Below are 62,678 nucleotides of genomic sequence, written 5' to 3'. Positions count from 1 at the left end.
AACATTCATGTCTGAACTTGTCAACCAGGATGTCAGTTACCTATATACATCTCGCTCAGCCAAACAGGATGACAGTTACCCAGGGAGGTCTCAGGAACTTTGACTCCTATTCAAAATGAAAGTTCTATTTAAAATGGCTTCATTTTGGTTCCTTCTCACAAAAAATACATATTTGGGGGGGGGGGGCCTGGAAAGATGGCTAAGTGGTTACGAGCACTATCTGCTTTTCCAGGGAGCCTGAGTTTTGTTTCCAGAGACACATGGCTGTTCACAACCATCTGTAACTTCAGTTCCAGAGGATCCAATACCCTTTTCTATCCTCCATCAGCACTGTACACACAAATATACATGCAGGAAAGCACCCACACACATATAAAAACTAAAAAAAAAAATGTATATCTTTTAGAGCCTAGTAAAGCAACATAAAGATGTAGAAAAATTAAAAAAGTTGTCAAGCAGTTTCAATAAACATGCAGTGTAACTGTGAGACACGAAGTCTAACTACAGGCATAAGCACATTATAAAAAATTGATGATACACTGGTGACACTAGTGTAGTTATTGAATAAGAATGGCCCCATAGGCTCAGACAGGGTTTCTCTGTGTAGCCTTGGTTGACTTGACACTTCCTCTGTAGAACAGGTTGGCCTCAAACTCACAGAGATCTGCCTGTTTCTGCCTCCCCAGTGCTAGGATTAAAGGCCTGCGTCATTACCACTTGGCCAGGCTCTTATATTTTAATGCTTGGTTATCAGTAGCACTACTTGAGAAGGATTGGGAGGTGTGGCCTTGTTGGAGGAAGTGTGTCACTGGGCGGTAGGGTGGGCTTTGAAGGTTCAAAAGCCACTGTTGCTCTCTTCCTGCTGCCTATGGATCAAGATGTAGAACTCAGCTACTTCTCCAGCACCATGTCTGCCCGGATGCTGCCATGCTTTGGGCATGATAACAATGGACTAAACGTTCAAACTGTAAGCCAGCCCCAATTAAATGCTTTCCTTTATAAAAGTTGCTGCAGTCATGGTGTCTCTTCACAGGACTAGAACATCTTGGTGTTATAAATGGCTGGCAGGGGTGAGGTGGGGTGGGGTGGTTCTTTTGTTCTTTCCTGATAGAAATCACAGAGAGGCAAGATCCAACCCCTAATGCTGGGGATCCTCAGATTCAGAGGTTGAGTTTCCAAGCCCAGAGGCAGACAGTTCTAGTCTCTGAGTATCAGAAGCTCATGACTGCAAGCTTCCAGAGCCAGAGACTTGGCTATTCTCAGTAGAGGGCCACAGCCAGCTGCGTTACAGCTTCTGAGTGTCAGAACCTATGGCTTATTTATCTCTTGAGCAATTGGAGATGGCTCATTGGTTAAGAGCACTGACTGCTCTTCAGAAGGTCCTGGGTTTAAATCCCAGCAACCACATGGTGGCTCACAACCATCCATAATGAGCTCTAATGCCCTCTCATGTGTCTGAAGACAGCCACAGTGTACTTACATATAATATTAATTTTTTTAAAGCAAATATCTCAAAGGCTCAGCTTCCACACGTGACTCATCAAAATCACTCATCTTTCACAGTAGCTTCTGCTTCTTGGATGTCTCTTGCTCTTTCAACACTTCTACCGTTTGTAGCTGGTAGCTGCCTATATAGCCCTGGCTGGCTTTGAACTCCCAGAGATCTGCCCTCCTCTGCCTCTGAATGCTGTAATTAAAGGTGTGCACCACCCTGATCAGCTGTCTCTGGCATTTTGAAGTTTTTGTCTTCACTGGAACTCTTCAAACTCTTCTGCCTCCTGGCTTCAGATCTCAGAAGAGACTTATTATGGAAGAGAGAAAGGCCTTCCAGCTATCCTGAAGAGACAGGAAAACAAGCTGTGTTTGTAGCCAGAAAAGGGGCAAGGCCCATTTGTGGATGCCTCAAATTTTCCATGCATCACTTGATGGTCCCTAGTCCCAGTCCCTGGCCCTGCATACATTTACAAATAAAGATGTGTGGACCAAGGGGTCTATTGTGGGGCACATTGTGACACACTGCAGCTTTCATGGCAAGGTGTCTTATTTTTATATTTTTGTTTTCTTTTGGTGGGACAAGGGTGGAGGGGTGATAGAAGTGATGGAGAGATGAGTGGGATTGTAATGCATGATGTGAAATTTATAAAGAATCAATAAAAAGTTTAAAAATAAAGATAGAGTCCAAAGTCCATCCTAAGGTTTTATTTCCAGCCCTAGAACAGCTGTGGGGGGATTGAGCTGCACTCCGCAGAGCCTGCTTGTCCTTGGAATCGGGACTTGTAAGTTGATAGAGGAGGAACTCCGGACTTCAGATTGCTGAAGTTGAACTGCATTTTTGTCTCCTAGAGATTTACTTTTATATTATGTATACGTGCATGCATCTGTCATGGTCACGTGCATATTTGTGCATTTGTTCATGCAGGCCAGAAGCCTTAGATCCTCTAGAGCTAGTGTGACAGGTGGCTGTGAGCTGACTAACATGGGTGCTGGGAACTGAGCCAGGATCCTCTGCAAGAGCAGGAGCCTCTTGACTACTGAGCCATCTTTTCAGCCCTAGATTGTACTTTTATTTTTTTTTATTACTTTTTTAGATAGGCTCTCTCTCTCTCTCTCTCTCTCTCTCTCTCTCTCTCTCTCTCTCTCTCTCTCTCTCTCTCTCTCCCTCTCCCTCTCCCTCTCCCTCTCCCTCTCCCTCTCCCTCTCCCTCCCCCCCCCTCTCTCCCCCTTCCTCCCTCCCTCCCTCCCTCACCCCCCCCCCCTCACCATGGTTCTACTGGAACTATGTAGACCAGGCTGGCTTCAAATACACAGAGATCCATCTGCCTCTGCCTTCTGAATTCTGGGATTCTAGGATTAAAGATGTGCACCTCTATGCCTGGCTAATGTGCACTTTTACTGGAGCACAAATGTGTTGGAGGAAATAGGAGACAGACAGGATTACACAGCTGAGCAGGTGTGGAACTCTAGCTAGCAGGGTTAGCAGGGTTCCTCTGTTCGCTAAGTCTGAGTACCCCATAATTCACTACCATGTGCAAGTCCCAAGTACCTCTGCTGTACCCGACACAGGGTGAGCCTGACCCTGCAAAGACCAGTCCAGCAGCAAAAAACTTTTCCACAGCAAGTGTAGTTTTCTATGAATGCTTTCTAAAGATAACTCAGGAGTTAGGTATGCCCAAAGGCATTTACAGAAGGAGCTGTCTGTGTACGTGTATCGTGGATGCTATCACGGACCATTTCAGAAGATTTAATGCCTCCATCTGGAAGGCAAAGTAGTATCTACCAGCTGCTGTTCTTTTGTGCCAACTTTTGAGCATTTCACTTTCAGCTTCCTCCATACTCTGTTAGGATATTTCTGGAAGACAAGTAACGCACACACCCTGATGTGTCTATGAGGATTTACTGAGTGGGGAAGACCTGACCTGAATGAGGTACTACCATCTGATTGGCTGAAAGCTACAGAAGAAAAAAAAGCAAGAGAGTGAGCTTGTGTGGGTACCCCCCATTCTTACTCCGGGGCTTCCTGGCTGTCATGATCTGAACATCTGTCCCACATGCTCCCTACCATGATGTTTGTAAGGCTCTAAAACCATGAGCAACATAAATTCTTCTCTCCTTAAATTATTTAACTTGTCACAGCAATGCTGGGCACTGGTGGTGCACACCTTTAATCCCAGTACTTTGGAAGCACGGGCAGGCAGATCTCTGTGAGTTTGAGGTCAGCCTCTCCACAGAGTGAGTTCCAGAACAGCAAGGAAACAGGCTATTATAGAAATAGGCTACACAGGAAAAACCCTGTCTTGAAAAAACAAATAAAAAATTATGGTGAATTGTCAAAGCCATGAAAAGTCTAACTTGTGTATGATTTGGTGGCTTGAATGAGAATGTCACCCATGGTCCAGATGTTTGAGTACTTGGTCCCCTGTGTGTGTGTGGGGTGTGTTTGGAGGCTTAGGAGGTGCAACCTTGTTGGAGGAAGCGTGTCACTAGGGAACAGCTTTGGTAGTGTAAAGGCTCCTGCCATTTGAGTTTGCTCTCCCTGCTTCCCCCTTGCACAGTTCAAAATGTGAGCACTCCTCTTGTCTTCTGTTTCCTTGCTGTGAGACTCACCTCTGGAACTATAAACCTAGATAAACCTTGCCTTGTCTAAGCTGCCTTCTTAGCAGTATTTATCACAATAATAGAAAAGCCACTAACATATGAATAAGTAAAACGACAAGCCAATTTAATTTATGAACATAATACAAATACATAATATCAGTGGATAAAACAATGTATTTTTATTAAGTTTCATCAACACCAAATAAATTTTACTCCCCACATTTTAAGATAGTATATTATAGTCTCTCAAGATAGTTTATTTCATTAGAAGGTTAAATAAGTAATCTTAACCCACCAACCTGCCATCTCCTCTGACACAGATCCTTCCTAGAATCCCAGGCTTGGTGTCTAGAGGTTGCCTCTCAGCCATCTTTTTTTCTGACTTCTAGTTTCCCTGGATTACAATAAAGACATATATTTGTAGTAAAAACTTTCCTCTTGGAAATGCATTTGAGGTTTTTTTCCTTTATGAAAGGTACATGATCAATCTTGGTAAATGGATAAGGGAAGAAAGTGGCTCTTTGTTTAGTGTATATGTTAGAACACGGCAAATTCTTCATCGGCATCTTCTATCAGTGACCTGGCACAGCTCTGGGCGGGAGGATGGGATTACAGACACATTCCTCAGAGACAGTGTTTTCAGTTCACTCTAAGGTGAGCCCAAGACTATTTCCAGGAATAGTCCAAATCAAACTCTACAGGTTCCCTTTTCCTGGTCTACCTGTTCTGCTGGATATAGCCATGTATCACTTCATGACAAGGACAAATTCTGAGAAATGCATTACTTGAGCATTTCGCCATTGGGTGGACATTGCAGGGTATGCTATAGAATTTAGATTGAATTTAGATTGATTTATTTAGATTGAATAATCTCTGGCCAACCCAGACTATATTATAATCTTATGGGAGATTATTGTTGTTTACATGGTTGGGTGACCAAAATGTCCCATTATCTGTGGTTTTCTGGACTGTGGCTGCTTCCCTTTGGCCAAAACAATGAGAGCAGCTACGATATTTGTTCACTCTGGGCAAAGGCTTCACAAACTATCAAGTGACTGTAGATAAAAGTGTAGATGAAGAGGAGAGTGTAGATGGTGTGTGCTGATCACAGATTTGGGACTCATCTTGTTCACACTCTATTTGCCTTCTCAGTGGCTGGGCCTGGATTGGAATGAAGACCAAGTCAGAATTTGAATGTGGACGACAGATGCAAAGACACATTGATCTGGGCCCTTATTTTCAGAATTGATAGATTAAAATGCAATAAGTGTGTGAGTGTGTGTGTGTGTGTGTGTGTGTGTGTGTGTGTGATATGCTTTTAGATTCAGGCTTGTAACCCAGATGTGAACTAGGCCTGACAGAGTGGTGCCAGGTCCATTTCTCCAGTGAGAACAGTAGAACGGGGCTGTTAACTGTGGAGCCCTGGTTGCAGCCGCCCTTCCTCTTCTCTGGAAGCAGTGCCCTCAGAGCCCTTCTTAGCAGTGGACGCAGTAGAGATGGACACTGCCACTGATCCTGAGCTCCCGAAGCTGCTCCAGGGTTTTCTGGTCCAGGCTGGTGGCCCCCAGCCCCTGCCCATTGAGGGCCAACTTCAGCCCTCCCTCTTGGCACAGAAGCAGAACCTGGTAAGGATAGCTTGACTGGGTGGTGGGCTTCCAGACAGACCTTTCCTGGTGTACCACCATAGGGCTCCTCCTTCACTGAGGGGACATGGTTATCAGAAACGGGCGGGTCTAGGAGTTAAAGTTCACCATCTGCAACAATGCTTTCCACTGGGAAATGTTCTCAACCATAGCTACACGGGAGCCATAAAGAGAGCTTGAGACTGGGTCTCAGGTAGCTCAGGCTGGCCTCAAGCTTCCTATATAGCTGAGACTGGCCTTGAACTCCTGATCCTTCTGCCTCTATTTTCCAAGAGCTATATTATAGGTGTACATAGTACTGGTATATATCACTCCTGGCCTTTAGAAGCTTAGGGGAGCATTTAAAGACAATGCCTCACATGCAGTCACTATGCTTGTGTTTCTGGGCACAGGTTCTCTGCTATCAGCTTGGAGGACTGAAGGCCAATATCTGAAGACTCTTTCTGCAGTGCAGGCTCTGGCTTCCTACCCCAGGGTATTACTGGCCTGCTCACTCTTCCCAGGATCCAGCTCATAGTCTCCCAGACCGTTATGGAAACGGGCTCAAGGAGAGCTGTGATTACTTGGCTCAGACCTACCTCGAAGAACCTCTGGGGGTGAAAAAGGAAGGGGGCTGAGATCAGCTTCTTTTGTCCCCAGGACGAGACCCAGGCCAGTGTTCTGTCTGTGAAGGAAGCCCTGAGTGTCACAGGAACATGGGTGGTCCCATTCCTCAGGCTCAGGGTGAAACTACAAGAAGCAGGCAGAGAGGTGGATCAGCCTCTGCCACCTTCAGGCCATTGTAACTCTGAAGGGGAAGGGTTGAGGCAGGAGAGCCACTGGAAGATTGGATAACTTCTAAGAGTTAAGTTTGTTTGGCAGGCTCTGGGCAGAACACTTGGACATATAACAGTATAGAGTATATAGTCAGTATTTAGATAGTATATAGACAGTACATAGACAGCACATGAATATCATACTTCAATCCCTGACTGGAAGACTATGTCGGTAGAATAATTACCTACCCCAAGCCTCAGTTTATTCCCCTGAAAGCGGGAATGGCTGTGACCATAGCAACAGTTAACATTGTTATGTGTCAGATTGTGGCTTTTGCAAAGAGCTAGCGGTAAGGGTCAGGCTGCAGGGGCTTACGCTGTCACTTTCTAGTCCTGTGGCCTTGGGCAAGTCACTGAATCTCTGTGTGCTTCCTCAGCTATAAATTAGGGAGGATGAGTGCTGCTCTCAACCCACGGGGCTGTCAGAATGAAATGAAAGAACAGGAAAGTAAATGTAAAAGAGTAAATGAATATGAAAATGATACTCTGCTCAGACAATATTATTACAGCACACAGATTCTATGTCTTTTTAATTACCTGTCCAAGTGTGTGTGACCATGCATGTGTGTGTATATGCATGTGTACAAGTGTACATGTGTCAGTGCAAGTGTGTGTATGTGTGTATTTGTGTTTATGTGAGTGTACATAAATGTACAGGTGTGTATGAGTGTATGTTTCTGTATACGTATGTAAGTATGTGTGTGTGTGTGCGCGTGCGCGCGCGCGCACCAGGGAGTGTCTGGTGTCCTCCACTATTTCTTTCTGCTGTTACTTTGAAATTTCCTGAGTTTGGAGCTTGAGCTTCTCAGTGAGGCCAGAGGCCGCAAGGCACAGCTCCTCCTGTCTGGCTCCCGGGTGCTGGGCCCCACGAGTGAATGCCTGGCTTGTTACATGGCTGCTGGGATCTGAACTCTGGCCCTCATATTTGTACTAGGAGTGCTCTTAAATGCTAGCCCCAGAGTTTTGATGGGCATTTAAAGAGAAATTCTCGTCAAGTGCAGGGCTCTGTTTGATAGGGTCAGGGAGACATTAGGGAAACACTGGAGGTCTAAACAGATTTAAGCTGCAGTGGTTTGAGTGACCACTGGAGGAGAAGCCAGATTCTGGCACCCAAGCATTTCTTTTCTAGGCAGCTTGGTTGTTTACTGAACCTAGCACTGTGATAGAGTAAGAGGCCATGTCACCTCTTTGCGGTCTCAGCTGCAAAGGCTGTTTTCTAGGACTTGTGATGTGAAGCTAGTTTACCTGACAGGGAAGCAGCACCCACAACAGAGGCTGCTGTGCCCCACCCAACCCTATTAATAAGCTCTGCGATCTGGGCTAACATACTTCTGTTTGCTAATGGTGGTGTCTGTCTGTTTCTCTCTCTCTCTCTCTCTCTCTCTCTCTCTCTCTCTCTCTCTCTCTCTCTCTCTCTCTCTGTAATTAAATACTTACTCTTTTGGTTCTTTCAAGACCAGTCCTCGAATTACAATGACTTGCCCAGGCCAGAGACCCCGAGGAAGAACACGTGAGCAGGGCACCTCCTGACAGAAATGGGCGAGGACTGAGATGGTGACCACTGGGGTGTCAGGTCCCTCACCAGCAGGATACCACCCCCCACCCCCCGCCCCAGGACGTGGGGACCCAGGGATACCAGGGCAGGTGAGCATCTCTGCAGGCTTGCGTGCAGGAGACTCAGCCCTGCCCATGGACTAAGCACCCGCTGTAGGCCTGCGGAGAGCTTATCAGGCTGTGCACAGTTCTTCGACCTTGTTCCACAGTGTGCTGTGAATTGTATGTAGCAGGTGGTTTGTCGTTCTGCCTCCTGTGAGCAACTGGAGGTCTGGGGCTGGATGGTCTCCCTAGCCTGAGGCTGGGCACTGGGCAGTCATGGAATATATTAAATGCCCATTTGCAGAGCCAGTGAAGAGGTGAGATGAGACTGGAGTTCAGCCAGGAGCTGCTTCGCCCTCCCACTGCTGTAGTTTTCCACAAAGGAAGGGAAATGCAAGTATACCTTCAGGAGAGACCTGGGGCGAGGGTCACTTACCAGCCTGGGGCTGTACAGCAGGAAGGGCTGAAGGAGAGAGAGGCAGGGGGAGGCTGTTAGTATTTGCTTGGGCAAAGGTCTTCCTGCTTTGCTTATATCTGGGGGACACAAGGAGTTTGTGCCTCTCCCAGCAGTAGGAGAGTGATTGGGCTCCCAGAGGGGATCCTCTGAGTCCTGAGATGTCCCCATGTCTGAGTGGTGGGGAGGATCTGGAAGGACAGTGGAGCTGTCATCCTACACTTCCAGCAAGGTGGTGGGTTTCATCTTCCCTGAGGGCCTAAAACTCAGTAGAAATGATCTCCCTATGGGAATCATGGCCCTTCTAGGGAGTCAGTTACTTCCACCCATCTTCCCAAGTATGCCTTGGAGTTAGGAGGGGAGAGGCAAAACCAGGCTCCCCACAAGGCTTCAGGGAGCCAAGGCTTATTCCTGGCAAGGGCAGCAGTGAGGAGAGCGTCAGCTGAGCCTTACACAATCATATGCAGGGAGGAGGGAGGGCCAGCTGGCTTCTAAGGGTGGTTGTCCAGCCTTTCTCCATGGAGATTCAGATAGCTGGGCTAAGGAGTCACCAAGCCTGATGACTGAGTTCCATTTCTGCACTCACACAGTGGAAGGAAACTCCTGCAGAATGTCCTCTGACCTCCACACGAGTATGCTCCCCCAATGTGCACACACAGACACACTATGTATTCACACACACCCAAGGGACTGTGGCCCTCCCTCCTCCCTGCATATGATTGTGTAAGGCTCAGCTGACCCTCTCCTCACTGCTGCCTTTGCCACGAATAAGCCTCGGCCCCTCAAGCCGCGTGGGGAGCCCGGCTTTGCCTCTCCCCTCCTAACTCCAAGGCATCCGTGGGGAGATGGGTGGAGGGAAATAAAACAAACAAATAAATGTAATAAATCAAAGAAAGAAACTCACATATCCAACTGGATACTCTCTGCTACCCTCCACAAATGGCTGTTAAGAAAGAAAGAAAAAGAAAAAGAGCTGGAGAGATGTTTCAGTGGTTGCTCCTCTGAAGGACCCAGGTTTGGTTCTCAGCACCCACACAGTGAATTGGATGCCTTCTTCTGGTTTCCATGGACACCAGACACACACATGGTTCATATATATATACATGCAGGTAAAACCACTCATACACATGACATAAAAGGGAAAGAAAGAAAGAAAGAAGGAGAAAGAAAGGAAGGAAGAGGGAGCGAGCTGCCAGCCTTCGGAAGCGCTGTACGCCACCGACTGCTTCCCACACAGCCTTTTAGAGCTGGTGTGTTGAACAGCCCAACTCTTGGCCCCGCCTCAGGTTTACTGAGCTAATCCAGGACTGGATTTGCAGTACTGAGGATCAGACCTGGGACCTGTGTTTGTCAGGGTCGTGCACTAGCACTGAGCCACACATTTAGCTGCATTTTGAATAAGTTAATTAGGTAGATAGGAGTCATCTATCAAACTGCAGCTTGCATAGGCACTGATGTGCGAGTCCTTTGCCATCAGAGCCAAGCCGAAGCCTCCATCACCAGGAAAGAGTCCCGCCCACCGCTCCCCAGCTTCCTGACTGTGGACACCTTCCCTTCCCCCTCATCCCACTCATTTCTGACACAGTTTTGCGCTCCTTTCTCTCGGTTATCTCAGGCATATAGAACCTTCCTCTGTCTCTCAATCTGGGACGAGTGAGTGAGCTCCAGACCTGTTCAGATCAGGGGACATCGGAGGCCACCCAGCCTTGGTTCCAAGGAAACTTACATTGATGTTCAGGAATCCAACAGCCTTTACCAAGATGTCACCGGATATATCCAGGGTATCCACCCGTGAGAGTGGGAGCCGGTAGCGGTAGTGAAGAAAGTGCTGTCCATTTACACTCACCTGGGGAAGCAAGTGCAGCTGAGGATCAGAACGCTCGCCGTATACCGTGTGCGTCATCCATCCCAGGCACCGGCAAGCACACCTCCCAAGGTCTTATTTTTTTCCAACCTTGTAAGGCAGGTGCATTGTATAGATAAACATGTAATCTGCCCAATGTTGTGGAGCTGATAGGTGGCAGAGCTGATCCTGGGACCAGAGCCCTGTCCATGTCCACTTTGCCTATGACAAAGCCCTTCCCTTCTTAGCCAGTCTGAGTTGTTGCCATTGTCATTGCCACCACCACCGACACCATCACCACCACCACCATCATAATCACCAGTGTCCTCATCCTTCCCCTCTTCCTATCTATAGCAAGGAAACCAAGGCTATGGAAGTTGGGGATGATTTTTGTCCATTGGGGCTTCCTTCCACCAGCTGCCTTGTCCTGTGGAGCCATCTGAAGGACTCAATATCTTTCTGTTAGGTCAAAGCTTGGATATCAAGCTCTCTCTGCCTGTGTCCTGCCGCCCTGGCTGTAAGGAGATTGTGGCAATAGTGGATTCCACCTCAGATCTTGTGGGGAAGATGTAATGGGCACATTCACAAAAAGGGTCTAGCACACTGCCTGCCACCAAGCCTGGGTGCAAGCCTTGCTCTGACCATGCACTGGATCCCCCTCCCCACTAGATGAAGGGACTTTTCCCCTTTCCTATTGCTCTGCCAGCTCAGAGCAGTCTTATCCCCCGTCCACGGGGCTGTTTATCACAGCGCCATGGAAAGTTGGACAAGAGAAGGAGTTGTATAGGTTGCCAGCTCCAGACCGCCTGATGTTCAACCTGTCTACTCACCTTTACCTCCTCATTCTCAAAGAGAAAGAGGATGAGGAAGCTCGCCCCTCTCTGCAGAGCGAGACCTGGCCACCGGACCTCCTTTTGCCAGAGTCCACCTTGGAGGGTGTTGCAGATGGCGTGTGGCTTGACAGTATAGAATCGAGGGCTGAAGTGGAAGGCGATGTCCGGTCGGGGATGCAGGCAGCACCCGCACTGGAAGTCCACCTGGAACCTGGCAGGGGTGGTGTGAGGGTTTGAGGGCTTACAGAACTCAAGGTGGAGAGGAACTCCAGATTGATGCCCCTAAATTTGGGCTCTACCGAGAGTCCTAGCCAGTCCCTCTTACCTCCGTGCATGTAGAGGGACCACGCCCTGCAGCATGACCATCTTGCCTGCATACAGGCCACCAAAAATTGTTGTGCCATAAGGAATCACCTGAACAAGGAAGAGAAATCAGGTGTGCCAATCAGATGTGGGATCAGGGACTCCTATGGGTACAAGTGGGTGTGGGTAGAGAGGAAAGACCTGGAAAATAGTTTTCCTATAAGCTTGACTGTGACCTTCATGAAATTCAAACATCATGGGAACATATTTTGGGGAAGATCTGTGAAGGATTTTCTCTCTTTCTTTCTTTCTTTTTTTTTTTTTTAAAGATTTATTATTATATGTAAGTACACTGTAGCTGTCTTCAGACACACTGGGAAGAGGGCATCAGATCTCATTACAGATGGTTTTGAGCCACCATGCAGTTGCTGGGATTTGAACTCAGGACTTTTGGAAGAACAGCCAGTGCTCTTAACCGCTGAGCCATCTCTCCAGCCCCCTCTGAAGGCTTTTCTAGAGAAGGTTAGTTGGAGCGGAACAACCGTCCTAAATGTGGGCAGGCTGGATCACAGACTGAATAAAATGATTAAGTGCAGGCATTCATGTCCCCTCCTCACCCCACCAAAGAGACAAGGCACTCTTTGTAGCTGAGGCTATCTTGGAACTCACTCTGTAGACCAGGCTGGCCTTGAACTCAGAGACCTGCCTGCCTCTGTCTGTCTCTGTCTGCTTCTGGGCTTCGATTAAAAGCGTGTGCCATCCCCTCTCTCAGGCCTTTGATTCTTGACTGTGGAGTTGTGAGAGTGGTCACCTTCTACCATCTTCCCTGCCATGGTGGATGGTTGTCCTACAGCTGTGAGCCAAAATAAACATTTTTTGCCTTAAGTTGCTTTTGCGAAGTAATATTATTTTTCATAGCAATAAGAAAAAAGTAACTAATACACCCTCAAGAGAAAATGTCCTTGTAGGGAAGGTCCAGTTTTCTCCCCAATATTCCTAGATTATTTTTCTTATTGCTGTAACAAGATACTCGACAAAAGCAATGGAGGAAGGGTTCGTCCTGCCTCACATTCTGGGGTACAGTCCATCATGGCCCGAAGGCATGGCAGAAGCAGCTGGTCACATCACATCCGGTCAGGAAGCAGGCTGAGTGAGAGCTGGTGCTTAGCCTGATGCGTGCCTTTTCTTCAGGCCAGGATTCACCCCACAGGTAGGGTGACTCTCATTACGTTGATTAATGGGATTTACAGATACCTCACAGACTTGCCCAGAGACTCGTTTCCATGGCAATCCTACATCCCATCAAGCTGTTACTCCAAGGACCCAGCACAGTTCTTTCCAAAGCTCTCCTTTCTTGGGCAGACATGCCAAAGCCATCTGGCCCAGCGAATCCCAGTCCAGCCCCACAGCCCTGTCAGAGCTCCAACTAGCTGAGGGGAGGCAGGTTGCTGTGTCCTCAGTGAGGTTTGCGCCCTGCTGGGTGCCACCTGGGAGGGAAGCCACTGAGGACTGAAGTGCCCAGAGTTTAGGAGCTAAGAGGAAAGAACTGGGAAGTTGGGAGCAAGTCGACCCTGATGTGGGCTCTCTTTGGAGATCCATCTCCTGGGGCCCATCTTTCCTCATACAGAGGTTGTCTGGCTTTCCTTAAGTGTGGACACACTTTCAACTCTACTTTTGCTGGGTCTGCTCCCTTCCACTCTTCCCTGCTCCTCCATCCTGACGCCGCCTCTTCACCTTCCCTCTTCTGAGTTCTCCAGTCTTAGCTCACAATACTAGCTTGGCCCTTGGCCTCCTGCAGACAGGAGCTGGCTGGCTGGCTGGCTGGTTGTTTTTCCATTAGGATCACTCTATAAGTTAAGGGGAGCCCTGTCTTTCTCTTCAGCAGGCTCAGCACCTATCTGAGCACAGTGGGAGCTCCACAGAGGGTGTGGCGACAGGCTGGCCGGCCAACCTGGGGCAGTGTCACAGGGTCAGCCTTTACGGGTTGCTTGTCAACTCCCAGAGGCAATCAGAGAGCCCAGACGGCTCCAAGGAGCCCTCCAGGTGGTGGCTCTGAGCTTGTGAAGCAACAGGCTGTGCGGACCTGGGCGGTCTCGGGTGCTTCAGCCCCATTACTCAGGCACGGAGGGAGGTGCGAGAGGCCAAGATATCTCTAGGGCAGAGCAGCTTGGCCCGCAGCCCAATGGCTTCCAGTTGAGGGCTCTTGGCAGGATGTGTTAATTAACTGAGCTGATGGAGGCCTCTAAGGAGGAGAGGACCAAACAGGCCAAAATAATAATTAGTGCTCATTAGTGGTGGTGCCTGCTGGGAGTTTGGCCTTTGGTAAATGTGGCCGGGCTTCAGAAAGTCTCCTGGGCACTGAACGGGGCGCGCGCGCGCGCGCGTGCGTGTGTGTGTGTGTGTGTGTGTGTGTGTGTGTGTATCCCTGACTGGGAGGGTTTCCCGTCCCCTCCCTCAGGCTTGGAGAAGGGGCTGTCCTTACTCACTAGTGTCCCTCACAGCAATCAACCTCCATTCTTCAAGCCACCCATCCCAGAAGAGGCGAATCGAATAGGCAAGGGCCCTGGAAGTCTGACCAACCACTTCACAAGCTCCTTAGCCTTTTAGTTAAGCTTACTCACAGGGTGGAAGACCGGCGGCTGCAGGATGAAGCTGTCAGGGATCGGGTCCAGGTGTTCGTCAGTTGACATGGGGGAGGGGCAACTCCAACTCCGCGGATCCTGATTGCAGCGGCGCCGATTCCCCACTGAATCGCCTCACCTTTCCCAGCGAGCGTCTTCAGCCTCTGCAACAGCTGTCCAAGCTGTTAGTCTTACTTGTTCCCTATGGAGTCCTAACGCTTCTTGGAGCAGACCTGGGGAGGGCACTGGCTCACCTCTAGGAGCCACATCAATTCCCCCCCCCCCCCCCCCCGTGGTACACAGCAGCAAGTTAGGGGGCGGCGGGGGGGGGGGGAGGGGGCGGGAAGCTGACCTTCACTCATGGACCTGCTAACTACCCCATCTGTGTCTGAAGCACTCGGCCATTTCAAAGGGAAGCCCGGGGCCGGCTCATCTGAGCGAGGGCTTTTGTTTTCAGGCTCACCTGGGCCTTCAGGGGATCCTAGGAAGGGACCGTGCTGCTGCCGGTGGTACACGTGTGCAGGTTCCTTGAGAGGCCCCGCCCTCAGGTTCCTGGCTCCTCCTGCCTTCATTCCCTGGTCTTTCCCTCACTCCTCCTTTCCCCCCCAAGTTGTCCCTTGAGACCATTTCAACGTTAGCTGCAAATGCCAGGGACCAGCTGGGGTCACAAGAAAGTGGAGTGTGTAAAGGTCAGGGAGAGGAGGGTTCCCTCGGGCTCAGGCTCAGCACTGGCTAGAGGGGACACAGCCTCTGCTCTTAGGGCTCTGTCACCTCTCCCTGAGCTTCCCTGTGTTCACCTGTGTGTCACAAAGGTGACCATGGCAGGACCTTATGTTTGAGCCTGGGCCCATACTGCTGTGATTTAGGAGAGGCCTCTAGGCCTGGCTCAGATTCCAGTATAAAGTTCCCCTTTCAAAACAGCATAACGTCTCAACTTTAGCCTACTTTGGGAGATTTCCCGACTAACCATGGGGTCAGACTTGGCAGCAGGGAATTTCTGGCAGGGAGTTTCTGTACCGACAAGGGTTCGGTACAGTCGTTCCTGGGATGAGAACACCCCTGTAAGAGGCCTGGCCAAGGATGCGGCACAACTACCTCACCTGCTCTCCCCACCTAGAAGTTTGCCAGAAAGGTGAACTGTGGGGTCTCCACCGCGGGACCTACTGAAGAAAGCTCTTTGGGAGTGAAGTCCAGGAAATGGCCTTGCAGGCAGCTCCACCAAGCCTGAATGAGAAGCCCTGACTTGGGCCATAACTGAAAGCACTTTGGGTGCCAAACTAAGGAGTTTGTTCAGCTGCTGCTGGGTAGGTGGAGCAGGGGGGTTGAAGGTGATTCTGTGGGAAACCCAACCCTGGGTGTATTCAGAAGGAGAAATGTTAGTCACAGTGGGGAGGAGAAACACAGTGGAGAGACCAGTTGAGCCAGGATATAGTGCCCTACACTGTAGTCAGATCTGGGTCCCCAAGGCCAGTGGTGCCCTTCCCCCACCCTGCCCTCCCTCAGTCCTGCGGTGAAATTAGAAGGGGGGAGCATGTGCTCATTTGCTTGGCTTGCCACAACAGACTACAGCAGGCTGGGGGTGGGGTGGGGGGAGACGGACTCCATTTTGTCTCTGTTCTGGAAGTTCAAGATCAAAGTCAGGTTTAGTTTGTCCTGGGGCCTCTGTTTTCTGGGCTGGAACCCCTTGTCCTCATGCAGTTGTCTCTGTTGGGAGGGTCTCTGCTGATCTCAAAACACCCCAGGAATCCATTCCCTAAAATGATAAAGGGACCTTTCTTCACTGGGGAGTCACTTTACAACATCTGGAAACTTGATAGAATAATTAGAGGGTGTGAACATTAGGAGTAAAACTAGTCAGGACAAATGGACAGAACTTGGCAGCTGGCCCACCACCGTTTGGCTTAGCTGGAATTATTTTTATGTATGTGGGAATTGGGTAGTCCAGTTTCATTTTTCTCAATATGAATAATAATTTCTCTCATTATCATATAAGTTCATTCTTTCCCTTTCCAGTGATGAACAAGGTCATCCGTGTCTTGCATTAGGTTTTCATGAATGAACAGGAGTGTTACCAACTACATTCTATCCCATGGTTCTTGTGGTACTCATTCATTTCTTATTTTTCATTTATGTGTAGTGTATGCTGGGTATGCTATGTGAGTGCAGATACCCACAAAGGCCAGAGGAGGGCATCAGATTCCCTGGAACTGGTATATTGGCAGTTGTAAGCTGCCCAGTGTGGGTGCTGAGAATCAAATCTGGGTCCTTTCTAAGAGCAGGAGGTGCTCATAATAGTTGAGCCACCTGTCCAGCCCCTTAGTAAAATACCGTAACAAAATATTTTATAGCTTTTTATCTGGAAAAATAAACTGAAAGCATCAACCATCCATGAAAACATAGATCAGTAAGATCTCTAACATATTGCTGGTAGAAATGAAATTGATATTTTCAGTTAGAAAAGGTCCTAGATTTTTATAGTAAAGCTGAAAATTATGTGCACCTTAGGGTATGAAGTCTCATGGACTTTCATGGATGGACATACCAAGACACATTCAGGTTCCTTTCCCACTGCTTCCGTCAAGGGAAGAAAAGCATACAATCAAACCTGTCCACCCAGTAGCTTTATCATTGGGTCAATAAATCATGGTATGAACACACAGTTTACAGTCTCTACAGTAATATTAGTGTGTATTGGGTCTCTGTAACCACCACAGGCAGCAGAATAGCCCCTAGGAAGCAAGAAGGTGTTTCTGTTCAACACTGCTACGTAGCTAGTGTTGTCTCAAACTTTTCAAGTCTGACTGAGTATTTTAGGCAAGTTTAAGCACAGCACAATTTGGTAAAAACAAGTGATAATTAACTCAATCCTGTATGCACAATGAAATACAAAGTAAGCTAAATATTGGATATGACCACATTAAAAGTCTCTGTAAAGGCTGGAGAGAGGGATGGCTCAGCAGTTAAGAGCATCGACTCCCAGAGGTTCTGAGTTCAATTCCCAGCAACCACATGGTGGCTCACAACCATCTGTAATAAGATCTGATGCCCTCTTCTAGTGTGTCTGAATACAGCTACAGTGTATTCACATATATAAAAATAAAATAATCTTTAGAAAAAAAAAGAAAGTCTTTGTAAGGTACATGAGATGCCTTGATGCATTCTATAGCTTGATGAAAAAAACAAGCTTGACAAGGGTCTGGGGAGAGGATCTGCTGTGGTCTCAGCCACACATCGCAAATGTTGCCAAGGTAGATAGCAGGTTATAGATCTCTTCCTTTGAAGGAACAATCCTATGTGTCTAACAGTAAAGGTTTCCTAGTATTTATCTGAGGGCACAAGAACCTCCTTGCCTCCTACACATGAGCACGTCATAGAAAATGTTGGAAGAAATGATAGTGGCTCTCAGTGCTTTTGCTAAGAGTATCAGTTGCTTTTTTTTTTTTTCTGTTGCCATGACAAAAACCAATACCACAGCAGCTTATAGGAGTTGCATCTTATTTGGCCTTACTTTCTAGAGGGATAAGAGTTTGTGATGCTGAGAAAGCATAGAAGCAAGCAGCAAGTGTGGAGGCGGGAGCTGGAGACTGAGAGCTTGGACCCAACCACGCCCACAAAGCAGAGGGTGCACTGGATGTGGCACAAGGCTTTTTTCTCCCACAACCCAGCACCATCAGCAAGGGCACACATCCTAAACCTCCCTATTAGTCAGGGTTCTCTAAAAGAGCAGAACGGATTGAATGAACGAATAAATACCATGGGTAGTCCTACAATGACTGTCTCGTGATGGAAAGGCCAAGACTCCAGGAGTTGGTTAATCCTCCAGAGTAGATATTTCTGCAGTCCTCATCTGGTGCTGGAGTCTGGAAGGAGCCCTGAAGAGCTATTGGTCTTTAGCTATGTTGGAATTTTGAAGAATCAGGTTCTAATACTATTGAAGGAACGCTGTAGCAGCAGGATAGAGGAACTTGCCAGCGAGGGTAAGGGCAAGTAGGCAAAAAGCAGAAGCTTCCTTCTTCTATGTTTTGTAGTGTGTGTGTGTTACCAGAAAGGCTGTTCCAGAGTTAAGGTGGAACCTCAAATAAAAATAAATCCCTCGCTGGTGAGTCAGCTGCCTGGGTTTTAGGTGATTTCAGATGCAGTCAAGTTGGCAACCAAGATCAGCCATCACACGCCCCAAGCAGAGCCATGAACCAGGGACTAAACGTTCAAACATCTGACCCTAGGGTGCATTCACTCAAGCCATGATAGCATGCTGTAACAGACCACTGCAGATAACAAAAATGTCTCCATGTTCCCCAGGCTGGGATGTTCAGGACCTGTGCCAGCGGATTCAGTGTCTGATGAGAGCAGTTTTCAGGGTCATAGACAGCAATGCCTAGATACATATACGAAGGGTGAGGGGGCCCCAGCTCTGTAGGGGCCTTTTTGCAAAGACTCGGGTCCCATTCATGAGGAGTTTGCCCTTGGAGTCCAAGTTCTCAAAGTCTCTCACCAACTTTATCTACTTAGGGTTAGGATTTCACTCTGAATTTTGAAAGGACACAGATATCCATGCCAGACATCATTTAAAAAAAATAAAGCTCCAATCATGAAAAAAAGAAAAACCAAAACAAAAACCCAAGGTATTAGGTATGTAAAAGGGGTTTGGAAAAAATAGTTAAAAGATAAGAGGAAATCAATGAATAAAGAAAATATTTTATTCAACCACAAAGAATGACTTTTCCTTGTTTGCAGGAACATGGAAGGAAAGGGGGATCAGATGAAACAAATTAAGCCAGACTTAGAAAGACAAGTAGCTGCATGTTCTCATGCGTGGATGTGGACGTTAGGAATAATAATAGTAAGGGCGTGGATGTCTGCAAGGGACTGTGAAGGATGTGAGGTTGAGATGATGGTAAGGGAAGGAGACTTTATAGTGAATTTGACCAAAGCACATCAAACACATGAATGAAAATATCCCAAGTCTGGGTGGGTAGAGTCACTGTCTGTATGGAGTCCTGCGGCTGAACACGAGGATCGCTTGAGCCCAGGAGTTCTGCCTCAGCAGTGCGAGGTCCCACGGTAAAAAACTAAGGAAAGGACACCTTAGACTCAGGGTGAAGAGGGATGGAAAGCAGGGGATGTAGGTGGAGCTTGTGTTCTGGGTGTGTTCTGAGGGTCCACCTTTGTATAAACATATATTTATTTAGCTTTAATTTCAAAAAGATTTATTTGATGTGTATATGTGTGTCTGTATACCATGTGCATGCCTAGTGCTAGCGAAGGCCAGAAGAGGGCGTCAGATTCTCTGGAACTGGAACGGGGGTGGGGTGGGGTGGGGTAGGGTTACGACCCCTGGTTGTGAGTGGCCAGGTGAGTGCTGGAAACCTAATCTGAGTTCTTCACAAGAGCAGCAGGTGCTCCCAACCCTCGCCATCACGCCAGCTTCCACATTTAGCTTTTGTGTCTCATGCTAGCGCAGGCTTGCCTGGTTTCCACTGTGTGGAGAAACTGAAGTGTGCTTCCCACCCTTTATATAATCCGGTCTGAAAGCCCTCGGTGTGTCTGAGGTTAGCAGCCTCAGGTGCTGCCTCTGAGACTTTGGGACCGCATCTTTGCGTGACTCATGAATGACCTAACTCCTGCGTGGAGCGCCTGCCTTTCCGTTGAGTTGCTGGGGCGCCTTCCTTCGCGCCAGTGTCCACGCATACGCTTACTGCACAGGTGCAGCAGCCCACACCCCACCCGCTTCCCCGCGTTCTACCGGCTTCCCCGCGTGCCCTCACATCGCGCGTCCCGCGCCACGCGCTCTCGCCGCCGTTTGACGCGCGCTCCCTGGAGGCGACGCCCCACCTCTCTCACCTCCGGTTCTAGCCCCGCTGGCCCCGGCGCCCATGATCCCGGGGCTCTGCGGACCCTGGTCCGCGCCTCTTTGTAGGCGCGTTGTCCCTGTCCCCGCTGGCCACAGCGGGATGGGCCTGAGCCCAGCAGCCAGCGGGGAGTACGGGATCCGCCTTTCCAGGGTCCCATGGCCACGCCCCAAGCAGATCTCAAGGACCACAAGTATTGAGTCAAGTGACAGTCAATCTACAACTGGACAGTCAACTGTAACCCACTCAGGTCTGCCCAGGAGTGGGGTCTCTCCCTCGAAGTCTTTCCGGGTGGTTCCCAGTGATTGGCCCCTGCCAGAAATGGCTTGGCAGTTGCTTGTGGCTAGACAGCTCCCATACAAATTTTATGGAGGGCAAAGTAGGAACCTACACAGTTCTAATTATTTAATACACACACACACACACACACACACACACACATTATATATATATAATTTATTATTTATTATTTTTATTTATTTATTTTTTTGAGATGGGGTTTTGCGATGTAGCCCTGGCTGGTCTCAAACTCCAATATATAGGTCAGTTGGCCTGGAACTCAGAAATGCATCTGCTTCTCTGCCTTCAGAGTGGTGGGTTTAGAGGCACACCACCACACCTGTCTTCAGACACCATTCTAAATAAGAACATGCAGTCCACTTTTGGTTGGTCTTTCATTAGGGGCTCACGCCTTCCCCCGTAGAGGCAGCTGTGTATTAAATCTCTCCCCTTCCTTCCTGAATTAGACTCTGCGAGTTCTCAAGCGCTGTTGGTCCAGTTCTTGCCGAAGCAACTCAAGCAAGACCGCCAATTAGAACAGGCCCGAAACTTGCGGCAGGGGTAAGATTCTTAGTATAAGGACTGGGGCTTTGGGTGCCAGAAGCCTTTCTGAAGAGCTGACTTAGATGCTAGTTCTGCAGAACACTGTCCCCACTCCACCCCCACCTGCCTCCTCCAGGTGGCTTCTGTTTTAATCTGCCAACAACAAACCAGTTGAATAGCACCTGCAGGGTAAGATTGAACTAGGCTGTAGACCTGATGGCTGTTGGTGTATCTTGAAGTTTTTACCCACAAGACCACTCTCCAGACTCATGAAAGTTGAGAGGGTTTATAGGAGTACAAACCAACGAAACCAACAAAGACTTGAGGAGGCTTGTGCCTGGGTATTAGGTTAGGGCAAGGAGAGTTTTTAGGGTTTTTATAACAATCTATTATAATCTTCTCTCCTTTTAAAATCAGTGTGTATCACTGATCTTTGGCCACAGGTTTAATACATAACTGGGGTGTTTTAGGGAACGGCAGGGCCTGCCAATCCAAGATGAATTATTGCCGAGCATGGCAGGATGTCCTGCTCTTTGTAGAAAGTTATGGTGCTGTGGGATTTCTTAAGGTGGCTCTTGCCAGCACTCCCTCTGGCTGCATTTTGTCTGAATTTGAGACCAGGGACTCCGCTTTGAATGCGACACCTCTTACCTCCGCATTCAGTTTTAAGCAATTGGAGAAAGCCAGGGCGAATGAGCTGCGCTGCTTGAAGGCGAGCGTCTCCATGGAATCAAGTTCGCAGGTGTGTGAGGGTTGTCTCTTTCCACGACAAAACTGAAAGGTGTCGTAAAAGCACAGATCTGGTCGGCCACACAGACTCTCCAACAGCCATGGCATGATGTTTACAATGTGATTGCAAAACCATTTTATAGAGAGAAGCCGGAAATTAATTTGGAGCTCACACCCAGTAACAGTAAGAAGAGGACAGAGCTGGTTCCAACATCAAGTTCAGAGATCGAAGGCACACAAAAAAATCAAGCAGCTGAGGTGCGTATCCCAGGAATCGATAGGACGACTGTTTTAGTTTCCTGGTCGTCGCTCACATCCTAACATTTTTACAGGACCAATGCATGTGTCTCTAGTGCCACAACCGAAGAGAATTTCTGGTGTTCCTTTAAGTCCCCCAGGGGACTGCAAACATTTCTGTCAGTGTCAGGGGGTCTGTTCAAATGATACTTCCAAGGAATAATTTATATAATCACAGAATGGTACTAGTTGGCAATGGTTATGGGTATTCATAGGATGTTGCAAGGTTTCGATAGCCACTGGCTTTCCAAAGGAACTAAAAGTATCTGAAGATAATTTGGCTCTGGATTATATTTTAACTCCCCGTGACCATCGTGTTTTCTCCTCTGCCTTGCAGAATCTTTAGCACAGGTGCAGCCCCCTCCCTCCCTCCTCACCATCTCTCTCTCCCTCCCTCTCTCCCTCCCTGTCTCTGTTTCTCTTTTGGAAGCTTCCCCTCACATTCCTAAGTAATGATCTCCTCCTCCCAGCTCCCCATGGCAACGCTGATGTCTGGTTACCAGCTGAAGAGTTAGTGTGCTCTATAAACGGACCGAGCACCTTGGATTTGGTTCTAGAGTTGAAAGTGACACTCTTACCATGGCCTTGTTCACCTGTCCAAGGCAAGAACACAACTTTGTACCCACTTCCTTGCTCTATGCCCACTTGGTTTGACTTATGATGCCTTTAGAATCTGGCTTTTTGATTTGGGTGCCTGTTTCTGGGAGAAGGCCCAGAGCTGAGCTGGCAAGGAAACAAGCAGCGGATACCTGAAGGGGTTTGAAGCAACAGGGATTTCAGAGCAGGGTGGGAGCAGAAGAAGAGTTCTCAGGGTAAAGTACTCAGAAATTGAACACTAGAATGTTGGTTGGGGTTGGAGGCCACATGGGAGGGTAGATATAAGTTCCTGCTGTTCACAAAAATTCGGGAAATGAGAGAACTTAAGGAGAGGGCCCTTGAGTCTAGTGTTCATAAGACTTTACTAGACTTTACTGTCCGCTTTTCTAAACTGTCTAATGACAAGGTTGCAAATGAAAACTCAAAACTCCCCCAAACTCAATAAAAGTATTTGTTTAATGAGCACGGGGGTTTATCTGCATGTATATAGGCGCACCACATGCATGAAGTGCCCATGGAGGCCAGAAGAGGACACTGGATACCCTGAACTGGAGTTACAGGTAGTTGGGAGCTGCCATGTGAATGCTGGGAACTGGACCTGGGTCCTCTGGGAGAGTAAACAACCACCAGTTCTATTCAGCTCGGTGCCCATGAGCCACGGTGACCTGTATGGCATGATAATCCTCAGGGTGTGGTAATGGCTCACATACTTTGGAGGTAACCAACAGTTCTGTAATTGTACTTAAGGGAAGGCCCTGGATCATGAAATCCATATTTTTAAATGTTTTCTTTTAAAAAAGTTTTTCCTTTTTATCAAAACTAGATTATTTTCTCTTACACTAGATCCTAATTACTTGACTGATTGTTCTTGACTTCTAGTTCCTTCTCCCTCCCCTCTCCTCTCATCTGGATCCACTCCATTTCTGTATTTCATTATAAAAGAACAGGCTTCTGTCTTAGTCACGGTTTCTATTCCTGCACAAACATCATGACCAAGAAGCAAGTTGGGGAGGAAAGGGTTTATTGAGCTTACACTTCCACACAGCTGTTCATCACCAAAGGAAGTCAGGACTGGAACTCAAGCAGGTCAGGAAGCAGGAGCTGATGCAGAGACCATGGAGGGATGTTTCTTACTGGCTTGCTCAGCCTGCTCTCTTATAAAACCCAAGAATACCAGCCCAGAGAGGGTACCACCCACAAGGGGCCCTCCCCGCTTGATAGCTAATTGAGAAAATGCCCCACAGTTGGATCTCATGGAGGGACTCCCCTAACTGAAACTCCTTTCTCTGTGAAAACTCTAGCCTGTGTCAAGTTGACACATAAAACCAGCCAATACAGGCTTCTAAGAGATAACAACAAAACATAAAATAAAATATAGTAAGATAAAACAAAACCCCAACCCTATCAAATCTAACATTGCACAAGACAAGCCAACAAAGGAAAAAGCCCAAGAGAAGGCATAAGAATCGGAGACCTAGTCTTTCACACACTCAGGAGTCTCACGAGCATACTAAACTGGAAACCATTGTGTGTATGCAGAGGATGTGGTGCAGACGCGTGTTGTTCCTGTGCCTGCTGCTTCAGTCTCCGTGACTTCATATGGCCTTTGTGCCCTTGATAGAGGGTCTTGTTCTCCTGTTGTGCTCCATAACCTCTGACTCTTACACGCTTTCCTCCTCCTTCCCAGGGTTTCCTTAGCTCTGAGGGAAGGGATTTAATGGAGTCACTGAAATCCATTTTTCATTTTACAATAGGCCGTGAGCCTGGTTTTGGCTGCCCTCTAGTGGCCAATTACTTGTCACTGCATTTCCTCTTCGGGCAGAACAGGAGAGCTGGTTTTGCTGGGAACTAACTGGTTCCGTTTGGGACTTGTTAGTAAGGACCCTTGTGAAGCTCTTTGTATTCCTCAGCTCTGGTTCCTTCGGTGAAGCATTGCGGTGTAGACTGTACGCCTTGTGCCTAGAAAAAGGCATTCCTCCAGTGAGCAGCGTTTGCAGAACAGATGTGTAGGTCTTAAAATAATATTTTCTACGCCAAAGTCAAGATGAAGCTTGGAGGAACTGCCTAGACAGCACATGGGAGGGTCTGAAAATGTGACCGAAAACAGGCAAATGCTGTGGGGTATTTCCTTTTAAATGAAAAAAATATTTATTTTATGTTATGTGCATGGTTGCTTTGTCTGCTTATATGGATGTGTACTATGCGTGTGCCTGAGGTCAGAAGAGGACATTGGATGCCCTGGAACTGAAGCTATGGATAGTTATGAGTGTCTGTGTGGGTGCTGGGAATTGAACCTGGGTCTATTCTAAGATCCAGGTGCTCTTAACCTCTGAGCTATCTCTCTAACCCTGTGAACAAAGTTTTTTTGTTTTGTTTTGTTTTGTTTTGTTTTTTAACTGCTGAGCCATCTCTCTGGCTCCCACACTTAGGAATAAGTTCAGGATGGACTCGGATTGCCGGTTCTCTGAATCCCGAGTTCAGAGCTGTGGAAGTCTGTTGTGCTTTGAAGTGCCCTAGGTGTCTGGGGCTCACAAGAGGATCTGTTGAGCATGGCATCAGAGGGACTGATCTGGAGCACAGTGTGGGTGGTTCTATTCCCAGTGGTGCTTCTGAAGGCAATGGTTAACTTCAGTGGCACAGTGGCATGACCCAAGGTTGCAATACCGACTGGGATAGACGGCCCAACTGCTCAGCCAGGAATGTATACTGAGAGATAGCTGAAGAGGGCCTCGAGAAGGGCACACACCTCAGCTGCACTGGATGGTGTGTGCAAGGCTGGCACACACATTCGGGAGGTTCCCAGGGACCCTGGTGCTTCTCTTATGCTGGGTGAATGGTAGGGGTTTTGAGTGCAGAGCATGTGTGGCACATTCAGAGCTGAGAGTCAGCACACCAGTACTGACACTCCAATATTGTGATAGGGAGGGGGACATCCTGTGGTATACTGGTGAAGAGGGTTCAGGTTGGCTTTCTTTTTGTCAAGTGATGGGCCACAGAGAGGGGCTCTACATCTAGGCTGAGCTGTGGCTCTGGTGTTCCTTAGACATGTGTAGTTTATCTGCCTCTTTCTTTCTTCCCATCATAGGGCAGTGCAAGACCTAGACCTGGAGACCTGATTGAGATTTTTCGAATTGGCTATGAACATTGGGCCATCTATGTGGAAGATGACTGCGTGGTCCACCTGGCTCCCCCAAGTAAGAGTGGATGGATATGCTGCTGGGATAGCGGTTAGAAATGAGCAGAGTAAACGGAAGGATGGCCAACCACTGCTGTCCTCAGCCACCATCCTTTAGCGAGAAAACATTCCTGGACCATTATTTATTAGCAAGCACCAAGTATCCAACGTTTTAAGAATGACAGGAGTTCAGAGTGTTCCTAATATCCTTTTTCAACCTCTGTGTCCGATGCCAATCATTTAGTATCCTTCATCGCCCGAAGACACCGAGGACCATTGCTCACGCCACCTGTTTTATGCTGTTCCCACTTCTTTACTATCTCTGTTTCCTTCCTGCAGATAATCTCTAGGCCTCCTTATCCTAGGTCAGTGGTTCTCAACTTTCCTGATGCTGTGACCCTTTTGCACAGTACCTCACGTTGTAGTGGCCCCCCCAAACATAAAATTATTTTTGTTGCTACTTCATAATTTTGCTACTGTTGGTATGGCCTTAGGTAACCCCTGTAAAAGGGTCATTTGAACCCCCAAAGGGGTCACAACCCCCAAAGGGGTCACAACCCCCAAAGGGGGTCACAACCCCCAGTTTAAGAACCATTGCCCTAAGTGCTCTCCTGGTCTTTATCTCACTTCCTGTGGTTTCAGGTGGACTTGGGCTTTACTAAAGTGGAGATTTGCTGAGGGACCAGATGGTGAAAGTAGAAGGAGCTTAGAGAGGGATGTGAAACAATTTAAAATTGGAAGGGGTCTGGAATCACAGCTCATAGTAGCCATCTCAGGAGACTAGACCTTAGGGTAGGGTGGGGAGATGGGGGGTGGTAATCTGGTGCCTTTTGAAGTTTGTGTCCTGGGCAGTTCTTGCCGGCTCAAAGTGGGACCACAGAAAGGCACTGCCAAGGTCTTTGATTCCTGTGGGCTTTCTTCTGGGCTTCATATCCCACCGTGTCCTTGCCAGGATCTTTCTGAAGAGAAGGGCTCCTTTCTCCTCTCTTTTCTTCTCAGCCCAATAGGCTTCTGGTCTCCATTTTTTTCTATCTAGGAGCTTAATCACAGTGGTGACAGGAAGATCTGGAAGTAGCTGAGGGAGGAGAAAGAATATGACCAAAATAATATATCAATATATCCTATAGAATCTTCAAAGGATAAGTGAAAATAGTAAAACATCTATCTATCTATCTATCTATCTATCTATCTATCTATCTATCTATCTATCCATCCATCCATCCATCCATCTCGGCCTCCTTCCTGCAGCCTGTGTCCAGAACCTCTTCTGTAACTGTCTTTTGCTGCTTTGTGGGTTTCTTTCTTTCAACCTTTTTACCCTTTTTCTACCCTTTCAACTCCCAAACATCAAATAAGAGAAACAAAAGGAGAGAGGAAAGAGATCCCTGAATAAAGTTAGAGATCATAAATGGGGACACTTATTGTCAGGAGACTTCTTGCTGATTAGGGGCATTGAGTTCCTTGGGGGCAAGTTTGCTCTTCACTGTCAGGATCCCTAATTTCTTCTTCTGGTTGTATCTTCTTTGGGAATGGCTACTTAACAAACCATGACAAACGATGATCATCAACAACCAACAACCCACCACTCCTCTTGGGGCCCTGGAATCTATATACCCTATAAAAAGTTCCCAGAATTCCAAATATCACACAGTTGCAGAAACTATCTGCAGCTGGCTAAATCATACCTCTGCTAGAGTGGCTGTGGGCAGTCTGAACCAGCCCTGTATCGCACGCCTGGGATTAAAATGAAAACACAGTCTTATAATATTTCTGTGGCTTTTTTTTTTTTTAAAGAAAGAAAAACTCCCTAATTACCACTACAGTTCCCCATTTCTGTTTTAAGCTATTAAGTATTCTGGTTGGAGTGGGAAATTATAAACAGACATTTTCAATGAAGTAAGCACTTTTAGGTCAGAGGCCAGGGTTTGCAGGAGACCGCTCCTGCACTATTCTACTCTCTCAGTTTTGATGGTAGGCACAGCTTTTCCTGTCCCGTGGAGATATAAACAAACCCATGTCCCCAATACAAAACTTTCTCAGGTTTCCATTCGGATGTCAACACATCCTTGCAGTATATGGCTTGATTTCATGCCACAGGGCTTTGCTTTTTGTTTTTAGTTACCCAGTGTCTCTCAGCCACTATTTCTCTGCTTCCATTAACGTTCAGAAAATTTAAAGTGAATGGAGCCCTATTTAGTCCATCCCTGGGGGTCTTGATCCTTCCTTTTTGTTTAATAAGCATTTCTTTTAATGTGTGATTAGATCAGCTTCTTTGTCCTGTAGAATTGTGTGGTATACCATAATGTGCTGTATATTGTAATATGCAAAGAACTGCTTTATCTTACTGGAGACATATGCAGAGACAATGCCAGTCTTAATTTGTATAGGTATCTGCATAATAGCCATTACTTACAATAAATGTAGAATTACAGAATCGGCTTTTTCAGAACTCAAAACAATTGTCCATCGAAACTCTGAATATATATCAATGGTATGGTATACAAACTTTAGTTTTCCGCAAAAAGAAACACTTCTATATCTCTATCTCTATCTCTATCTCTATCTCTATCTCTATCTCTATCTCTATCTCTAACTCTATCTCTATCTCTATCTCTATCTCTATATCTATATGCCAGATTTCATTTCTTTTGGTGTCCCCATGATTACTTCTGGCCGGTAATGTTTGGTTATACAGAGAACAAGTAGGACTTTTTTTTTATAATTTCCTTGATTTGCTTCCAGGTGATAGAAACATTTTTTTTAAACCTTTACTATAAACATGATACTTTTTATGAAATTTTGAGGCTTCTAACACATTTCCTATTAATACTTGTCGATTTCTTCATTTCCTTGTGCGAATGGACCTGGCAAGCCCGAAGGAGATGGCATGTGGGTGATGCATCATGGATAGGTTCTGTTCTGGTTGCCTGTTGCAGTTGCATGAAGAACAAGGCTAATTTTGAATTATCAGGAAATTCAGCAGTTTCTATATGCAAAACAACTCTTTCTGCATATTGAGAGTAATTATATTAAGAGATCAGGGAAAATCTAGTAATACTATAAAGATTATGTACATCTCTGATTTTGGAACTGAGGTGTATTGATTTATTTTTTATTAAATTTTAATAATAATATTTTACAATATTATTTAATATAATAATATTGTAATTATATTTAAAAATGTAAATAAATACAAATAATATAATCAATGTACTATAACATAAAATACAAAAAATATATAGTATATAATATATGTAATATACAAAATATAAAATATAATACATAATATAATTTCTATTATATAGTAGATATAATATAAATGTTACATTACTATGCATTACCATATATACACTAATGCATAATAATATATTAACACTACATATTACATTATATATTATATATAATATATTATATACCATTCTATATTATATGAAATATATGAAATATAATATGAAATATATTATATGATAATATAAACATATCATCAAATATGAAATATAATATAGAATGGTATATATTACATATGATGTATATATGATATACATATATGTATATAATGTATATTATACATCTATATATGTGGTTATATAATATGTAATATATAATATCTAATATATGTATAGGTAACATGTTTTATATAGTATAATATATATTTAATACAGTTAGTACATTTAATATATTTTATATTTTTATTACTTTTTTATTTTTATTTTCTATATTATTTGTTTACATTCCAAATGATTTCCCCTTTCCCAGTTTCCCCCTCCCTATAAGTCCCATAAGCCCTCTTCCCTCTGCCTGTTCCCCAATGAACCCCCCTCTCACTTCTCTGTCCTGGTAATCCCCTACATTGCTGCATCAACCCTTTCCAGGACCAGGGCCCTCACCTTCGTTCTTTTTATTACTTTTTAATAATATAAATAAAAAATAACTTTGCTTATTTTGTCTGGCTTATAGCATGCCATTCACTATTATTTGCATCAGCAGAGAATGTAGGTGCCTCAGGAACTAGCATTCCTTTTACCATACATGGGAGAATCCAATGAATTATTTTTGTAAACTGAAGACACTTGTTTTTTTTTTTTTTTGCTAATAATTTTCCCCATAGTTGCCACAAGCTTTTTTTTTTTTGCCAACCTTCATTGATTACCCATAATTACATAATTTTAGCATTAATATAAAGTACTATGATTTCTGCCAGGTCTGTTCCCAACAATTGATGTAGTCTTGTTCTACCTTTGATTAAATCAGAAACTTTTTCTATGTAATTCTTTAATTTTTTACTTTGTGTGCTATGAAAATCCATCCCATAAAACCGTCTTCCTTTTCATTATGAGCCCAGTAGGAGAATGAGTCGAAGGCAAAATAACCAAAACACAATCATGTTTAGGGTCTTTGTGATCCAGATAACCATCTTACAGTCTCTGTTTCCCCAGAGTCAACTCTCTGCTGCGGCTGTTAACCATCTTGGAGTGTTTAAGTCTGAATCTCCTTGTAATGCTTGAAGCTAATTACTTGACTCTTTATCAGTTAGTCTAATGTAGGGCAGAGCCAATTAGTATCCTCCATTAATTTGTGAGAATTATTAAGAGTTCGTGACTGATCTCTTCTGATCTGTACCTTGTGTAGTCAAATTTTGTGTTAACTTATCTTATAACCCAAATAGTTAATAGAATCTCCTCTCTGTGGGTTTTGAGGAGCAATCTGTAAGCTCCAGCATGGCAGAATTCTTTGAGCTTCCTTAAATATTTTCTCTAAAGTATATGTGCCAGAATCAACCAACAAAATATCATCCATGTAACAATAGATAATGGATTGAAGAAATTGTTTTCAAATTATTTCTACTGGTTGTTGCATAAAATATTGACATAGAATTGGACTATTTTAAATTCCATGTGGAAGAACTTTCCACTGACATCTTTTAAAGTACCTGCGAAAGCAAACCTTTGCCTATCCTGCTCACACAAAGGAGTAAAAAGGCAATCTTTTAAATCAATTACTCTCATAGGCTATCCTTTAGGTAATAAAGAAGGTAAAGAAGTTCCAGGCTGTAATGAACTTGTAGCTGGACTTGTGACTACTTTAAGAGTTCTTTCTGTTACACCCTTCTCCACCCTTCCAACCCCCAAAACTAGATAAAAGAGAAAGAAGGCTAGAAGGGAAAGGGGGTGTTGATATCGTTAGACTACTTCCTGCTGATTAGGGCATCGAGTTCCTTGGGGGCAAGTCTGATCTTTGCCATTCCATTTCTTCTCATCTCTTTGTGCATGACCACTTGATAAACTATGGGGCAGTGGACCATGAGAGGTAGCCTGGTCCTTAGTTGAGCTAAAGGCTTTGAAGCCCCAGAGACCCTGTAGGGACGGTAGGAGCCTCACCAGCTTCCAGGCACCAGGCCCCTGTCACTAGCCCCAGCCCCCCACTCCCCATGGATTTGTGGCCATTAGCCAAGTAAGGGCAATGCTCCAAGCCCCTCCACATGTAGATGAGGTATCCCTAACATCTCAGACCAAGACAATAGGAAAGGGATGCAACCTGTGGTCTTAGGTCTGTCTCAAGACAGAGATCTCTATGCTAATGAGACCTGGAGGGTATGGCCAATAAGCTTCCCTTCCCAGACATTCCTCCCTGCAAAAGGTATTTAATCTCAGGCCCACCCTGAGAAGTGGGGTATGGTTTTACACATCTACTTCCCATCATGGCGATAAATGGTTTGGAACCATGGACTGTCTCTTTTCATCGGAATACGCCATGAAGAAGGCCTTCACCTACAGAGCCGCAGTCAAGTCTCCTGCAGAAGGTCTCTCTGCACTCACAGCCACGATTGCCACCAAGTCTGCTGCCATCAAGCAGAGGACTCTCCCTGTGGGACCAGCCAGAGTTCCCCCCTTTCTCAGCTCTTCCGTGCTCCCAGCAACACCTGGATGTCCAAGCCCCCGAACCATACATCCCTGGCCTCATCGCAGGCCGGTGAAACCCGAGCCATCTCTGGCTGTCTTGCACTTCAGACTATGCTTTCCCACCCTGAGGTACCTTGGTGCTTCCCTACAGCCCTGCACCCACCTGGCATAGCATGGGACAAGCACAGTCAAAGTCCCTTCATTCTGCCTCCCCAAGTGGCTGCACCCTGTGGCAGAGTGGATTCGGGACCCAAAACCCTACAAAACTGTGATAAACCACAACAACCACAAAAGCATCAGCATCAGCATCAGCATCAGCATCAGCAGCAGCAGCAACAGCAGCAGCAACAGCAGCCCCTCTTGACTTTCTTTTATATACCCTTTCAAGAGTCCCCAGAATTGCCAACATCATACACTTGGAGAAACTCTCTGCATCTGAACTGCTGGTGTAACCATGAGTGTTTGCAAGTGAATCAAGCTGCCACTGCCTGCCAACCTGTGATCTGAACTACCGCTTTCCAAAGAACACGGACAAGAGTTGCTCCAAAGAATCTTTCTGAACAGGTCTATTTTCCCCCTATTCTTTTTTTCACCACTACCTCTCCGTGGGTGGTGGGTTACAAGGAAGGTTAAGTTTAAGAACCATCACTAAAAATGGAATTTGAAAAAAAAGTTTACATTTCTATGTTTTTAAAACAAAATTCCCAATGTTCTGTTTTACCAAATGAAGACCCAGGAGCCATACACTGGTGAGAGCCTGCTAGCTCAGAGAGGCAGAGGAAGCACCCAGATGACCTCCACTCTCAACCGGTATTTCAGAAGGAAAAAACTAGTTCTCTTTCTCCACTCTGTCTTAAAAGCCCTTCAAACGGAATGCCCTTTCTTTCTACTTCCTGTGCGTCTTCCTATCCATCCTCCTGGTTTCCTCTCACTCTCTATGGGTTTTTCCTATTTACTCCCTGTCAGCTGGTTGCTTGCTCCATCTGACTCTTGACCTGTGGTTGACTTTATTTAATCTTGTTTACAAAGCTCTTGCATTAAAGGTATGTGCTAGGTCTGAGCTGCACCACAATCAGAAACAGGTTTTTCCAGTATACAACCTCAGAATTCACAGTGTAATCAAATATTTTGCAGCATTTTCCCCTTTTGTCTAAATAAAAGACTTTTTCTCTAACATCAATAAACTATATACTATCTGGTATATGAAATACACTCAGAGTGTTCAGTCCATTTATATTTGGCAACTTTGGAGAAAGTATTCTACTGTTCTATCTTGGTGAGTCCAAAAGTTCTGTAACTAACTTTCTGTCATAACTTGCATTTATCAATCTAAAAAGACCTACACATACTTTCTTAAATCCTAAACAATGTAAGCTTAATTGTGAGACTATAACTATCTAATCTTCAACCCCATCAAACAACTGAGAAGCATAAATATTTCCTGAGTAAACAGGAAGTAGAGAGCAAGATTCCAAAAACAATAGAAATGACAAGAGACTGTTGTTTCCTGGAGAGTCATCCAAGATTCCTCTGAAATGTTGGAGCATGCATCTCTTTGGCCTACCGGCCCAGAATACCTGACAGATTTTTCTGTGAAGCAGAAATTATAAGGGGCTTGCCTATCTTGTTCTGGCAGAGTTCAGAGTTCTTTCTTTGTGTCCTGCTTGTCTACAGCTTGGAGAGCATACTGTCAGCAGTTGAGCCAAGGGCAGTCTTCCCCTCCCCCATAATGGCTAGCTTTGCCCCATTTGAAGGAAACTCCATATGGAGGTTCTTCAATACCCATCATTTCTGAAGTAATATGGGGTTGCTGCCAGGAGCTGACATGTCTCAAAAGCCTTAAATTAATAAAACATCTTTAAAAGCCATATTTTGTGGATCTCTGAGGTTTTGGGGTACCATCTATCTATAGAATATTTGAGTAGGCAAACATTGCTTGTTTTTAGCTAGTTAGTATCTGTTCAACCTTGGAAACATTTCTATAATAAACTAGTATCTAAAGCTATGCATTTCTTATTTATCCTGAACAATTTGTAACAGTAGCTTTTAAAAGGACTAGAATGTAACATTGCATTTTTAAGAATTACATAGGTACAATACCTAAAAAAGAGTTGATACATAGTATGTTGTAACAAAATATAACCTTAAATTTGTATCAGTATATAGAAATCTATACCAATGTAACCAAATATAGCCTCAAATTTGTATGATTTGATACCAATGTAATCAAATACAATCCCAATCCTGCATCAGTAAACAAAGATCCATACCAATTTTAGATTTTTTTGGCTAGTAGTAGCATTATAGTTTTGAGTAGATTTAATGATCCACCCTTTATTCCTATATTATTCCTATATTCCCCTCTTTTTGTCTAAAGAAAAAGGAAAGAATTTTTAACATTTAAATACAGTAAACTGTTTACAATAATGAAACATTTTCTGCCAAGCTTTTCCTAATGTCAAGTTTGGTTGTATTTGGCAATTCTCGGATGAAGTATTTTTGAGTTCAGAGTTCTGTAGGTTTCCATTGCTGCAACAAATCATGTATGTCCCCATAAATTCATGGGTACATTAGCCACATTTGGCTTTAATTTTCCTATTTGTCCTTCTGGCCCTATACACGTGACCCTTCTTGTACATTGTTTTGTTTGAGACAAAGTTCCATTCTCTAGAAGCTGAATATCTACTTCCTGAAGAGGCCAATTTGGGTGCCAATATTTTGGTGAAATTACTGTTACATCTTCTCCTGTGTCTACTAACCTTCAATTTCAATACCATTTGTTTATATAAATGTGACTATTTATAGCAGCTTGGCAAAATACTTATTTTTGGTCTCTCCTGAATTTTTTATCTACTGAAGCTGTTCTTTGTTTACATCTACAGAACTATTGTTTTTAACAACAGACATTAAATCTTTTAATTGCTCTATGGTTGAGTTTCTCTGACAGGGATTGGGTTTGATATCCAGGCCTGCGGGAGCCCCCCCCCCCCCAGGACATTTCTCAATGGCAAAGGTTACCTTGTCTATCCTTTGTTGATCTTCAAATGTTTGTGTCATGTCAGTCTCCTATGAACTCAGCAATTTGACTACCCTGAGCTGTTTATTTTTTAATTTCTTATTTGAAATCCTCATCTATAATTCTTGGATATACAATGAATTCTTGGAAAGTCAGTCCACTCCTTTCCAAGATCGTTTCTCCTGTCCCTGAAGGGAAAAGGGCATAAACTCCAGTAGCTACTCAGTAACATTTGAGTTATTGTGGATGTTTACTTATGGCCAAGACTACAGAAGCATTAAATCTCTGATGCTGAGTGGACATTTTTTTCAGTCTGCATGTTAGTTCTTGGCCCACAAGAGGGAAACAGCGCATATTTTTTGCTGTGGGGCCTTGAGTGAGGCTCCCCATTTCATTTCCCAATGGCAAGAAATTGTTACAGTTTCTTTCCCTCCTGTGGGGAACTCCTGTTCTATTACTCTTGTTCTCCCCTTTCAGGAGCCCCTGCTTTCCCAGTGCTTCCACTTCCACCCGAATTTCTCCAGCTTCACAGCCAACTCTGTAACCTTTTTGGCAATGAGAGAGCAAAGTGAACTCTTTCGTTTTTCCCAGTTCAGCAATTTTTTTTTTTTTTTGCTTCTCAGGCCCCTCCCACCTGCAAGTTTTCCAATTGCACAGCTATTCTCTGTACCTTTTCTGAAACAGAATATAGGAAGAAGAAAAAGGAAAATCAGAAACTCCCAACTGGGAGGAAACCAGGGGATACTCCAGCAGTATCAGCTACAATAACATTCTTGCAGGCCTCTTGAAAAGAACTATCCATTCCTTCATTCTCTGCCATTTCCTCTATGGCTTTTTAAATTGAATTTTCCATTCTGCCTAGCCTCATGTCTGGGCACCATTTATAGCTGTCTTTTGCTACTTCATGTGTTCTTCTTTCTTCCACCCTTCTCCACCATTTTTCTATCCTTTCAGCCCCTAAAATTAGATAAGAGAGGAAAAAAGGGTAGAGAAGAGAGGAAAGAGATTCCTGAATAAAGTCGGGGATCAGAAAGGAGTGACATTATTGTTAGACTACTTCCTGCTGATTAGGGGCATCAAGTTCCTTGGGGTAAGTTTGATCTTTGCTGTCAGGATATTCAATTTCTTCTTGTTGCTGTTGTTTCTTCTTTGTGCAAAACTACTTAAACCAACCGACAACCACCAACCACAACCCACAAACCACCCACCCTGCCTCTTGGGCACAGCATGTAGTTTTGCTATCCCACTTTAAGCTCCTGGCAGACCATGCTAATAGCCCTGCTCAGGTTCTCTCAGATCCGAGGATGAAAGGCACACACACACACACACACACACACACACACACGTGCACACACATGCGCGTGCGCGCGCACACACACACATGCACACACACACACACACACACACACACACACACACACACACACTAGTTGGGCTCTTCTAATCCTCTCTCACCTAGCCTGTTGTTCTCTTCACTCCCAGACCTAAATCTACCCTCAGCTCAGTTCCTCAGTTGCCTTTAGTCCTAGCTCAGCACCCCAAATCTGCCCTCAGCTTAATTATGTTTCTAATATCCTGCCTGCTACCACAGGCCCAGTGGGGAAGCAGCTGATGGCCACTCTACCTGAGATCTCACATGGCTGGTGGCTCCTTCTCCCTTCAAAGCAAGGTGAACTTTTTCACCTCTCTTGCATCTGCAAGCCTGCCTGCAGGAAAACTAGAAGTCCTGCCTATTCTGCCCAGCTCATTGGCCACTAGTATCTTTATTGATTGATCAAGAACCAATTGGGGAATAGAACCTTCAGCATTCACATGGAGATTCTTGATCAAAACATCAGAACCACCCCCCACACTCAGGGGCCCAGCATTTATGTACCCTCTGAAAAGTCCCCAGAAACGTCACATAATCACAGAAACTATCTGCAGCTGGCAAAAAATCACAGCCCTGCTAAAGAACAAGGCAAATCACAGCCAGCTGCTGTAGACAATCTTAAGCAGCGCCCCATATCTCACACCTGGGATTAAAATGGAAACATATATTTCTGTTTTTTGTTTTTTCTTAAAGAAACCAAAACTCCGAAGTTGTCTCTACAAACCCCACTTGCATAACTAAAGAGATGGTTAGCAGTGATTCCCCTCCCTATCATCTTGCCTCTAAATTTGAAGTATGTCATCTCTGTGCCAATTAATAATGAATGACAGTGGTTCTATAATCACACTCTTTGTGCGGTCACTGCAGGGGCAAAGTAGGGTTGCTAGTGCAGCTAATTTGTGAAACCAGTAGATTTTCTTGGAATGCATAGGAATAGAATAAAAGACCTTTATTGTTTTTTGCTCTTGAGCAGCTTAGAAACATACGTACTGTGTGCAACCATATAGTTGGCTCCTGATGAAAAAGAAATAACAAAATGTTGTCCTTAATTGATATAATGGTAGATATTTGTGGGATACAGGGCAACAGCCTTGCAATATGTAATGACCACTTACAAATGATTAGCATATCCATGTCCTCTAATTTTTTTTTACTTTGCATGTGTAAGTGCATGCAATGTTTACTTTGCATGTGTAAGTGCGTGCAATGGTCTTGGTGTGTAGGCATGTTTTCATGCACTCACAGGTAGGGAGGCTTGAAGTTGGCATCCTGGATCTTTCTTGCTCACTCTCTCTCTGAACCTTACAGCTCACCAAATTTGTTGAATCTAGCTGGTCAAAATCTAGTCTGTCTCTCTCTCAAGTACTGGGATTATGGGTGGCTACCTTTCTTGCCTGACCTTTTGTTGTTGTTGTTTTTAGTCGGGGTTTTCTCTGTGTAGCCCAGGCTGTCCTATCATTTATTTTTGATGAGAATATTGGAAATTATCCCTCATAGTTGGTGTTTAGTGACCACCCATGTGGCCTCAGACAGGTTCCCCACCCTCTTGGAGCTTCTATGTCTTCTAAACACTGAGTGTGAGACAATACGGCAGCTTTCAAATGTTTCTTTTTCCTAAAGCTGGAGAGTCCCTCCTTGGTGGCAAGCCTTAATGAATCCCCTAACCCCCATATATGACAGCAAGTCTCTGAATGGGTGGCAGTAGAAATGAGCACAGAGTTCCAAATACTAGTTGGAACTCTCTCCCCAAGAAAAGTCTCTGGAAGGTTGGTCCTCCATGGTCCATTTAATACAACACCTTCTCCTCTAGCACACTCTCAGTTGATGTGTGATCCAGGTTCTCACAGAGAGTGGCTTTGCAAAGGTCTTGGGCAGAGCCAGTGCACCCTGTCCCTTTACTCCTTGAGCATTTCCAACTTGTGTGCTTGTTCCCAGGTGAGTTTGAGGCCGGCAGCATCACCTCTATCTTCAGCAACCGAGCCGTGGTGAAGTACAGCCGGCTGGAGGATGTGCTGCACGGCTGCTCCTGGAAGATCAACAACAAGCTGGACGGGACCTACCTGCCGCTGCCGGTGGACAAGATCATCCAGCGCACAAAGAACATGATAAACAAGATAGTGCAGTACAGCCTCATTGAGGGGAACTGTGAGCACTTTGTCAATGACCTCAGATACGGGGTACCCAGGAGCCAGCAGGTATGTCCCCGAGTGGCCAAAGATGGCCAGGCAAAGCTTGGCAGACACCAGATGTCGGGTACTGTTTGTTGGGCTGTGCTAATAATGTGAAGAAATATCACACCATCAGGAACATTGGCTTCTCAGCTCACAACTAGGGGTGGGCTCCTTCGGTGGCTTTCTTTTGAAGCTCTTCCTTGCTTTACAAAGTGGGCGTAGATCGGGGTAGATACTTGGCTGTCAGAGCTGAGAAGCTGTAACCTGTGGGCCACCATGGATGTAAGAACTGAGTGTTTTCTCCCAGGCCCCAGGCTCCCAGTATAACAACTCTGAGACTCAAATGTATTTACGGATACTTAGGCCCTAAGCTTTGGCTGATCCCTTGTTAGATCACAACTTAATATCCCATTTATTCTAATCTACCTTCTGCCCTGTGGCTGGCTGCTTCTGCTCAGCAACTATGCTTCTGACCTCCTCCACATCCCTGCGTGAATCCCTGCGTGAATCCTCCCGTCTTGGCTCTGTCCCACAATTCAATCTCCCTACCAATGGTCTCACCTATTTCCTGCCTAAGCTTACAGGCCAATCCGCATTTCATTGGCAGGTGCTGTATCCATACGGCACATGGAGTTTATTCTCTATAATTGGTGCTATGTATTATTATTTTAAAATTTTGAATTAGTATGTGACTCTGCTAAATTTGGAGGTTATAGAAAGTTTCCATAGCAGTGTCTAGCTGTTCAGGCTTTAAGCCATTTGTCAGGCCACCGATTCCTGTCCTCGGATCCTCTGTTGGGCCAGTGGTGGCTGTGTGCTATGTGTCGAGCATAGATGTGCCATTTGCCCACTCATGTCGCATGTCCTGCCCGGCTCATGCTGTGCTGGGCACAGATATGCTCTAATTCTTGTCATTTTACCTCCCTGACTCGCCCTGCATTCAGCCTGTAACCTGTCTCCTGCCCCAGGTAGGCTAGTGATATGCATACAATGCATGCGAGAGAGCCCTGAAGCCTAAATATCTGTAGCAATTTAAGCTGCTCTCATTAATAGTTGACTCTTATCAAAAAACTTCATGAAGGAATGTGCAACTCCTTTACAATCTCTCTCTCTACCTATCTATTAATCATCTATCTATCTCTATCTATATATTTATATCTATCTATCTCTATCTATATATCTCTATCTCTATCATCTATATATCTATCATCTATCTATCTATCTATCTCTATCTATCATCTATCTATCATCTCTCTCTATCTATATCTATCTATCAGCTCTCTCTATATCTATCTATTATCTCTATATCTATCTATCTATCTATCTATCTATCTATCTATCTATCAGGTTTTAAAGGGGGTTTTGATTTTTGGCGCTCCTGTGATTTTTATCTTATCTGCAGAGAGTGGGGCTCAGACGTCTCCCTATGGTTCACCTCTCCTGCTCCCCGCACTCCCTTTGTCCACTCTGTTTTCCTCCTTCTCCCTCCTCTGTACCTTCTGCACCTCTGCTTGCCTGCGCTCTGTTCTTGTGAGGCTTTGTGCTAGAAGCTTGGCGAGCTCTAGTATGAAAGACCTCCCAATGCCCATGAGCACTTGCGGAGGAGTTACAATACACGAGCTAAGTGTGAATCTTGATTTATGTGCAGTGGTGTCCAAGCGAGTTCCATCCCTTGCCTCTCAGAATCCCTTTTTGTTCGATGGCTGCGGCCTATCCCATGGAGAAATCCTTTGCTCCGCATATACTACTTGGGAGGAAGACCCTATACTGAATGGCTCCCAGAAAGAAGGCCAGAGGCTCCGTGGCCTGGGGAAAGGGAGACTGTCCTGCTTCGGGTGCCTGTCTTCAGATGCCCCTTTGCTGAGCCTCTGGAAGCGTTAGAGATTCGGGAGATGGAGGATAGTACGGTGGTCTCCTTCCTTGGGAACGCACTCCAGTTGGGTTGCATCCTGCAAGGGAAGAGAGGAGGAGGAGCAAGGAGGCGGGCCGGCTGCCACTGGTACCCACTCTGTCACCCTCCGCTGTGCTTTGCAGGTGGAGCACGCCCTCGTGGAGGGAGCGAAGGCTGCAGGAGCTGTCCTCTCAGCAGTAGTAGATAGCATACGACCCAAACCCATAACTGCTTGAAGGTGCTGCGAATTCCGACCGACCAACCGGAGGAAGACCTACTGGCAAACTGCAGAGCAAAGACCGCCTGTCTTCCTCCTTGCCTTTCTCACTCAGTAGCCCTGTTAAAAAGATTGTGAGTTTCTGGAAAGCTGGAATGTTTTTTGTTGCTTCCTCTGGCGTTCGTCCCCTAAAAAAGCTGAGGCGGCATGGGGAGGACCCGCTCTCTGCTATGAATCTTGTGTGTGTGTCGGGCACTGTTGGAGCCATGCCATGTGTTCATTTAATCGGAATCCTCTGCTTGTTCCTTAGGCCAGTTTACCCTGTGGAACTGGGAAACCATAGGAACATTCTGGGACCTTCCTTAGAACATTTCCAGAAACGAAAAGCTCTCCCCAGGAACTCTTCCTCTTGTTCTCAGCTCTCTCTACCTTCTCGCATTTATTTCAGTCCTGCCTTTTTCAGGCCCACTGTGTGGTCGGGGGTAGGGGTGAGGGTGGGGGTGGGGGTGGGGGTGGGGAGGACATCAGGGAAAGCTGCTGCTTTAGGGCCAGCTGGACCTTAATCTGGCGGGAGAGGCGGCTCAGTGGCTATGTGCCCTTGCTACTCTTGAGAGGACCAAAGTTTGGTTTCCAGGACCCACGTTGGTGGCTCCAGTGTTATCCTCTGGCCTCGTGGCCGTAGCACTCATGTACACATATCCACACACAGACACACATACATATACATGCTTAAAGATGGAAAAAGTTACCAGGTGTTGGCGGTGGCGACAGCGGCAGTGGCGACGGCGGCGGCAGCAGTGGCAGCAGCAGCACACGCCTTTAATCCCAGGCAAAGGCAGGCAGATCTCTGAGTCTGAGGCCAGTTTTGTCTACACAGTGAGTTCCAGGACAGCCAGGGCTACACAGAAAAACCATGTCTGGACAAAACCAAAAAATATTTAAGAAATTGAACAATTTTATATTACACATTATCTCTTTAACAACCACAGCTGCATCATCCTGGATACCCTTCCCAAATGCCCTCTGCCAGACATGCCACTCCATAATCCTTCAGTTCAGCTTCACTCAGATCCTCAGGACATGGTCAGAATGAAGCCAGAGCCTTGTTCCGAATAACACATTAATGGTCCCCAGCTCAGTTCCTGATGGAGTCGTTGTTTCCCTTTGAAACCCCAGGAACTCGGCACTTCTCTCAGAAATCTTTTCTCTGATCCCACCAGAACTGCCCACTAAGTTCCACTGTTGAACCCTGGGTTCCAAACTCTTTCACATTCCAGCCACAGAACAACGGTCCCAAAGGGGGAAAAGCCACATGGTGAGGTTCATCATAGCAGTGGCCTCACTTCTCGGAAGCCATTTCTGTCTTAAGGTCTGCTCTTGTTGCTATGATAAAATACTCAGACAAAGCAACTCAAAGGAAGAAAGAATTCATCTATTTAATTCACAGTTCAGGGTTATGGTCCATTAGGGTGAGGAAGTCACACGCCAGGAACTGGAGGGATGTGGGCACATTGTGTCTGCAGCCAAAATAAGGAGCAGCGAATGAGGGCACGCTTGCTGCCCCACAGTTCCCCGGGGCCAGACCATGAAATGGCGCTATCAGAAGGAAGCCAGAAGGAAGTCATGTGGGGGTAGGTCCTCCCACCTCCGCGAGCCCAGCTAGGAACATGCAGCCATGATCAGAGGACCATCTCCTAGGTGACTTGAGATTTTTAAGTTGACAATTAACCCTATCACATGTATCAACTTTATTCTTTGCTGTTTAAAAATCTTGAATTTAGGTTGGGTGGTGGTGGCATTCACCCCTAATCCCAGCACTTCGGAGGCAGAGGCAGGCAGATCTCTGAGTTTGAGGCCAACCTGAACTATAGAGCAAGTTCCAGGACAGCCAAGGCTACATATACAGAGAAGTCCTGTCTAAACAAACACACACACACACAAAACCCAAAACTTTTTTTATTTAAAACATATAACCAATGAGGCTATTAAAAAAAACTTATACTTTATAATTGCCAGAAAAATTTGAAATTTCCATTCTGACTGATTTCAGATGGACATTTTAAGCATATAAGTCAATGGTGTGAATGGAAGGAATGATTTTGATGGAAGATCTGAAACTTCTCCCATGGATTTTACTCCGTGGAGAGCTGAAGTCACCCAAAATAGAGACGGTTTCTCCCTTAGCTCTGGAAATGCTGGAAAATATGGAGGAAGTGGAAGGCGCGCGTGAGCAGGATGGAAGCCTCAGGGTGCTTTGGAGCGCTCTTAGGCTCAGGGGCTTTTTTCCTGTTGAGAGGAAACACACAGTGAGCCTCCTTGGTTTTTGTCCTCCGACCCTTTCTCGGCAACCCACACTTGACATTGCCTTTAGTGTCGTGCTGCCCAATCCTGGTGTATTTCTATGTACTGGGCGTAGCCATCCTGGACGCCTGCAGTCAGGTAAATCCGCATTTCTGCCCCATGAAGCCAGGATGCCTGGTTCCTTTCTCTGTCTCCCTGACACCTGGAAGATCAGCTGGGCTCCCAATAATTCTTCTTTTAGTCTCTTAACTCAAAATATTGTCACTGTCGAGACTTCCTCTGAGGCAGAGCCTAAACACCAGGCCTTTACAAGCACATTTCTCTTAGCTTCAATCAAGCACTGTCATGTTTTAGTGGACTCCTTATTGATTCTGAACTCTTGGGCCATTTGATGTCTAACAAGCAAACGGATTTCTTTGATTAGCAAACAGCTCCCCACAGTAGTTTAGTGACTCTGACAATGAACTCACCCACCTCTGCTCTGACTCTCTGGTAGGAACTCCATGGGCAAAATATATCAGCAGTTGTGCTCCCTCATCCATTAAAAAACACATTTTTGAGAGTGTGTCACAATCCATGTGCTGGCTACTTGCATATTTGCCAGCCTGCACGCAGTGGTTCAGGAGGCCCAGGTGACATTCTGAGTCAGTCAGGAAGATGAAGACACATAGGCCATAGAGCACTTTCTGGACCCTTCTATTTCCAAGCTGTCTGTGAGGCCATGAGCTCTGGAATTCATACCTCACACCTTCAAGCTGAGGTAAGACTTTGTTAAGCCCCCCCCCCCCAAGAAACAAAAAACTTGTAGCAGTTTCTGCATTATAGATGAGAAGCTGAAATGTCTGCTTTGAGTGAGTGCTGTCATGTCAACACTCTGAGTGGACAGGTGTCCTCTGTTGACGTCAGGTGGGTAAGGGAGTGGGAGAGCCTAAGGGAACGTGATGAATGTTTCTGAGATTTAACACTGGAGGGCGAGGAGGGCGAGGAGGGCGAGGAGGGTACAGTGGTGGTGCTGCTTCACTTGGCATGTCCTTCGACAAATTACAGACCTGGGATATGCCCTTCCGATTAGGGAGGGGCAGTGCCAGTGACACATGTGTCAACCTAAATGTTTTACCTAATGTAGACAGGCTGACTTTAGGAGGCAATGTTGCAGAGGTTGTTATGGCCATGAGGAGATGTGTTTTTGCTAGCTGAAGTAGGAGAAAGGTACTGGAGAATGTCAGTCAGGTATGCCAGGTGTGTTTGCGTGCATGTGTGTGTGTGTGTGTCTGTGAGCACTGAGGCCAGAGGAGGACTTTGAATCTCCTACTTTAACACTTTGTCTTGAGAATCTTTTGCTGGACTTGGAGCTAGGTTGGCAGTCAGCTAGCCTCGGCAAGTCTCCTGTCTCTACCCCTGACATCTAAGGATGGGATTAGAGGTGTGTAGGGTCACACACCCAACTTTTTTTACATGGATGCTGGGGATTTGAACTCAGGTCCTCATGCTGGCACAGCAAACACTGTCACCCACTCAGCCCTTTACTGAGTCTCAGACTGTGGGGGGGTGGGGGAAGGGCCTGAGAGGACCCTCTGTGAAGCTAGGAACAGAGACAAGCTGTCTCCTCTTGTCAGTCTATATCTCTCATAACCACCTTTTGATATTGTAAAACTTTGTTTTCAGTTGCACTTGGAGAATAAAGGGAGGAGTCAGGAGCCATAGTTTGTAGACACCAAGGAAGTTGTAGGCACTGGGGGGTTGGGGATGGCGAACAGTGCTCTTTACATAAAATGTTCCTAGGGAGATGAACAAATCATCTAGAGAGCGACACAGTGAGAGATCAGAGTGAAGTTCTACTGCAGTCCAAGTGGGATTTCCTTACAGGGTTTCCTCACAGAGCGTTAGGTGAGAGGCCGCTTACAGGAGCTGCATCACCAAAGCATCTCACCTCAGCCTAGATGCCGTCTTCCCCACAAGTGTGCCCTCCTTCAGTCTACTTTTCACACGCTACATTTCCAGTGCCTCCTGAGAGGCCACACCATACAGCATGTAGCTGGGACCAAATTACATACAGCTAGCAGTGTGTATGTGTGTGCTTAGCTGTACTTGCAGGAGGGGGCAGTCGAGATCTCTGGTGAGGTCTGATGATGTTTCCCCCCCTCCCCCCACATCAACAAACTGGAGCTTGAGGTTGCCTGCAGGCATAGTCAAGGCTGTTTTGATTAAGCTGTTAATGACTGCTATGCTCACAGGAAAGAGTTCTAGAATGAACAGCCCATAGGACACAGGAAGAGCACAGAGGTTCCACGTTAGTCTGAAAGTGGCCTCTTGGTGTTCTCTGTATATGCGTGCATGTGTATGAACATATATGTGCCAGAGGACACGTAAAAGTCAGAGAATATCTTGCAGGAGTCAACTCTTTCTGCCATGTGGTTTCTAGGGATTAAACATAAGGCATTAGGCTTGGAGACATCTCACTGGAATTCTCTTTTGAGAGTGAACTGGCCAAAAAGAAAGCTTTCTTTTTTTCTTTTTTAAATTACTTTTTTCTTTTATTTAATTTTTATTTATTTAGTTATTTATTACATGTACGTACACTGTAGCTGTCTTCAGACACTCCAGAAGAGGGAGTCAGATTTTTTTTTTTCGTTATGGAGTCAGATTTTTTTTTTTTTTTTTTTTTTTGTCACGGATGGTAATGAGCCACTATGTGGTTGCTGGGATTTGAACTCAGGACCTTTGGAAGAGCAGCCAGTGCTCTTACTGATGAGCCACCTCTCTAGCCCTTCTTCTTCTCTTTTTAAGAGAAGAATGAATCTGGAATCTTGTCTACACATGGACAAGAGTTAAGGAAGTAAGGACTGTACTTAGGGCACCTTAGTGGTAAGAGATTGTCTCAGTTCTCATACCATTCCCATGAAAACACTTTGTTATGTTAGCAGAACAAGCTTCAGCCATTTGGGCTCTAGGGGTATCAAAGCCACTGAAGGTTCTCTTTTAGGGGGTCTCTTTAAAAGTTTCCAGCTTGGAAAGATCTTTAATGAGAACAAATTGCCTAGATGTTTTTGCTTGTTTATGGGAGGTTTTGGATTGTGTTTCAAAAATAGTTTTATTTTCTCAAATGACTCAGCATTTTAGAAGGAATATGAATAGATGAATTCCTGTTAAGTTTTTTTTATATATGTATGCGTTTGTGTGTAATTTCTATGTGAGAGTGCGGATACACCCTCATTATGTGAACACACATGTGGAGGCCAGGAGTCAACACTTGAGTGTCTTCCTCAGTCAATCTCGATGTTATCTTTAAGGCAAGGTCTCTCACTGAACCCAGTCCTTGACTGTCTGGCTAGACTTGCTGGTCAACTAGCTTCTGGGATCCACCTGTCTCTGTCCTTATGCACACACACAGCTGTGTGTGACCCTGCTTGGCATTTTTCCATAGGTTCTGGGAGATTCAAACTCAGGGTCTCATGCTTGTCCAGCAGGCACTTTACCAACTGAGCCAGACCCTTCAGCCCCTAATTCATGTCTTTGAAGTAGGAGCTTGTTCTATAGCCAGACTGGCCTCCAATAAGTCATCTTACTTTCTCAACCTTCATATCACTGGGGTTACAGATGTGTGTCACCACACTTGACAAATGATTCATTTTCTCATTTACTTTTGGAATGATGGCTTAAAGTTCAACTTCAAAGTTAAAGCATCTCTGAGTTTATAGGAGATGTGTTATAGGTGGTTAATTTTTGCTATTTCCAGTTATGTTTCATAAGAGGAAACTTTGAAAGAAAAGTCAGAGGGTTCTTCTTGTCTTTTGCCTTGATGAATACTAGCTACCCTGTCTTTTTCTAAATTTACCAGCAAAAGGTTAGAGAAACTCTGTCACAAAGATGACAGACCCTGGCCTTGACTGATTTTCCTGAGCAATGGCTTCTATGCTTTGGTAGCAGGCACAGTATTGTTGAGGTGCTCAGTGGCAAAGAGGAGCTAACTACTGATTCATGAAGGTAGCTAGAGGCATCTGCTAGGCCAGAAGCCTTTGATGGCACTACCTTCCAATAGTCAATGGGAATGAAACAGCAATGACAGTGCCATTAGCCAGGTGTTCCTACTGCTCCAGGCACTGCAGCCTGGGCTCCTCTTGTCCCGTGGCTGTGTGCCCAACTCTGTTATTTCTACCATAGGCACAGCAGTCCCCTTAGACATACTGGTCCATGCTGCCAGCATTATCCAGTGCTTTCCCTGGGAAAATAATGATTGTTGTTATGTCTCCATTTGATGAAATAAGGAAATCGAAGCAAAGATCTCATAAGAAACCCAGTGATAAATAGGCCAAGATATTCAAGAGCAAAGATGCATCAGTTGGGGGCAAATTTGGGTACTGGCCAATGGCTGTGTTATCTGTGACACTCAGTTTCAGAGGCAGAGTCAACTTCACATGATCTTAATATCTGAGAGTGACTATTAGGTGAGTAGTGGGAAACAGTAGGATATAGGTTCAAAACAAATTCATGCCCCCTTTGGGATGGTCTTTATGGTCTCTGTAAGGTGTAGATGTTGCTGTGGTCTGGGGAGATGCCTCCTCTAAAGGTCCGTGGTTGACAGTCTCTGGCTGGAGATGGTGGTACCTCATTACAGAAGTGAAGAAATGAATGAGATGTTGGGACCTGGTACTTTCCTGTTCTTTTGTCTTCTGGCTGCTGTGAGGTGATCAGGTACACGTGCTGGGTTTTCCCATTGTGATGTTCTGCCTCCCCACAGGCCCTAAAACAGCAGAGTTAAGCAACCAACAACTGAAACCTCTGCCACCCCTCTAAATTTCCTTCTTCGAAGTGGATTCTGCTAGGCATTTCATCTCAGACACCGAGGTGAAGTGAGGCCCACTCAGTATCCGTTCACAGGAGCCAGAGCAATGGGGTGCATTATCTCTATAAAAATGAGATCTCAGTGCAGTGAGGAGCCAGGGGCCCCTGGGAGGGATGGTCAGCCTCAGGACTGATGCAGTAGCGAGAACGCCAACCCCTTGGCTATGGCCGAGTCATCATACCAGGAGGACAGCTTTGGTGTTTCAGGGAGTCCAGTTTGGCCTCTCTGTAGTCTGCCCAGGAACCGGTATAAATTCAGTTCGGGGGAATACAAGAAGTGTGTCTATGCCTCTCTCAAATATTAACACTCAGGCTCTACTCTGCACTTTTGTCTATGGGTGAGTGTCCAGGACAGAGAAGTAGGAGGGGGTTGATGGGAGAATGGGCGGAGGGAAGAGGGCTGAGGGAACTTATGGGGAGGGGGGAACCAGGAAAGGGAAAATAATTTTGAATGTAAACAAAGAATATTGAAAATAAAAATTATATATATGTATATATATGTATATATATAAAGAAGTGTATAGAAAGATGGGCTGGAAGATTGCTCAGTCTACAAGTACTTTCCTTGTTAGTATGAGGACTTGAGTTTAACCCCAGGAACCTAGGTAAAAAAATTGAGTGTGTTGTGTGTGTGTGTAATCCCTAGGCTAGGGGAGTGGCACCTGGGGGATCCCTGAAGCTCTCTGGCCAGCTCTTCTAGACAGATTAGTAAGCTCACTGTCAGTGAGAGACCCCACTTCAAGGAAAGTGGATGATCCCCGAGGATAACACGTGTGCACAACCCTCCCACACATGGAACACACGTGTGCACACTCATGCCTTAAAAATGAGAAATATGTGGTAAAAACTATACATGGCATTGTTGACCTGTCAATCTTTAAATATGGGGAAAAACATCACAAGTGGACTTGTTTTAGGACTCTTGAGTTTCCTAGAAAACTCAACAAACTAGATTAATATGAGGACTTTACTGATTTACATGACTGTCAAATTCTGTGTGACAATGTATCTGGGATTAAGGCATCTTGTTATCGCCTTTAAAGTGTCACGCCACGTTAGTAGTTACTGTGGATAAGGAGGGGGCTGGGTGTGTAGTGAGAGCAGGGCCCCAGCACCTTGAGCTGAGATCGCAGCCTTCTCATCTGGTGGGCTGAGAATAGGCTGTGATGCGCCAAGCTGTTATTCTGTCCAGATTAGCCCTGGGGAAACATCACAGTTAATGAGACACATGGGTAGTACTCAGAAACAGATGTCACCTCTCTGGTTATTCCGTAAGAAGCATGTGTGCTGGGTTTATGGGTTCCATAGTTCTTCCCCAATCTAGGATTATGGAGTACCTACCACTGCAGGCCAAGCTTCTTGAGAAAAAGGCACTGAAACTAAAGTTTGTGGCAGTTTCCTAGAGTTTGGGGGAGGAAGCAGGATTGGCCGAGGGAGAAGCTGACTGGTAAGGCAGTCGCAGGAAAAACATGAGCTCCTATCTTACTGTGAGCTCTGCTTCTGAGTGTTGCCCGGAAGCGATAAGAGGATCAGTCCCTCACGCCCTCCGCCCTCCTTGTTTAGTTTGTTGCAGTGTTGTAGGTGTGAGGGGTAGGGAGCAGGCAGCACACAACACAGCCCACTCTTCATACCACTCTTTAGGTAGTGTTGTTAGTTTTGGGGAATTCATTTATTAAAAAGACTTTCAGTTGAAGGAAGGACACAGTATTGCCTTTCTTCCAATAATGTTATCAATGTTACCCTACAGGCAAATCTGAAAACAATTTCCCTTCTCTAATGTTATATGTAAATATAATGGATAGAATTATGTTTAAAAACAAGCAACTGGGATGTGGAAAAGATAACTTAGAAAAAAGAAAACCCATAACTTTACTTTCATTCAGAGTCCCAATTCTGCCTGATGTAAGGCAGGCAAATTCAAGCATTTCAGGTTTCAAGCAAATATACCTATTTCAGAGAACTGATTTATTCCTTGAATAAGACTGCAAATACATTTTATGATAATAAAATAAAGCATGAGTTCTATTAAGTCTTTAAAAGTGGCATCAAGGGCCCAGAGATAGCTCAGTGGTTAAGAGTCCTTGCTGTTTTTTCAGAGGATCACATTGCGGTCCCCAGCAACTCTGTTGGGTGACTCCCTAATACTGCCTTTAATTCCAAGGGGATCCAGTCCATGGCCTCTTCTTGCCCACTTGGGCAGGTTTGCATGTGCTTGCACATGTTTGTGTAGTTGCATGTGTGTTCATGTGCACACTTTGATTTCAAATTGCTCTATAAACTCACATCTTCATGTCCTTAACGGCAAGAGTGGGTCTGTTCTGGATGGCCAGGTACTTCCATGACCGAAGTTCTTTATTACCCCAACCTTTTTTCCTTAGCATGGATGACTAGATAAATGAGACATTTCAGTAAATCTTTGTAGTACCTGAATATTTGTTTTTGAGCTCAGAGTCAAACATTGTCTTGTTTCACTTGGATAATTTCCTTCTCATGGTCTGTTGACTCTGGGTAAGGAGGTATAATCATTCACTCCTAAATGTATTGCCTGGAAAGAGAGGCTTTGTCAGCATAATCCTGACAATCTGAAGGCAAGCTCTTCAAAAGTGAGAGAAGCAGTTGGTGTAATTAAGCCCAGGACACAGGCATAGATTAGGTCTGCTCCAGGCAAAACTAGGATGACAGCAGGGCAGAAATCAAGGGGCTGTGTGTTTGTGTGTATACATGTGTACATGAGTGTGTGTGTATTTGGAGGTGAAAATAATGTCACATGTTACAGTAAATATTAAAACATTATCTTACTCTATGTAAAAATTAACATATAATACTACTTAATACCCGAGATCTTTTACTTGTTAATGGCATGTTTTTTTAAAAATGTAGTTTAAAAAATATTGTTTTAACACTCTAGGTATCATTTTAAATTATGCTCTTTATTTAAAAAATCCCCTCTCTCGTTTTTTGAGCATATTAGCTTTATTTTTGTCATTATGTGGCAGAGCACCAGATAAGAACATACCAGAGAGATTTATTTTGGTTCATGGTTAACTGTGGCCAGAAGTCTGCCACCAGCTGGCACAATCACAGGGACGAATCTATAGGGGATATTTCTATGCAAACCACAACAGGGAAAATTCATAGTGTATTGATCTACCAAATTGGTAGACTAATTTTTTTCTTTTACTTCTACCTTAAAACCCACTGGTGAATTTAAAGTCTTTAGACTTTAAAAAAATTCAAAGGAGAAAAGATTTAAAAGAAGGGAAAAAAGAGGAATAGAGAAAGAATAGAATTAGGCATAGCAGCGATACCCAACTGAAATCCCAGCACTGGTAGGCGGAGGAAGGAAAATTCCAGTCCTGCCTGGGATACATAGACGGAGAACCCCCTACTGAGAGGAAAAAAGGAAGGAAGAAAGGTATGCACATGGAAGTGAGCAAACAAAGGGAACCAGAAGGTTTGGCTAACAGGATAAGAAGTGTGGACAGATGGGAAAGAAGAAAGGCCAACAAAGGTAGAGTAGCCAAGCAAGCACTAAGATGGCAGAAGACTGAACAGATGACCGGACAGAACCTGCAACTTCATTTGCAGCAACATCACAGAGTGATCCCTCTGGACACTGATAGGATATTAAATGATTTAAGAAAGCTTTTTGTTGATTCTCTGAGTTTCACATCATGTGCCCCAGTCCCACTCATCTCACTGTCCCCTTGTCTCCTATCTGCCATCTGCCCTCTGCCCTTACAGCCTCCCCTACCCCCGCCCTAAATAAAAAAACACAGAAACAAAATAACGCACAGAAACATCTCCTCCTGGAAACTGTAGTGTGTCACAGTGTGTCCCACAGTACATCCCTCTGTCCACACATCTTCACTTGCAAATGTTCATTGCAATGAGTCATTGGTCTGGTTCTCCAACTTCTATGGCGCCATCATTATTGGATTCTCCCTGGGACACTTCCTGGTAATCCTGCTGTTGCCCTGTGTCATGGAGATCCTGCAGTTTTGCATCTTTAGGACCAGTTCTTTCACACCCCAGAAGTTCACAGATGATGTAGATTTGGGGGTGGTTCAACTCAAAACTGTGGATCTAGGCCTGGGTGGTAGCCATGTTGGTCACCCTGCTGGCTCTCCCTTATCTGAACCACCAGGGCGAGCTCTCTGGCACTGCTCCTGCTGGCCTACCCAATGCCACCATCAGCAGGGCATAGGGTTAACTCTCCTGCTCTCACACCCCCAGTGCTGGCTCACCTGCACCCACACCTCTAGAGCAAGTTCTACTGTGTTGCTCAGTTGAGGCATGGGGCTAAGTGCCACAGCTGGCAAGGGACTGGGACAGCTCTCTCGCTCTCACACCCTCGGGGCTGGCTCACCATCAGGGCCAACTCCACTGTGTTGCTTAGGGGTATAGGACCTGCCCTCCCAAGGGCTATAGCCAGTGAGGGGTAGGGATAACTCTCCCACTCTTTTGACCCAAGGGGTGAGAGGGTGGAGGCCATCATCCCTGGGCCTAGGCCAAATTCATGGCAGACAAGTGGTGGAGTCAAGCTCTCCAATGCTCATGTCTTCAGGGATGGCCCACCTGAGTTCCTGCCATCAATATCAGCCACACAATGCTGCCTGATGGAGGAGCAGGGCCTGCTCTCCTGAATGCTGCCACAGGTAAGAGGTGGAGTTACCTCTCTAGAGTACCAGACAGAGCCAGTTCTGCACAGCCCTGCACATCTATGTGGTCCCTGGCTGCTGCCCAGACGAGGGATGTCCTCATGGTCTCTAGTGGCAATATGAGCCTCAGACAGCAACACTGGCCCCTGCCACTACATAGCCATGGATGCTAACATGGCCCTCAGTGACAGCACAGGCTGTGACTTCACCACAGCCTCCGTTGGCTGCACTGGTTACTCACAGCAGGTTATTTAACACTTTTGAGTCTCCAGTTCCATCTTTCTTCTTAATGGCTGAACTGGTCCATTTCTTTTCTCTCCCATCTGTTCATCACATAGCTTGGACATTGTAGTGGCTTCTGCTGCAGGAGGGTCACATGGTTGGCGAGCCTCTGGGCAACCTTTTTTTCTCAGTGCTGCATGACACGGAGTGTCAGCAAGTGGCAAGCACCAGGCCTCTAGGTGTCTATAGCCTGCCTGTGTATGTTATGGAGGTGGGAGGGTATCTGGATGTCTTGCTTCTCCTGTGCTGTGCGGGGCAACATCTGGAGGGGCTCCATGTGTTGACAGCCTACCCTTGCCATGCACTAGAGGGCAGGTCTGTGGGTGTCTCTCTCCACCGGAGCTGCATCTTTTCTCTTAATTTTTTAAACATCTGGACAGCATCTCTTTCTAGCTCTCCTTCAAGCCTGCTCCCTTCCAACTCCACTCTGCCTCTTGCCCCCACCCACGTTTCTCTTTAGAAATGGATAGGTCTCTCATAGATATCAACCAAACACAGCATATCAGGCTATAGTAAGACTAGGCACCATTGCTAGTATTAGGATTAGATGAGGCAACCCAGTAGGAGGACAAGGGTTCCCAAAGCAGGCAACAGTCTCAGAAACAGCCCCTGCTCCTTCTGTTACGAGTCCCACAAAAACACCAAGTTATACAACTATGACGTATAAACAGAGGGCTAGGTTAGAGCCATGCAGGCTCCCTGATTGTCAGTCCAGTCTCAGTGAGCCCGTATGAGTTGGAGTTTGTTGATTTTGTGTGTGTGTGTGTGTGTTTGGTGTTCTTTCTCCCTGTCTTCAGCAGGATTCCCCAAACTCTGCTTAATGTTGGCTGTGGGTCTCTGCACCTGTTTCCGTCAGTTGCTGGGTGAAGGCTCTCTGATGACAATTGGGCTAGGCACCAGCCTATGAGTACAAATTAGGCATAATTTTATTGACTCATTTTGCCAGTCGTATTTGGTTCTACCCTACGTCTCTGAGCCACCGCACTCTGGTTTCTGGTCCTCTAGACAGTGTCAGAGGTAGATTCTCTCTTATGACATGGGCCTCAAGCTGGACCAGTTATTGGTTGGCCACTTGTCACCTTTACCCCAACTGGAGGCAAGACTTATTATAGGCTGAAGGTTTTGTGCCTTGGTAGGTTTCCTAAACTCTCCACTGGAAGACTTGTCTGATTATAGGAGATGGCCATTTCTGGCTCTGTATTCCCCATTGCTAGGAGTCTTAGTTAGGGCAATTTTAATAGATTTCTGGGAGTTCTCCATCTGCACCAGGTTTCTATCTTACCCCTGAAATGTTTCCCTAAGTCCAAGTCTGGCCCAGTCCTGCTACCATCTATCCTCTCCTTACCTAATGACATCTGTTCCTGTGCCCATTCACCCCCAGTCCTGCAATAACTGTTCTATTTTCTTTTTTTATAAAAAAATTTTATTTATTTATTGCTATGTGTAAGTACACTGTAGCTGCCTTCAGACACACCAGAAGAGGGTATCAGATCTCATTATGGGTGACTGTGAGCCACCATGTGGTTGCTGGGATTTGAACTCAGACCTTGGGAAGAGCAGTCAGTGCTCTTAACCGCTGAACCATCTCTCCAGCCCCCTCTATTTCCTTTTCTCAGAGATATCCACGCAGTCCCCCTCTTGAGCCTTGCTTGTGACCTAGTCTCTCTGGGTTTGTGAGTTATATCATGATCATTCTTTACATACTTTTTTTGTCTTTCTGGGTCTGGGTTAATTCACTCAGGATGATTTATTTCTAGTTCCATTGATTTGCTTGCAAATTTCATAATATAATTGTTTTTTTAACAGCTGAGTAATATTCCATTGTGTAAATGTACCAAATTTCCTTTATTCATTGTTTAGTTGAGGGACATCTAGGTTCTTTCTAGTTCATGGCTATTAGGAAAAAAGCTGCTGTGAACATAGTTGAGCAAGTTTCTTTGTGGTAGAACGGAGCTTCCTTTGGGTATGTGCTGGGTTTTGAGGTAGATAAAACTCCCAATTTTTCTGAGAAACTGTCATATTGATCTTCATAGTGGTTGAGCAAGTTTGCACTCCCACCGGCAATGAAGGAATGTTCCCCTTCATTGCCAGCATGAAGGGTCACTAGTGTTTTGATCTTAGACATTATGATAGGTGTAAGATGGAATCTCAGAGTCATTTTGATTTGTATTTCCCTGATGGCTAGAGATGTTGAGCATTTCTTTAAGTGCTTCTTGGCTATTAGAGATTCCTCTGTTGACAATTCTGTTTAGAGCTGTACCCCATTTTTTAATTGGGGTTTTCCTTTGATGAATATGAAGTGTCATTCCCCATCTCTTTTGATTAATTTTGGTTGAAATTCTATTTTGTTGGAAATTGGAGTGGCTACACCAGCTTGCTTCTTGGGTCCCTTTTCTTGGAAAATCTTTTTTCCAGTCCTTTATGAGGTAGTATCTGTTTTTTGAGTTGAGGTGTGTTTCTTATATGCAGCAAAAGGATGAGAACATTTTTCTTTTTTTTAACCCATTCTGTTAGCATGTGCCTTTTTATTGGGGATTTGAGGCTGTTGATAGAGATATCAATAAAAAATGGTTGTTAATTCCTATTATTTTGCTTTTGTTGGTGCTGGTGCTGCTGCTGCTGGTCATGTGGGATGAGTGTATATGTACACTTCCTTTTTTTTTTTTTTTGGTTTTGCTGATGTGAGATTGTATATTTTCCAAGTTTTCATGGGTGCATTTAACCTCCTTAGATTGGATTTTTCTTTCTAGCTCCTTGTGTTGAAATGCATTTATAAGTAGGTATTGTTTAGATTTTCATTTATCATTGAATATCTTATTTTCTCCATCTATGGTGATTGAAAGTTTTTCTAGGCATGGTCCTCTGGGTTGGCATCTCTGTTTTTTTCTGGCTTTTAGTGTCTTCATTGATGAGCCAAGTATAATTCTAACAGGTCGTCCTTTTTCTGTTATTTGCCCTTTGCCCTTGCGGCCTTTAAGATTCTTTCTTCAGTTTGTTTAGTGTTTTGGTTACTACGTGGTGAGGGAATTTCCTTCTCTGGCCCAATCTATTTGGTGGTCTTTGTGCTTCTTGTGCCTTTTGTGCATCTCCTTCTTTAGGTTAGGAAATTTTTCTTCTATGATTTTGTTGAAAATATTTTCTGGCCTTTGAGCCGAGACTCTTCTCCTTCCTCTCTTCTTACTATTCATAGATTTGGTCTTTTGATAGCATCCAGGATTTCTTGGATGTTTTGTATCAGGAATTTTTTAAGATTTAACATTTCTTTGACCAATGTATTAATTTCTTCTATTGTATCTTCAATGCCCGAGATTCTGTCTTCCATCTTTTACATTTTGTTGGGGAAGCCACCTCTGTATTTCCTGTTTGCATTCCTAAATATTTCATTTTCAGGATTCCCTCAGTTTATGTTTTCTTTATTGCTTCTGTTTCCATTTTCAGGTCTTTAACCATTTTGTTTCTTTCAATTTTTGTTTTTTCTTGGCTTTCTTTAAGGGGTTTATTCATTTCCTCCAATTGTTTTTTGTTTTCCTTGATCTTTTTGAGGGATTTATGCATTTTCTTCAATTGTTTGTGTTTTCTGGATTTCATCAAGGGGTATATTCATTTCCTGCTTAAGGAAAAGAACCTTCATCTTCTGATAGTTGACTTTAAGATGTTTTTCTTGTGCTTCAGCTGTGTTAGATTGTTCAGGACCTGCTGTGCTAAGATAGCTGGTCTCTGTGGTTCCATGTATTGCCTTGGCTGTTATTGATTATGTTCTTATACTGGTATCTATGCAGTTGGATTTGGGGGTGATTATAGGTCTACATACTGATATCTGGGTTTGTATTGGCCAGGTGGAGTTTTCCTTGATTTCTCTTTTCCCTCTGGATTTTCAGAGAGTGCAATGGGTGAGTGTTTTCTGTTTAACTGACCTGCTTGCCTGGTATGTTCACTGAGGCAGGAGAAAGTGCTTTCTGGTGTTGGAGGGTGGCAGAATGAGACATCAGGGAGAGACGGTATGAGGAATTGACAAGAGGAGTGGGCAGGCGGTGGGACAAGCTGCCCCTGGTATTCCATTGAAGCGCCAGGGGCAGCCCTGAGAACTGGGTTTGTGGTAATAAAGAGTGGGGGAATTCTGAGCGCAATGTACATGGTCTTCTGTAGGCATTGCCTGGGATTGAGCAGGGGGTGCCATCCCAGGTTGGAATCTGGGACACAGTGATGAGGTGAGAAGGAAAGGGGCAGCAGGGTTGGTTTGGGGATCCACAGGACGAGTGCTAGGTTATGCTCATTTTTTGTATTAAATTTAGTCTTTGACTCAAGCCAGATGACTACTTAAAATAATTAAGCCAAAAAGAGGTATGGTTTTTTAAAGTATGCCTGATTTTTTTCAGCAACAATTTTCTGAGACCCTCTTCTTTTTTCTCCTTCCAACTTCCCCCTCTTTGTCCCTTAACTACCATCACTTTTATTTTTATATTTTCTTTTTTCTGTCACCTTATTCTGTTGGCACTCTCCCCAGCAAATTAGGCATGACCCACTGTCACTCTCCAAAGCTTATTAAGACTTTGGTGTTGGTTTCACAAAATAAATCAAGACATAAACTGCACTAAGGACACGAACGAGCTGAAATGAACATGATTAGGTGCAATCAATGGTATGTTTTGCTTACATCAGAGTCCTAGTGCAAATGGTGAATAGAGTGTGTTTCTCGCAGTTTCTTTGATGTGCTACAAAGGTGGCAGGAAGCAGCTGCTGTGACCTGTTGGAACTTCTCCAGGGCTCACAGCTTCTCTGGCTCTTCCTTCTTGGATACTTGTATCAGTTTGTAATCACCCAGGTGGCCTTGATAATGTCTTCAGACAGCATGGAGCAGTGCAGTTTCACAGGTGGAGGGTAGAGCTCCTTGGTGGTGATATGTGTTTTTTGATGGTCAAGGCTTCTTCTATGGTTTCTTCTTTACCCACTTGGTGGCTTATAGTTCTGCAGTCTATCATGAAGAAAACACACGATATCCACTTCTCTCAAGTTATTTAGACACTCTTTACTGTCTAATAGTTCCGCAGTCTATTATGAAGAAAACAAATTATACCACTGGCAGTGATGTGAAGCCCTTATAATCTGGTGGTTTGATTGTAAGCCCATGCAGCCAGTATGGATATTAGTATAGAGATTCTTAAAAAACAAACCAAAGAAGAACCTTTAGTTACTATACGATCTAACTATATTACTCTTGGGTATGCGTCTGAAGGGATCTATGTCAGCACCCCAGAGAAAAACTAATACATTCCTATTGATGGAGACAATATGCACAATCCCCAAATACAACCAACCTAGGTACCAGTTGACAGGTGAATGTATGAAGCACATGTGAGTCTGAAGAGGTGGCTCAGTGTTTGAGAACTTGCTGATTCTCCAAGGATCTAGGCTTGGCTCCCAGTACCCACATGGTGGTTTACAACCACCCATAATTCCAGTTACAGGCGATCTGGTGCACTCTTCTGACCTCCAAAGAGATCAGACACGCCTGAAGTGCACAAAAATACATGCAGGAAAAAAACTTACACATAAAACAAATAAACCTAGAAAAAAGAAAATATGATGTGTAAATACTCAAGGAATATTTTTTTCAGCTGTGAAAAAATGAAATTATGTCACTTGCAGAAAAATTACCACATTAACTTTATTTTGTTTTATTAGTTGCACAGAAGAATGCTTCTAGGGATTGACTGTATTTCAGAGAGGTCTTTAGAATTGAGCTTTAGAGAAATGGAAAATTTAGGGGCCATGGTGATCTTTTATTAGAATTATAAAATTGTTGTTGAGAAGTTCCTGGTAACCTCTTCCTCTTTTTTGTTTTATTACCATCATGATACCAGCAACTTAGCCACAGCACAGGTTGTCCATCATGGTGTTCTGCTCCATCCAGGACAAGGCAACAGACAAAGTAGCCTGTGGTGGTTTGTATGTCCTTGGCCCAGAAGCAGCACTATTAGGAGGTGTGGCCTTTTGGGTTGGTGTGTCACTGTGGGAGTGGACTTTGAGACACTCCTCCTAGCCTTGTGGGAGCCAGTTTTCTGCTGTCTGCCTTTGGATCAAGATGTAGAACTTCTGGATCCTCCAGCCCTACATCTGCCTGGATGCTACAATGTTCCAGCCTTGCTGATAATGGACTAAACCTCTGAAGCTGTAAGCCAGTCCCAATTAAATGTTGTTCTTTATAGGAGTTGCCTTAATCATGGTGTCAGTTCACAGCAATGGAAACTCTAACTAAGACTCAGTCATACCTGGAATCCTCTGAAACCATCAGTAAAATCCATAGTTCTCACTTTTAGCTTTTGTATTATTATACATTCTTCAGTGTAGCACTTAGCACATGTATACATCATTATTTTTAATCTTTACATAAAATTAAACTAGTTTTTAAGGTATTTCACAAATCTGATGTCATTAGTTATTCTAGTCCACCAATTATTTTCCCCATGAACTCTGAGAGAACTTCGGGTAGAAGTCTACCCTCCTGTCGTAGCCTAGCTCTAGAATGTCTCCCACAGTCTCATCAGTTGAAAAGGTTAGTATTATTTCAAAAGAACTGATAATTTTCAGGGGCCCCTTCCTGAAGGCAGCAGACTCACAGGCATGAGTTGCAGGGTATTTCATTTGTGAGTTTACCTCACTTCCTCTTTTCTTTCTTTTCCTCATCTTGTACCCCCTTCTCCTGCTCTGTCTCTCCCTGCTACTCTCTGAATTTCTCTATTTCTCTGTATTTCTGTTTCTTTGTCTGTTTCTCCACACCTGTCTTTTTAGCTGCCCTGCACTGGGAAGCTTCCCTTTAGCACACCCTTCTCTTTCTCATCATGTGCTGCCTCACACAGGCACTGAAACAGCAGACTAAAGTAGCCATGGAACTGGGGCCTGTCAGGAGCCATCTAGGGAAGGACAAAGGCTAACAGGTCTTGTTGTCATCTCACCTAGGCTCCACCCCACAGTTACCTGGCTACAGTAAGGCATGCCTGACTCACTATGAAAGTGGCTGCTTGCCCCTCCTCCCTCTCTTCTTTTCTCCTCTTGCTCCTCTTGTTCCCTTACCCTCTTTCCCCTCTCTTCCCATTACACCCCGCCCCTCCATGTTTATGGCCAACCATACACATCCCTGCCTTCTCATCTTTTTGTGAGACACAAGTGTTCTCCCTGGGATGATGTCACTGTGAGCTGTAGACTGAGGCGCCTTGAAGTCAAGGTAAAGGGACATTTTCAGGATTTGTTTCCTGCTATTGATAGGCCTTTCCTGTCATTATTTGATTAAATTAATATATAATCCTCTGGCATTAGCCCACTCTATTGGGCAGATTTTCTGCAGACCAATGAAGATGTGCTGTCTTGGAGTGATGCTATACAGACAGATGATTTTTAAGAATTCCTAAAATTATCCTAGTAACTATTAAGTCCTTTATAACAGAACTTCTATTGAAGCCTTCTCTGATATGAAAACTGAAATTAAAACTCTGCCAGTCTTCTGTGTTAGGAGTTAATTGCTTCTGAGGTAGAAAGCAGGCATTTAAAACCCCTCCTCCCACCTCCTGCCTCCACGTATATGCCCCTCTACCTGACCTTAAATACATTCCTTTGAGCTATAAAATTATTAACCAAAGTTCTTTTTTTTTTTAGAAATATTCTTTATTTACATTTCAAATGTTGTCCCCTTTCCTGATTTCCTGCCTGAAAATCTCATAACCCATCTCCCCTCCCCCTGTTCCCCAATCAACTCCCACCCGATTCCCTGTCCTGGTATTCCTCTACACTGCAGCATCTAGCCTTCTCAGGACCAAGGGCTTCTACTCCCTTTGATGTCCAACAAGGCCATCCTCTGCTGTCTGTGTGTGTGGAGCCATGGGTAACTCTTTGGTTGATGGTTTTGTCCCTGGGGTACCAAAGTTCTTAAAAGGGAATGACAATATATTGAAGGTAGAAGGACAGAAGATAAAATATTGACTACTGTATCTATCCAGTATAATGGTTGGCTGCTAGCATCTGCCTCTGTATTTGTAAGGCTCTGGCAGGGCCCCTCCAGAGACAACCACAGCATGCTCCTTTTGGTATACACTTCTTGTCGTCTATAGTAATGTCAGGGTTTGGTGACTGTTTATAGGATGAATCCCCAGGTAGGGCAGTCTCTGGGTAGCCTTTACTTCAGTCTCTGCTCCATACTTTGTCTCCCTTATTGCTCCTGTGAGTATTTTGTTCCCTTTCTCAGAGGAACCAAAGCACCCTCACTTAAGTCCTCCTTCTTCTTGAGCTTCCTGTGCTGGGTGAATTGTAACTTGTTTATTTTGAGCTTTAGACTAGTATCCGCTTATTACTGAGTGCATACCATGTGCGTTCTTTTGTGATTGGGTTACCTTGCTCAGGATGACACTTTCTGGTTCCACCCATTTGCCTAAGAATTTCATGAATTCATTGCTTTTAATAGCTGAGTAGTACTCCATTGTGTATATATACCACAGCTTCTGTATTCATTCATCTGTTGAAGGACATCTGCGTCCTTTCCAGCTTCTGGCTATTATTATTACTATTTTTTAAATTTTTTTTATTTATTGAAAAGGGAAGTAAAGGGAAGTAAAAACACTTTATGATAAAATTAAAGATTTACATGGAAAATATTTCAGATAAACACATTAAAATTGACAATTTTCATGGAAAATTAAAGAGTAAAGTTGTAGACATGTAAAACATTGCTAAATTAATTGAAATATGGGATAGAAACATTTTATGATAGAATTGAAGATTTACGTGGAAAATATTTCTGATAAAATTGTAGAAAAATGTAGAAAAACATGTTAGAATTGAAGATTATCATGGAAAATTTTATATAAATATAATAAAAGGCATAAAAGTATTCCTAAGTTGGTTGAAAGAAGAATTATAAAAATTTTCTGATAAATTTGAAGATTTACATGGAAAATATTTCTGATAAAATTGAAAAATATATAGAAAAACATGTTAAAATTCAAGATTATCATGGAAATCATATAGGTAAAATGGTAGGCATAAAGATAATTCTAAGTTGATTGAAGGTGGAATTATAAACATTTTTAGATAACATTGTAAATACATGGAAATATTTCTGGTAAAATTCAAGAAATAAATAGACAAACATGTTAAAATTGACTATTTCATGAAAATTTTTACATAAAAATGGTAGATATAAAAACTCTTTCTAAATTAATTGAAGGTGGAATTAGAAACATTTGTGATAAAATCAAAGATTTACATAGAAAACATTTCTGATAAAATAGAGGAAGTATATAGAAAGACATTAAAATTGAAGATTATCAAAAATAATGCAGATAAAATGGTAGACATAAAAATTACTTAAAATAAAAACATAAAATAAAGACATAAAAATTAATTAAAAGGGGAATTACAAACACTTTCTGATAAAACTGAAGATTTACATGAGAAATATTTCATTAGTATATGTATTTTTATTGGGGAGTTGAGTTCATTGTTGTTAAGAGATATTAGGGAATAGTGATTGTTGCTTCCTGTTATTTTTGATGTTTTATTTTATGTTTGTGTGGGTATCTTCTTTAGGGTTTTTTGGAAGAAGATTACTTTCTTGCTTTTTCTAGGGTGTAGTTTCCCTTCTTGTGTTGGCGTTTTCCATCAATTATCCTTTGTAGGGCTGAATTTGTGGACAGATATTGTGTAAATTTGGTTTTATCATGGAATATCTTGGTTTCTCTATCTATGATGATTGAGAATTTTGCTGGGTATAGTAGCCTGGGTTGGCATTTGTGTTCTCTTAGGGTCTGTATGAGGTCTGCCCAGGATCTTCTAGTTTTCATCGTCTCTGGTGAGAAGTCTGGTGTGATTCTGATAGGTCTGCCTTTATAAGTTACTTGCCCTTTTCCCCTTACTGCTTTTAATATTCTTTCTTTGTTTAGTGAATTTGGTGTTTTGATTATTATGTGCCAGGAGGAGTTTCTGTTCTGGTCCAGTCTGTTTGGAGTTCTGAAGGCTTCTTGTATGTTCATGGGCATCTCTTTCTCTAGGTTAGGGAAGTTTTCTTCTACAAGTTTGTTGAAGATATTTACTGGGCCTTTAAAATGTAAATCCTCACTCTCTTCTATATCTGTAATCTTTAGGTTTGGTCTTCTTATTGTGCCCTGGAGTTCCTGGATGTTTTGGGTTACCAGCTTTATGCATTTTGCATTTTCTTTGACTTTTGAGTCAATGTTTTCTATGGAATCTTCAGCATTTGAGATTCTTTCTTCTATCTCTTGTATTCTGTTGTTGATGCTTGCATCTATGACTCCTGAATTCTTTCCAAGGTTTTCTATCTCCAGAGATGTCTCACTTTGTGATTTC

At 44.6% G+C, this 62,678-nt stretch overlaps 2 protein-coding genes across 2 annotated transcripts; one reads left to right on the top strand and one right to left on the bottom strand.

Moving 5' to 3' along the window:
- Positions 1-4,246: 4,246 nt before the first annotated feature.
- On the bottom strand, positions 4,247-14,422 carry Lgals12 (galectin 12). Its single transcript, XM_052190713.1, has 9 exons — positions 14,204-14,422; positions 11,605-11,693; positions 11,277-11,490; positions 10,330-10,449; positions 9,508-9,546; positions 8,586-8,612; positions 7,991-8,079; positions 6,317-6,467; positions 4,247-5,717 (listed from the first exon to the last, which is right to left on the bottom strand). Exons 1-9 carry the CDS (start codon positions 14,270-14,272, stop codon positions 5,571-5,573), a joined length of 945 nt encoding a protein of 314 aa, XP_052046673.1. The 5' UTR covers positions 14,273-14,422; the 3' UTR covers positions 4,247-5,570.
- Positions 14,423-20,139: 5,717 nt separating this feature from the next.
- Plaat5 (phospholipase A and acyltransferase 5) lies at positions 20,140-40,351 on the top strand. Its single transcript, XM_052173336.1, has 6 exons — positions 20,140-20,302; positions 20,799-20,892; positions 21,747-21,861; positions 25,583-25,691; positions 37,896-38,155; positions 40,166-40,351. The coding sequence occupies exons 1-6, from the start codon at positions 20,155-20,157 to the stop codon at positions 40,256-40,258; spliced, it is 819 nt and encodes a 272-aa protein (XP_052029296.1). The 5' UTR covers positions 20,140-20,154; the 3' UTR covers positions 40,259-40,351.
- Positions 40,352-62,678: the final 22,327 nt, after the last annotated feature.

Source organism: Apodemus sylvaticus, chromosome 1 (assembly GCF_947179515.1).
Source record: "Apodemus sylvaticus chromosome 1, mApoSyl1.1, whole genome shotgun sequence".
NCBI classification, from domain to species: domain Eukaryota; kingdom Metazoa; phylum Chordata; class Mammalia; order Rodentia; family Muridae; genus Apodemus; species Apodemus sylvaticus.
This window is presented reverse-complemented; position numbering and strand designations above follow the sequence as displayed.

Bases quoted from the DNA above. Each gene is read 5' to 3' on its own strand.
- Lgals12 (XM_052190713.1), bottom strand. From the start codon at position 14,272: ATGTCAACTGACGAACACCTGGACCCGATCCCTGACAGCTTCATCCTG. The intron at 8,080-8,585 runs GTAAGTGACCCT...CATTTCTGTCAG, and splicing joins TGCTGTACAGCCCCAGGCTG to GAGGTGCCCTGCTCACGTGT. The intron at 5,718-6,316 runs GTAGGTCTGAGC...TATCCTTACCAG, and splicing joins ACCCCCAGAGGTTCTTCGAG to GTTCTGCTTCTGTGCCAAGA.
- Plaat5 (XM_052173336.1), top strand. From the start codon at position 20,155: ATGGGCCTGAGCCCAGCAGCCAGCGGGGAGTACGGGATCCGCCTTTCC. The intron at 20,303-20,798 runs GTCTGCCCAGGA...TTCCTGAATTAG, and splicing joins GTCAACTGTAACCCACTCAG to ACTCTGCGAGTTCTCAAGCG. The intron at 25,692-37,895 runs GTAAGAGTGGAT...GCTTGTTCCCAG, and splicing joins GGTCCACCTGGCTCCCCCAA to GTGAGTTTGAGGCCGGCAGC.